The sequence below is a fragment of the Battus philenor genome, unplaced genomic scaffold, assembly GCF_028537555.1.
Source record: "Battus philenor isolate CCGP_79_NKW_IND1 unplaced genomic scaffold, ilBatPhil1.0.hap1 SCAF_6, whole genome shotgun sequence".
Lineage (NCBI taxonomy): Eukaryota > Metazoa > Arthropoda > Insecta > Lepidoptera > Papilionidae > Battus > Battus philenor.
Window position 1 is genome coordinate 12,200,759 of NW_027181726.1, and position 72,089 is coordinate 12,272,847.

At 32.4% G+C, this 72,089-nt stretch overlaps 1 protein-coding gene and 2 non-coding genes across 3 annotated transcripts; 1 reads left to right on the forward strand and 2 right to left on the reverse strand.

Annotated features, from left to right (window-relative positions):
* Nucleotides 1–16,948: 16,948 nt before the first annotated feature.
* TRNAS-UGA (transfer RNA serine (anticodon UGA)) lies at nucleotides 16,949–17,030 on the forward strand. Its single transcript has one exon. It is a non-coding gene; the product is annotated as a tRNA-Ser (tRNA).
* Nucleotides 17,031–18,218: 1,188 nt separating this feature from the next.
* On the reverse strand, nucleotides 18,219–18,300 carry TRNAS-UGA (transfer RNA serine (anticodon UGA)). The gene has a single exon. It is a non-coding gene; the product is annotated as a tRNA-Ser (tRNA).
* A 21,172-nt stretch (nucleotides 18,301–39,472) lies between these two features.
* Nucleotides 39,473–49,038, reverse strand: LOC137930399 (digestive cysteine proteinase 2-like). The gene is made up of 14 exons (XM_068773641.1): nucleotides 48,959–49,038; nucleotides 48,759–48,861; nucleotides 47,676–47,784; nucleotides 46,848–46,974; nucleotides 46,638–46,764; nucleotides 45,739–45,851; nucleotides 44,308–44,416; nucleotides 43,591–43,671; nucleotides 42,448–42,677; nucleotides 41,435–41,561; nucleotides 41,183–41,288; nucleotides 40,550–40,639; nucleotides 40,336–40,430; nucleotides 39,473–39,921 (listed from the first exon to the last, which is right to left on the reverse strand). Exons 1-14 carry the CDS (start codon nucleotides 49,014–49,016, stop codon nucleotides 39,741–39,743), a joined length of 1,656 nt encoding a protein of 551 aa, XP_068629742.1. The 5' UTR covers nucleotides 49,017–49,038; the 3' UTR covers nucleotides 39,473–39,740.
* Nucleotides 49,039–72,089: the final 23,051 nt, after the last annotated feature.

The window sequence follows — 72,089 nt, forward strand, 5'->3', positions numbered from 1 at the left end:
ATTCTATTACGTATGTGGTTTGTAGAAAGAGTCTATTGTATTGTTTTGTTTCGGAGATGTTAATGCTGTTAGCCCTAAGGCTTTTATAGCTTCGTCTGACATGAGTTCATGAAGCGGAAGGGTCGGTGAACTATAGAAGTCTGTTTTAGAAACCACATTATAGTGGGTGAAGCTTTCTTTCTCTCCTATTGTATATGTGACACACAATTAGCGATTGTTTGAATGGTTGTAACAGAAAACTTATGTAGTAAAACATGATCTCTTATTATAGGCCTCATTGCCAAGATCGGAGTCGCTCAACAAGCCATGGAGAGAGATTTGCTTATGATTTTCCTACGATTTCCTTTCGAATTAAGAGAGAGGAGATCTGTAGTAGAACGACTGTAACCGAAATAGTCAAGCAAATTGGTAGAATTTTTTTAACTAATAGTGTGCAGTTTTATTGACACTATTTATACAGACTATTCTTGAACGTGAAGATTCACATATTATCATAGATTTTGTCAATTCAAATTAATATATTACCTGCAGGAAGTTCCATCCGGCTGTTGACGTTCGATGCAATGTTAAACAAATTAGTACGTCTATGCTAAATCACGTATCGCAAATGATTAATCATCTGTCCAACATACAGAATATATATATCAAATGTTTTTACTAGTCTTTTCTGTGAATCTCGTATCGTTGTTTATATTTTCTGTGTTAATGTGAACATTTAATTTTATTATAATAAAAGGTTTACCTTTTCATTTTGTTATATTTTAATTTTAAAAAAGATTTATAACTGTTACTGTCTCAGAGTTTAATAATCCTCATGAAGTTTCATAGAATTAATCAGCAGCTATTTAAAAAATTGTAATATAAAATAACAAAAGGCCGGTCGCCGGTATCAAAATTTGTTTGTGTTAAGTTATGTCTCTTCTTGCTTACCTATCATCACTTTCAATTACTCTACCCAATAACATAGTAAAATTTATAAATACCGTTTTTAAGTGTACTTGTGTTACCAGATGTATCTGTTCACTTGTTTATATTATTACTTTGCACCATTTATAGTGTGATCACTAACGTGGATAATAATAAAAAATGTAAAAAAACCCGATTTGATTAAAACTATAACGAAATTGAGCTCCTTTGTGTCGTTATCGGTATCCCTAAGGTTAATAAATACATAGCTACGAGATTATTAAATACGTCCTAGTTTAAAAAGAGCCAACAGAAAACTCAATCGAGATTTTATTATTTAATTATATTTTTTGAAATTTGACGTATTTCTCAAAGTAATTCTCTCAATAAAACTTAATAAAAAAGTCAAATTTTTCTAAAATTAAAGAAATTTTCGGTAGCACTTATTAATTTTAGAATATTACATATTCATTATTATAATTTTAGCCCTAGAACGTCTACTCCTAGACATCGGCTCTCCTATAGATTTCTAATAAGACATGTTGGAAGCGGTCTGCATCCACTATTTTCCAACGACCTTAACAAGGTTATTAATATTAGGTGGACGTCTTACGCTACGCTTCCCTGTCTGTGGTCATCAGTCACACATGTAGAGACCCCAGTAGTCATTTCAACCCACTGTTACTTTAACTTGTCATGCCGGTTACTTTCACTAAATATTTATGTTATTTTCAGATATTGAAACATAATTTAACTTTAATGGATTGTAAACTATTTAAACTATTCTTTTTATTAATTTTAAACGTTAATATTTTACTTTACAACGTTTAATTTTTAATTATGTCCTTTATATAAGATTTCACAATTTCTCTTCGTTGCTTAACAGAGAAGAAATTGCGGCTATCAATGATGTTCTCGGTGGTATTAAGTAACAATTAAATGCAATTAATTAGAAGACGGTTCTCCTTTTCCCGTTTCCTTTCAATAAAAATAAATTCAAAGTTAAGAACAAACGTCTGAAACTAGTTACGAGACAATGTTTCCTGCAGTCTCAATCCATTCTATTTCCAACTTTCCGAGTGTAATTAAATAAAAAACTAAATTAAACTACACGCTTTGTAAAGATGTTACAAAATAATTATTACATTTTTTATTATATGATTATTGCTACTTTGCAATATGCAAAGATGAAATCTATTTAGGTTACAGAAATAAATGACGCAATGGAAAAAGCTTGCTTTTATAAAATTCTTCTTATTCTTCTTTTCTACAGATAGACGCTCACTGCAAGGCACAAGACTGTCATCGTGGCGATCTTTGGGAGGCCAAATACTGACCACTGCCACTTCAGATGAGAAATTATTCGAACTACGTCAGTGACTTCTGTATTTCTGCGGATCTCTTATTTCTGGTTTGATCTGGCACCTAAACTCTGATCATAGCTCTTTCCATCGCTCTATAGGTGACCCGTTTTTTGAAGCCCATAGTAAGCGACCACGTCTGGGATCCGTATGTCATCACTGTCAACATACATTGGTCAAATTCAAAAAACCTTCGTATTCAGAAATTTCGATATAATTAAAAACTAATTACATATTAAAATAAATTATTGTTAACTTTCTGATGTACTGCCAGAAGTTATTTGCCTGTTGCATTCCAATAGAAAAAATAAATATAATGTAACTAATTTTGGAACAATTTATACAGGTGGTTAAAAATAGGTGTGAAAGCTTTTTGCTGGCAAATGAGCTACACATTACCATCTTTGATGCTTTTACATAATAAATAAAAATAAAAACCAAAAAAATCTTTTCCTCTGGTTACGCCATAAATTGACAACTTTACCAATATCATTCATATTTTTTATAAGTTTCCTAAAACTTAGTAAAAAGTTCTTATGAAAATATGTTTAAAAAGAAAAGAAACTTGAAGAAATTGATATAAAATATATATACTATTGAATCTTTTCGTAATTGACAGTTCGCTATGAAATTTACGTGTTTCACAGTACACGTGCTTTAAATTCATATTGCCGCCCAACAGCTGCACTGGTTATTATTTATTCATCACATAATTAATTTATTTTACATTTAATAATGCTTTAATTATATCACATAAATTATTTTTAATTTTTAATAAATTAAAAGTAATGCATTTTTTTTTTGTTTTTTCTATTGAAATGCGAAAGGTGAATATTTTCTGGCTGTACGTAATTTGACGAGACGGCGAATACTAGAGCGAGTAATGTTTATTGTTATGTTATTATTTTATTCGACTTAGAGAAGAAATTTGAAATAATTTTTTTATTATTGAATTGAATGAATTCATATTACAAAAGGTAAGGAGATAACAAACGTGCGAACTTTCTTTGTTGAAACGTGACATGAATATATCGCAAGAGGGTCGAACAGGAGGCATCAATTCAATCAGTGCTATTTTCCGCCAAGAAATTTATATGTATTCTAGAAGAATTCTTTGTTTTAAAAATTTATTTCACATTTGCAGGATAAATATAAGTACAGAAATAAAATGGATACATAAGTTCTTCAACCAAGAATATACTTTACCAGAATATGAAAGAGATGAAGAAACGTCTAAGTATTTGACATATAGCTGTTGTCAAATAAACTGAAATATATAATAACAAGAATGGAAGCTTATAATATGATCTTTATTAATAAAAATATCATTTTAAATAAATGAGTCATTTTCGTTACAAATGTTGAATTTTATTTTTATACTTAAAAGACTTTGTATATAGTACGAATGGTTATAAACATGAAAGACTTAAAGAGGTGAATTATTGTTTTTTTGTTATCAATTAATGTATGGTAAACCTAATCCAAAAATCTATGGTTTCATAAATAATAAATATCATAATAACATAATTACAACAGATTAAGATCAATTATACTTTTACTATCTGTTTCTGCAAGCTGTCAGAAGTTGTACGCCTGTTGAATTTTGTAAAATAAAATTCATGTAAATATTACAGAGTAATCAATTTATACAGGCTGATTGAAAATAAATATTTGAAGTTTTTTCTGACAAACGAGCTGTAAATTCTCCTTTTTATTGCTTGTATACCTAATATACCAAACATACTGTATATGAATACGATTACAATTATATTATATGTAACTTGTAATTTAGAATGTACAAGTATTTGTCTTAGTCTCGACCGATCGCCATCCGTCAGCTTATACCGGTATCTGCAATCTTGTTCCGTCTCAATCCATCACTTAAATTGAAAGAAGCGTTTGAGCTCGGATTTGGATTCCTCTTCGTGCAAAAAATTTAATCTTTTCTCATTTTTATTTCTTTTGTTATACTTAATACATTTTAAAGGAATATCTTTTATAATTGTAAGTTTTTTTAAGCTTTCCTTACTATCCTAGATTTTTATGTGTGAATCATATTACATTTTTTTAATTACATGAAAATTTTGAAACATACTTATTACTTAGATAAAAAAGCTTTCATTATACTTTATTTAAACGATTTTTTTCTAAATATAGATACTACATCTATCATTAATAAAAGCAATAGTTTTAAGAGTTACTGTTAGGACATTAAATAATAAGAAATATGTTTAAAAATACTTATATTATTATGCTTTTCCCTTTGGCCTAATCTGTAGACTAGGAAGCAGCCTGCAGACAGCGTCTTCCGATGGTCTTAATGTGGTCTTTTGTTCACCACGTCATTTCGGGGGAAGGCCTAAGCTAGACAGCATTAATCGTATTGCGGCTGAAATATTGATGATGGTGATTTGCTTTTAATAAAACTGGAATAAAATTATTCTTTTCTTGTTATGGAACAATTTCATAAAAGGTAGTTTTATTTTTCTTAAATGGCAACACTACTCGACCCCGTCACTCCGGTAAAAGGATTGAGAGTGGTGGGGTTGAAACAGCGTTTTGATTATTGAGTCAGGAGCTCGGTCACTCGTTCGATAACCATCGAAGTGATAAGTTGACTAGTGGAAACTATGCTAGTTGGCCTATTAGAGTATTAAAACTGGAATAAAATTATTTTATTTTACTGTGCTGTAAATTGGAGTTTTTCTGATAGTTATCTACCCGAATTTATTATATCAATATAGATAAGAGACGTAGTATAAAGCCTGGACCGAGTGACTTCACCAAGGAGATCGATAGACACATTTGAGTCGTTTGAGCAGCCTTTTCATAAATTGTCCTAAAAAGATTAAAGTATTCTTTTCACTATGACCTAAGCATAAATTTATTTATAAACATCATACGATATAATTTTTATAGGTACGTTAAATATAACACAGCGCTATAAATACTACAATATTCAAATATTATTTAAATTTTATTTAATTATCCTTTCAAAACTTTATGAATTATGTTTATCTTAATTAAGAAACATAATTATTTTAATCAATTTCATATAAATTACTATAGAAAATAACAATCCTGTCAACAGTAATGTTGATTACTCTATATCATGGAATCATTCTTATCGCCCAGTTAATTTACTGGTTAAAGTTATACTACATATGCAGAAATTATGCTTGTTATTTCTAGAGGTTCGAATTACCAATTGAATTCACGTTGAGCTAGCTAGCTAGCGAGAACTGTGGAAAAGAAGTCACGTATGGAACATGAAGGTGTAAGACAACCTTCTTTTAATCGTGCGAAGATCTCACAAAAGCGACTAGGTATATGATGGAAGGCATGGAGAAGACTATATATATTGATAATAATTCGTGAAATATGATATTTGCTTTAAAAAATAAAATTATTTATTTAGTTCACAACTCTGAATACATATCAATTTTACTAAGTTGGATATAAGATTAAAACTTGTGCTATTCGTAACACATTGTCTATAATAAAAACTGTGATTCATTGAGAATTCTTCAAACACTAAATTTAGGAGAAACCATAGAACCAGAGGATATATCATATTTGGATTATGTTTCGATACAGTTTGCACAGATTTTACTACAGTAACTCAGTAGCAAGATAGTTTGTTTTTCATAATCACCTTTATAATTTTTTTAGCCGCAGGATATCTACTGCTGGTTCTGGGCCTCCCTATTGATTTCCAGCTGGCTGGAAGCGGCCTGTGTCCAACGTTTTCAGAAGATCTTAACAAGGTTGTGTTTCCAACCACTCGTAGGTAGACATTCTACTGCTGCACCACTGCACTTGCCGGTTCGTAGCCTCCGCTCCACTACCTTAAGGCCCCAGCGGCCATTTGTTATGAGCGCTATGTGGCAACTTCAACTTGTTAAACCAGCAATCAACTTTAAGTGATTATCTGATCGCAATCAAATAATTCCTGCAACATTATATGTATCTATTCGTTTTGTTTATATTTCATGACAGATCTTTTTACGATAGCAAAATTGTTTTATATTGCATATAACATTTTAGCAGCCGTTACTTACTCTCCACACCTGCGAGTCCCGTATTGGGTGTCCCCCGTCAACCCGTGTCTCGCGCTCGTTCGTTTCCACTGACCCGGATTTTATAACATTATTTCCTCGGATAAAATTACAGAGCCGGTATTTATTTTCGTACTTTGATATAAAAATAAAATATTTTTGCATTATGGTTGAAATAAATTTTAAATAACATTAGATTTGGTACCCACGGCAGCATTTATTAATAATAACACAGTAATAGTAAAAGATGTTCATCGTGATCATTTCAACCATAAGACATCCACCGCTGGACACAGGCCTTCCCTACAGATTTCCAAAAAGACCACTATTAGATAACCTACCATACCCTGACTGATCCGTGGTGCTCACGCTAGAAACTTCCTGCTTCTTTTCTCTTCTTTCAGCTTCATTCCAGAGAGTCAACTGCCACTTCTACTTGCCAATCCGATGAGGCAATATATATTTTATTCTTAAATCATTTTAATAACTAATTACACGGCCGAAAAGAAATATATTTGTATGCACCGTAATTTAACAGTATGTAATTAATCCGATGTATTCTAATTGTAAAATATTACGTTTTCACAGATATTTTCGAAAACGACCTGAATTTTGTGGTTTAATTATTGAGTGCAGGTAGCCGGAAACTCCGAGCTAAATTACATTTTATTTGTTGATTAGGGACACTCCAAGGATATATATACCTACATATACATGAACCATGTCCGGCGGACATTCGGCGACATTTTATGTATAATGATTTACTTTTACTAACGTCAATGGAACTTATAAATTTTAATAATTGTTTAAAGACTTATTACATGTAATGTTTTTGAAGCGTCTAGAAATAAATACATTTAAAAAAGTTAATCGGTTTTTTGATACCCATATTGTGGAGGTTGTGGAAAAATATGTACCTAGTCCGCCATATTGGAACGGCGTCCATCTTGAATTTTAAATTTTGACATAATCATCGTGTTTTACTAGCCCTTTCATTTGATACCCATATTGAAGGGGTTAGGGAAAAATACGTAATCTGCCATTTTGTATCGGCGGCCATCTTAGATTTATAATGTTATTGAATTTTTATTATATTGTATTGTCATCTAAATTAAATGTGTGTACCAAATTTCAGATCAATCTGACAATGGGAAGGTGCTTAAATTTCAATTTCTAATTTTGATCTAAATAAATTCCGTACGGGTCGAACTGAATAAAACCGTTTAAATAGTGACACATTGTACACTGAGCAGTGATAGTCTTCACTTTGGTTCATTTCTTGGGATACAATATACAAAGGATATATTGAGGAAAGGATGGGTTTACAACTTCTCACAAACAAATTTCTAGTGGATGGGCGCAACGTCTTCTGCGTACCATAATACTGCACTGCGATTGCCAACTAGTCGGCCAATCATGGCGATTACAGCATATCCCCTCTACAGATATTTTTGTAGGAGGCCTTTGCTTTACTATGTCCATCTATGAGCTGAAACGACGACAACGTAAATATTTTTGGTAAAAAGGTTACGTAATCGATAATGACACTTGCCCATGTGACGACTCCACAGTACAGACTTTTGATCACTTATTCAGACACTGCTCCCGATTCGCATCCAAAAGACATATCCACGTGACCTTATGTGAAAACCTTAATATATCTCCGTTCAGCTTACCGGACCTTCTCAAGAAAAAATCTACAGCAGAATCTTTTGATAAGTTGGCCCGGCACATTGTCCTAAATCTCAAGGCATTTAACGGTCTGTAGCGCTTGGGCAGCGACTTAAATAAAATAATGTAGCAACTAATATATAATTGTGTATTCCAAATTGTATTGTTAATATGTATAAATTTTAGCTGTATTTACCCGTAAGTGAAAAATGTGTTTAAAAAATTAAAATAATAATATAAAAAAGGCTGTCGTGCCTCGCAGCTGGGAGAAGAAAGATCCGTATCAAATAGCGGCAACCCTCTCCCAACTGTCTGCGTTTAGTTAAAGCGAAAGATAAATACTATAAAAAAACATCAGCGACACAAATTAGATTTAATAAAAAAAAGACATGCTGTACGATATGAAAATGTCATTTTGGTAACAAGTCAACAAAGTTTCAGACGGCCAATTTAATTAGAAATTATATATGGATGCGTAAACCCTTCTTATCGTAGTATATTCTAATTATAATTGAAGGATATGCAGTTCTTTCTCCTATTCTTTTATATACTGTATGTTATAAATACTTTTGATTTAATAAGATTGTTAAAACTCTACTTTCTAATATAAAAATAAACAAAGATACTTTCCGCGTGATAAAAAGGGTTTTCAAGTGGAAACCGTGGTTATGAGTTCTGTAAAATGATATTTTGTGAACTTTAAGTGATTTTCTATTTATGTAGTTAAAAAGGAATCAACTCTATGTTATATAAAGCTATAAGCTTGAATACGATTTCCATCTACATATATCGCCGTTCAAATGACTTAAAAAAGGTATCGTGTTAGTAGAAATTAATGGGTTTAATTTAATTAAAAGATAACATTTCAAAATGTTATATTTTAATTGAATGGCCATTTCTATTCCTCGTATGATGTAGCATAATTACCAATTGACGTCGCATTAGTTACACGTAAAGTAGTACATCGTTTGTGTAATCATACGGACACGTTGTACAAGTTAATTGGCCTAAAATTTTAAAGAGGTGAAACCTTATTGACTGTTAATTAATGTCTGGTACATGCTATACAAAAAATATTATTTTCAGACATAATAAATAACGTTATGAAAATATAGTAAAAAGGCGTTTCCAAAATTCGGATTTATTACATATTCAAAGTAATTATTATTTACTGTCTATATCTACAGACTTTGTATTGCCAGAAGTTTCCTCGCATTTCAGTAGAAAAAAATGTAACATGTAGTATTTTAGTGTGATCACATTATACAGGTTGATTGAAAATGTGATTATTGAGCTATACATTCACCTCTTCAAAGCTTTTGCACCTCTAACCAATCACTTTTAATATGTCTGAAAAAATCTAGAGCAGTGTTTATAAAAAAATTGCCATGAAGTTTTGACGACATTATTAATAATTTTTTTATGATTACAACCCACCTCCGATACAGCACAGTTTCGGGAAATCTTAAATTCGGTTAACATCGCATCAATATCTTCAGAGATCAATGAGACTACTATCCTCTTGTATCGTCGGTGTGTCGTCATTTATATCTTACATTTGTCCACTTTCAATACTTATTGACAGTGAAGTCATCCAGAGAACAATTGAGAAAGCTACGCATGGAGTTTCGCTACGGAATCGAATCAAAAAGAGGAGATCCGCAGAAGAATCAAAGTCACAGACGTAGTTCGAAGAAATGGTCGCCTGAAGTGGCAGTGGGGGGGAAATATCGCACGTGAAGCCAATGGCCGTTGGAGCCGAAAGGTTTTGGTCTAATGGCCTCCAGCTGTTAGACGCGGCGAAGGTGAGCTCCCTACTAGGTGGATTGATGTCATGTTTAAGGTCACATAGGAAGTCGCTGGATGCGGGTAGTGCAACACCAGTCATTGAGGCGATTTAAGGGGAGAAGGTTATGCTTTACGTTAAGTGTCTGTTGCCTGAAAAGAAAACAATAATTGATTTCAGAAAATACGCGATTTCAAAAAGCGGTCACATAGTATTTACATTTTTATATTTAATGGAATCAGGTTACCTTGCGGAAGTAAAGGTCCTTAGTAAGTAAAGGTCCAATATTTAGCCACTTCCACACATGCAATGGTAGTCGTCAACAAAGTGCACCGCCCGCCAGCCCGCTGATAAATGCGTATGCGGCAAACAATCCGAATTACACAATTGCCATTAAACCACTCAACACGTGTTTCATCCCACGGGGCATCTTCAGGAGCCACGTCACACCGATTAGTGCACTCTGTTGTTGCACGACTACCACTTCATGTGCGGAAGTGGCTAAATATTGGTCCTTTACTTACTTAGTATTTACATTATTGTATTCCCGGCTTAAAATAATAATAAAGTTATGATTAAGTTAATTTTCATTATTTTGTCATTGCACTTTTCAATGAAATATAATATTCTACGTACTTTACAAAAGAATGCTCGCTACCAGTTGTCTAAAGTATTTTAACATTAAAATCTTTGCCGAACATTGAAACCGAATGGAATGGATTCCATTAAGATTATACTTCGGAGAATGCTCGATAATATCTGTCAGTTTTTCAAACAAGATTAAAACATTTTTTATGTGTAATTGCTAATAAATAATTTTACTATTATAATAACATTAAAACTCTCCAGTTATATCCAGTTATTATTTCGCATTTTTATCTGCACAAATTAGATTTCAGCAAATTAATTCAAATTATATTTCATGAAGGCTCAATAAAATAACTCTACGGAGGTTTAGTATATTATAGACTATTACAATTATTTACCTGTATTAATAGGTTACATTTTGATAAAAAGGTGAGATGGATAGCATCGCCTCTTTGGTGGGCAATGACGAGAGTTGCTCCACATCCTTGAGGTACTGCAGGTGGATATGGTATACAACGAACAGAATAATAAATAAGAATTAAATACATAAAGAGTCATTGTAAAGTTATAAGATAATAAAGAAAATAATCCCAGTGGTAATGTACTGTAACAATAAAATAAAAATAAACTCTACAATAAAATAAAAATAAACTCTGATACCTTGGGAAAAGAGATGAGGGATGAAAGGCGCCGTTTAGAAGGAATTCTAACAATCTTAAGAATCAAAGATATTACGAAGAAAGACAGGAGATAAAAATAAAGGGAGAAAGGGAAGAATAAAAGGAAGGAAGATAAAAAATTAAAGTTAAATAAAAAAATTAATGAAAAAAAAATTTAAGTTAATAAAGTACCTATCCAACGTGTAAGGGGAACCAGAGGTCTACGAAAATGAGTGCCACAAAAAATAATAATAGAAAGTTTCAGAGAAAATCTTTTTTTTACTAATAAAAGAAATATGATAAAATATTAACACTTTTATTTTGGATCAAAAAATATTCCCGTGCGCGTAAAATACTTGTCGACTATTCAAGTTAATTTTGGGAATTGATCAACATTAAAAAATGTATATGAATCCAGTAACGATTTTTTTAACGTACTACTTTTATTTTGATTTTTTTTCGGATATTAAAAGATACAAAACTATTGCGTTACTAATCATGATGGACTTGGTATTCTGGTAATACAAGCTGTAAACTCCTCATTACACAGGTGATTGGTTCTAAGTGTAATAAATTTAAAGAGGAAAATGTATAAGTTCATTAGCTGTCAGTTAATGTGTGGATTCCTTGTACAACCTATCTAAAAATAAATCAGTTAAGAAATAACAAATAGCGTAAATCTCAAGAAGCGTTTTCTTACAAAATTTCAATTTGATTACTACGTATTAAAATTAATTATTGCTTACTGTCTGTACCTGCAGACTACACTATGAAAAATTATTGAGCTGTCGTATTACAACACAGTTTCAGAGTAATAATTTACAATGCCTACCATTAACTGCCGGCTCTCCAACACACATGGAGCCGGCGATGCCGATGATCCGGACGTGGCAATCGCGACTGCTCTTTATGACAGGTATGTTTTTTTAACAAACATCTATTAGATCTTTGGTGTTACGGATAGTCTTCTGAGCAGGGCGTGACTAGAAGAGGACGAAACTGCTGTCTATGTACTACTTCGGTGTATGGGGGTAGTACATTACAGGGCTACCCAACTCTGATCACTTAGGAGCCTTACCGAGATTACCGGCGATATCAACGAAGAATTCAAAAAGGACTACTAGGATTTTTCGACTAGTTGGGTAGGCTTGAGTAAGGCTAACCCTGGTGAAACCAGCCCGTAGAGAACAGATAAGTGATCACTGACAACGTGATTGAAAATGGGTGTAAAAGCTTCAAAGGTTTTTGCTGACAAATGAGCCTTACATTCACCCTTTAAACCTTTCCACCTACAATCAAACACTCGGCACGTGTATATCTATATAAAACCTAAACATCGAGCCTGTATATATATTTTTACATTGTTGTTATATTACCTTTACAAAATATTGTCAATAAAATATATTTGTCGACAAATATTCAAAATATTCTCAGGTGTTCCAGAAGTCTTATAAAATATTCAAGCTGGGTAGCGCTGTCGAACATGCTTATAAACGTATGAATTTTTTTTCTGAGCTCGGGTGAATAAGAAATGTTTGTAGCTTCCGAGAATACTCTTTTCCCACTTCTTAGTCAGTTTACTTAACACTACTGTGCTTTTTATACTGTCTACTTCTTTGTTCTTCTTATTACATGTTTATATGTCATATGGATTCAAATGAAGTATTTTTTTAATGAGAACTTTTTTAGTTATTATAAGAACATATAAAACTAAATGTTAAGATTGATAAATAAGATATTAAATAAATAAATAAGAAAACAATGGCTCAGTAACTATAGAAAATTGTATTTGTTATTCTTACTTGCTTATCATAGATGATGTTATTAGGTGAGAACTGAGACAAAGTAATATTAAAGATTAATCCTGATAGTTGATCACTTTATGAGGATAATACAAAATTACTCTTGCTTATAAACGTCAAAGAACATGACATGAACATATTCTTCGAAACAGTAGATGAGACGCCATGTCTAAAAATGCATGACAAAAGTAAAAGGTTTCTTCGAAAGTGATTGTTATAAGTAGTTAGATATAGAAGTAATAGCAAGGAGGATATTGCTTATAAAGATTGACGAGCGTGTTAGAGATTCGTTTAATTAGAATCTCCAACGTAAGCTCTGTAGATGTGACCAGCCGATTTATACAGTACATTGTTTTATTTACCTTACTTTATATAACAAAAGTTAAAAACTTTTGTAAAAAAAATGAGTTTTAATTGATTCTTTTTATTATTTATACCACTACTACATAGGCATATATTTAATCAACAGCGATAGAGGAGCGTAATATTTACTCGTGTCTTCTAGGATATCTACGTTGACATAGATGAACTTTCAAATTAATACACATGCTCGATTTGTAATGCTTTAACCATACATTCAAACCAAATCGTTAAACATTTATTTATTTCTTAATTTTCTCATTTCACTACACACTATGGTATTACGTAAGCTAATTTGTTTAATTCAATATATAGCCACGCTCAGTGTTAAGCAGAAGTAAATATCTCTTGTTGGCTTTATAGTGTTAAAAATACTACATTTTTAACACTATAAAGCAAATAAGAGATGTATACTAGATTTATTATTTGAAACAAAGCAAAGGCAAAGACGTAACCACAACGCCGATTGTGCATTTAATGGAATAGAATAGGCACATGTGCTTAATCTTAACTGTGTAATAGAAATTGCTTTTTGGTCAAACCCTCGTCAATGTATTGTGAAAGTACATGCTACTGCCAGAACAGATTATTAATAATGAAAATAAATTAAAACCTACAACAAGTCCTACATAACCGTAGTCACTCGAGAAAAGTTATTTATGTGTTCAAACATATATGCCAACTACCACTACAGTTGAACTTGTTGTGCATCAGTTCTGTCATATTCACCAAACACCATACTATATTGCTTAACTTAGTTAAATATATTATTTACTCTTATTGTGTGTCTGTAATTAGATATGCTACGAAAATGTAATGATTATGTATTTGTATAAACTTATTTGTATTTTATTATTTAGAGTATAATATTTTTTGATGGGCCCAATAAATAAACAAAGAAAAAACATGATATTGCGTACAGTGTTGAATTTAGAAAGCTAAAATTTTAAAAACATGTTTCTAAAATCACAACTTTCTCTAAAAGAATAAAAACTGTCAACTGTCGACGAAAGACTGACTTTAAGTACTGTTTAAATAAAGTAATGTATTTAAGTTGAATTTTTGGTTCGAATTTCAAATAACGCAGTTATACTTTATTAACGTAAAACAGTGATTCTGAAAGTTTTCACGAATTTAAGTTAATTTATTTTTACGAAGGCCCGTGCAAAAACCAGGGCAGATACAGTAAGTCGATTTACGTAGCGAATTTTAATACCCATACCTAGAATTCTATTTAAACAGGGCGTAGCTGAAAGGCGGGCGGAGTGAATAGAGAAGAGCGCTCGGGGCCCGTTTGTCCAGACAGGGGCTGCAGTCTTGCGATATGAAACTCGTATAGTAATAATAACTTCATTTGAGTAGAATCGACGAGAATATTAAATTAAGCTCATGTCATTTTAATTCGATTAATTTTATTAATCCTTAAAGCATTTCTTTTCATTAGCTAATTTAACATTTTTAAAGGCGTGAATATTCATTTGTTGGTAAAAAGCTTTAAAGCTTATACATCTATTTCCAATCTAGCGATATAAAATGAACGCTCTGAAACTCTGTTGGAGTGCGAGAGGTCAACAACTTCTGACAGTCTGTAACTATATATCGTAAACTACATATTAAAATTAATCAATATTTTAATATGTAGTAATCTATTGATTAAAAAGGATACAATTACATCTGTTACTTCTTATCTTTATAATTAAAATCATTATTGAATACCGGAAATACAGAGTAATTTTTTTTTAATTCGATTAAAAAAACAAACGCTAAGCTAAGTAAGAACAATCTGCAACGTACAAGATATAAAATTTAGCTTTAAAGCGTTGTAAATATTATTACTTTTTTAAGTAATGTAAGTAGTATATTGAATTAACTGATGTTAAAGTCGTTGGAAGCTGTATTCAGGCTGCTTCCAACTTACCCTAATTCGAATTTTCTGAAGAAGGCATATGATCAACAGGAGACGTTTTCCGGCGGAATTAATGATGATGATGATTGAAATAAATTTTGATTTTGGCAGATATAAAACAACTTAATTTAATAATTAATGTAGAAATTTTGCGCCGTAACAATATACACAAGAGTATGAAGTTAAATTTAATAAAGTTAGTTCGTATGACAACAGGTACAAGCAATGTCGAAGAGTTGGTGTACAAACAAGAAGTCGTGTGATCTCACCGCGTGAGGCGAATACTTTGTGTTTTGGTCACATTCAATTAATTTAGAAAATACTGTTTTCATTGCAGCCTTAGTGAAATAAATGTCCTATATCGAACTGTAATTTTTATAGTGTATTTAATGTTTTATTATTTATTAAGTAATTTTGTCACTTAATACATAAGGTTAGCAATAATGTACGGTAAAACTTTAAACTCCCGTGTTTATTCATTCATTTTTCATCTTGAATCATGTCAATGATGAAAAGACCCAATGTTCACCAGTTAAATATATTAATAGAACATTGAATTAGGCTTGCATGTTAAACGTTTACTTGTACAGTTGTGTACTTGCCGGCAAACTTTAGTTAATCGCGCCGAGGAAGTTCTGGCGCGGAGAGAATGAGTCCCGACAAGCGGTAGTGCAACGGTTCCGGATATACATCCGCCATTGTTATTAAGACTAGACAACTTCCTTTTGACAACTGCTTCGCTTACGTTCCAAATTCAATAATAACGTATGCAAGTTTAAATTACTGATTCTCTTTGTAATATTAAAAAGGAGGTTATGCCATTACTAAAGAGCTTCACAGAGTAAGATTGGACGACATTAAAATTCGAAAATTCTTTATTCAACAAAAGATTCAACTCTTATCGATGTCAAAATGCGTCTATCATTTATTCGAGAAATAGAAGTTCTAGAGCTGTGAACATAGGCAAAAAACGTAGAGGGAACTAGATATTTTTTTAAAATAATATAGGAATATATTAAATTAAAATAACATTGAAATATCCAAGACGGGAAAACATCTAAGGTCAGTTATCTTCTATAAAATTATTAGTACACACACTTAGCACAGAAACATTCTTTCATTCTTCATCCTTTTTTGTAATCTAGCAATAGAAGCTTTGTGTACATAAAAATATTTAGTAAATCGATGAAGTCTAGTCTCAAGTGCAAATGTAATTTGGTTTTGGTCTGTTTATTTATTTAAATTGATACATTTCTTAGAAAAATTGGTAATTTTTTTAGACATAAAATATATTCGATCTTTCACAGAATTAATGAAAATTTAAATTCATTTTATCGTTGTATGTTGAAATGAATAATAATAAATTTACCACACGAGAAGTTATTGCTGTAAGCTTGTTTTCAAACTGATTCCACCTATACATTATTATCATCATTTTAGTCGCAGGACATCCATTGCTAGACATAGGTCTTACCTATACATTTCCTGTGTCATCGGTTGGAAGCAACCTGTATCCTGATTCTACTATCGGACTTTAACAAGCTAGTCTATTAATTTTATGGGTAGACACCACATGCACAATGTATGTGCAGTGCTGATTACTTATGTATATATATATGTATATACGTGTATATATTTATATATATACATATAAAAAAGTTGTGTGTCGTGTATATATTTATATATATACATATAAAAATGTAATTATATATTTTATATACTTCGCATGTTCATATGTATAAATTAAAAAGCAATAAAAAAAATATAAAAATTATTGTCCTCATTTTGAATACGGATTACATGAACATGAATTATTTGAAATTAAACCAACAATACAAGTATATTGTCATAGCTGAGGTGTCCGAGTGGTTAAGGAGTTGGACTTGAAATCCAATGGGTTCTACCCGCGCAGGTTCGAATCCTGTCCTCAGCGGAGAAAATACCTTTTGTATGTTTAATTAGACTTAGTTGAATAAACAACTACAAAATATTATTTATTTCAATTTAATATTTTCACTAACATCAACGAATCATTTTCGAATTTCTTCTTTGTTAATACAGCGTTTAAAAGTTTTGAATCATTTAAATTTTTCACTGACTTTTATATATATATATCAATCTTTACTTTAGAACTTTAAGGACCCATTTAACAAAGCAAAAAGAAAATTGAAAACCGTGAATAAAAAATTAAAATGTTTGTAAGGTTGCCTCGAGTGATAATACTGCCTCTTGTACCATTTGTATATTTCTTTTTTTCCTCTATTTATTGTCTATGATGTACAAAAAAGTTTGATTAATAAATAAATAAGGAAAGTGATTTAGAAGATAAAGTGAAAGGATAAAAGATGAGCATGAAAATAAAAAAGTCAGTGAAAAATTTATTGTGAACATGCTATCCCTGCGCACCCATACTTAGGAATGTATGGGAGATCCCCACCAAAGCAGTGCAAAAAAATCCGTGAGGACTCAGCGGTCATCTAATTGGCGAGTTATGTGAGCTGTTCACTGCCAGTTTAATTTGCTAATTCACTGGGCAATGTTGAACTTTCAATCTTCTACGGTCTCATTCGATCTCGTGGAAAGATTCTGAGAATAGCCGCCCTAATGGAAGTGGAAGGGATATTGGGCGAAAAGATATTTCGTAGTGTCTCGAACGCTGCCCAGCGAAGTCGGTTTCCATGATTGGTCTCGTTCTTAAAGTTGGCCAACTGTCGTAAATAATAAAATATTTTTGTAAATGAAAATTTGTTATTAAATTTAAAAAAAAAACATCTATATCAGCAAATTTATAGATAAGGGTTGGATATCACTTTATTACATTTCAAATAATAAAGTTTCTAATGAAATTATTGCCTCAACAGTCGACGACGGAGCTCATCGTTTTTTATTGGATCGTTTGTTATAAAATGGTAGTATTTTACGATATAATTCAATCGTTTTATGAGAGAAATTTATGAGAGCTGCTATTATGTGCTTCAAAATTCTTAAACGCTGTATTATTAACAAAGAAGAAATTCGAAAATGATTCATTGGTGTTAATGAAAATATTAAATTGGAATAAATAATATTTTGTAGTTGTTTATTCAACTAAGTTTAATTAAACATACAAAAGAAATTTTTCCGCTGAGGACAGGATTCGAACCTGCGCGGGTAGAACCCATTGGATTTCAAGTCCAACTCCTTAACCACTCGGACACCTCAGCTATGACAATATCCTTGTATTTTTTGTTTAATTTCAAATAATTCATGTTCATGTAATCCGTAGTCAGAATGAAAACGACAACTTTATCACAACTTTTTTATTGATTTTTAATTAATACAGATGAACATGTGAAGTATATAAAATTCGAAAAAATAAAATGAAAACTAGATTTAATATCACCTTTCATTCATTGATTGTCAAAGACGAGGTACGTCTTTGGGTAAAAAATTAAAAAAATAATAATTTAGGCCTATAACATGAGAAGTCCAGCTGAAAAAATTTGCATTAAATATTTTTAAATCGTTTAATTACGAAGCTTTCGCACTAAAATAATTTTTAGGTTTTAAATTATAAATATAACTTACTTAGACTTATCAGGCTGAAGGTGGTGACCACCTAAACGATTTTTTAGTCAAGTTCAAGAAACTAACCATCTCTAAAACTTTTAGTGTAACAATAGTCAAACATGTGCAGACGAATGGAAGTAACTGATAGTAGCCAGGCGATAGGTGGGCCACATACCGCATAGAACAGATGACTGTTGAGGTCTTAAAGTTTTGGCGTGGAGACCATGGCCCAGCAACCGCAGCAAAGAATTATTAACCACGAAGTGGATAGGTGACCTCGTCATCTGAAGACGCTGTATTCAGGTCGCTTACTTCGTCTTTTACCACAGCATCTTCATTCTTTGGTCTTATTGGAAACCTATGAGGGTGTCCAAAATTGAGTAGTGGATATCCTAAGGCTGCAATGTTGATGATGATATTTTGAGTTTTGTCTCGTCATGCTTACATTCATTTTCTAAAAACCCGCGATTAACTGTGTGAGCACATGTGTATCTAAATGTTGTTTTCGACACTTGTTGTTAATAGAAAGTTTTAATCGCATTAAATTTTTAATGCAATCTCCACATTATGAGAATTTCAAGTCATACGAGATATTTTAATACGTTTATTTATAAGAGAAGTTTATTATAAAATGAAATTAGATTGTATACTTTGAAAGTAATCTAACTTGAACGAGGAAAAGCGGGAAGTAGTTACACAGAGTTTCTGTAATTTATCCGCCTTATCATATTTTTAGACTATACTCTAACACTTTTCATAAGGAAAAAATAACTTACTAAGAAAACCAACTTCAACTATATATTGCAATTACCAAAACACAAATAATTACAGTTGTGTAAACGTTACATATAGACCAGCTGAAGATTTTTCATATATCTACAATCGTTATCAATTATCTGTTTTAGCTACAGAACACGGTTATTAAAAACAATAAACTAAACTAAGCTTCAATAATTAAACTTTGATCGTATAGATTTATAATAGATTTCTATCTATGTACTGGCTCATCACGATATCTCTTAAACCATTAAGCTACGTCGTTTCAGATCACAGATAGACGTTTAATACAAGGCATAGGTTTTTCCGAAAATATTTATGAGGCATATACTATAATCGCTACGCTGGGCAGCCGGTTTGGCGATCGTAGTGTGGTATCATGTTACGCAAAGAACACTGCTGTCTATCCTCTGGAAGCTTATTTGTGAGCAATGGAAATCCTGTATAATATTATATTATATAAGTTTGTATCTTGAGATTCGTACCTGCGACCTACGATCGCAGGTCTTAGCCCTCTACCGCTGGTCGTATAATCGGCTTGAAAACTTAAAATTTGGTAAGGATATACCTCTTACTGAGTAAAGGTTGGCTAAGGAAGAATTAATTTGAATTAATAAAATTCTACCAACCGAGGAGGTTGGGCCTTTATTAGGTTTGGGATGCGTGAGAGGAACAGCTAGTATATGTATGTACATAATTCTAAAATCTTAATAATTATAACAAAAAACAATTAAAATGGCGTAAGAATTCTGGCTTTGTTTGGTTTTTTTTTTGTAGATTTACTTAATCTTTTTATTTATTTATTTCAGGGAGACATACAGTGACAAATATAAAGTTGTTTGTATGCAACATGTCTTTTTTATTTCTAGCCTTTTATTGTGTTCAAGTTATAAAAAGAGTAACCCTTTAACTGATATGTCGTTAAAGATTTCAATCTCACCTTTAATAGGCATTTATTAAACATAATTTCTGTATGAAAATTCATAAATTCATCGTTAAACTGTTGGTCCTCCTGGATAGATTTAACGAACGGAGGGTAATTACTGTAGTCGCTACGCTCTCCAGGCATTTTGCCAATCGAAGCACGATTTCAAATATTATTTCACTACTGTTAGTTCATTAGATTCCTTTGTTCATTATTCGAATACACAGATATATATACACTAGCTGATCCCGCAAACGTTGTTTTGCAAAAAAAAATTGATATTTTAATTTACAAATAAAAAATAAGGGTCGATCGTAGAGGGGTGGAAATTTATGGTTGTATGTATTCTTGTATGCTGTATCATAAAAAAATAAAAACAAAAAATTTCGTTAGAAAAATGAAAAAAAAATTTAAGTGTGAACAACCTTTATCACTTAGGGGTATAGAAAATAGATAGTAGCCGATTCTTAGACCTACTGAATACGCATTTAAATTTGATAAAAATCAGTCAAGCCGAACACCGTGACACAAGAATTTTAAATATTAGATATAGTGTGATCAATACCTATTTTTGGATTCAGAACTTTTCTTTATTTAGTGAAAGGTTACATAAATTACATTGTTTTATTTGGTTATGACTTGCGACTGGATCCAGTAAATAACATGAACTAGGTTTTTGATATACTGTAATAATAAAAATATGTGCACCGTTCATATCGAATTATATTGATTTATCTCTAATCAACTATTCCGAAAGACTATACTGTTAAAATTATAGGCCCATCATAGTCGATAAGAAAAAAGAAATACATGTTTCAGAAGGATCACTTTATTGGTTGGTTTAGTATTATTATCTTATTAAAATACATAAACTACGATTATGATACACATTTTCTGTTTGGTTATATCCTAATACGCTTTTTATTTTTATTTTTGGTAGGCGGATATGTTTAACTGCGAGGAACATGTGTTTTAATTCACTATGTGGTTTGTACGAGAAAAGAGAAGTATTGTTTTTAGCATTTTATTCTCAATTTTTTTTACGAATGATCCTCCAAAAGCTTCACTGTGCCTTAGTGGAGATAAGCCGAATTAATCGAACCTTCATTCAGTTTTGCGCTTAACAACAAACTTAGCGAGTCGTTTTTATTTATACAGAAGCAGTATTTCGAAATATTTAAAAAAAAATTTCATATTCATATCTCATTCCAACATACACATACACATCTCATTTCCAAGCGCCGTGTCGTAAAAGTATTCTCCAAAAAAGTCTATAGTTGCTAGTTTGTGTAAGGTCCATTGTCACACGGAATAGTGGCAGACGTTATCAGACGTCATTATCTTCTTCTTTTCAGCCGATAGACGCTTAAAGGTATAGGCCTCTCCTAAAGATAACTACGATGTCCATATCCAGCGACTTTCGGCTACCTTAACCATGACGTCGGTCCACCAAATGGCGAGCCTGACCACGCCGCGTCTACCGGCTCGCCACTCGAGAAACATTTGGTCCCAACTGCTATCGTGTACACAAGCGATGTACCCACTGCTACTTCAGACGCATTTCTTAGAACTGTGGATTTCTTCAGTCCTGTTTCGATCTCGCAGTAAAACTCCGAGCACAGCCTTCTCTATTGCTCTGTATGTGATCTTGAGTCTTCTTATTAGGTCTATCGGAAGCGGCCACGTTATAGATCCGTATGTCATCAATGGCAACACACATTGGTCAAAGACCTTCATCTGCAGAGATTGCACTATTTGCGTTGCGTAATAACTGTAAAGAGACATTATTTGAGATCCGAGTTGGATTTGGCGAGTGATCTGTTTCACATTTCTTATAATTTACATAACATTGGAAAGTTTATTTATAAAAGAATAAAAATACTTTGAATTAAGATTATAATTTAAGTTTTAAAAAGCGAAAATTTGGTAAAAAGTTATATATTAATTATTTTTATAATCAATGGCATCCTTAAAAATTCCGAAATATATTAACACCCGATGAATTCCCATTTCAGGTAGCGCTCCACTTCCGTGATTAAAGCAGAGTGTTATTGGAATTTGCAAACGGATGACTCGTGATAATATGTTTTATGTATAGTCGTGGCGTTACATATAATATTTCAGAGTTATTAATGTTACGTCATGATAAATATTACGTTGCATCGGTATTTTTATGTTAAAAAATATTTGATGGGAATTAGAGAATTTTTAAAATCTACGAACTGCAATCAAAATTTACATTCTCATTTTATTCAAATTAAACTTAATACTGCTTGGTAGCAAAGGCATATTTCGAAAAAAAAATCGTTTTGAGCTATAATCGTAACGGTATAAAACTCATACGAACAGAATTCAAGGCTTATTAAGTTGGCAACATTGATATTTAAATCAAAGGATCCCCACCAGCCATAAACCACAGCCTTCTTTACATGAAAAAATATCCTATGCCCTGTGTATTTATAGTATTATCATAATTATCATTTCAGCCGTCGCACGTGGCCTACTGGACGTAGGCCTCCTCTATATATTTCCAAAAGAGCTGGTAGGAAGCGACCTGAAACTCGAGTGTATCGACGACTTACACAAGATCGTCTGTCAACATAGCAAGGTGGACGTCCTGCGCGGGGCTTCTTGGTCTGTGGTGTCCACTCCAACTTAAAGCCTCCGCACTCATTTTGCTTGCCACTGCCAATCTGCTTGGCTATGTCGGTTACATACGTTCGTTTACGAATCTCCTCGTTCTTGTTTATTTACGCTATAATAATATAATTAGGTAAACATTTAAGACGGCTAAATAAAAAGTTTCTTCCCGAATGTAGAGGTGTTTCATAACATACCCTGTATGGTTTTTGTCCCCATGAAAATCTCGAGCGCACTCGAAAATAAACCATAATATTTAACAAAAATAAATGTAGTAATTAATTTAGTTTAAATATTTAAAATTTTCAAAATCATCAAATTTGAAAGAAAATGTTAATTTAAAAGTCATAGTGCATCGTATTAAATAGCTTATATAATCTAAAAATACATTCATTTAACAACATCTTGCATTTTTGCGTTGTTTAGGAAAGACACAGTTAAAAAAATATAAGCGTTGACTATAGAAAACATACCAGTATTGTTACCAGTAGTCTTAACTAGCAATTTAAAAATCTGCAATGTTTTGCTAACTACAAATGGAACTGCTATTTATAATCTTCACATTCATTCATATGAATAACCACGAGTTATTAAAAAAATCATCTAAAGCGTGTTTTTCGTAATTAAAAAAATGTCAAGGTTAAAAGTTTTATAGTACGCGAGATTGGAGCGCTGCAGTTCAAAGTTAAGAGGGCGAAGGTCATGGACGAGACTCTTATATAACTTACTTCATTAATTCCGCTAAAGCAAACTTTTCTAACGACATTCTATGTTACAAGTTATAAAAAATTTAAATGGGATATATTAAAAAAATACTGGCCACGTGTATTCTTGACACGACCTAAATAACACCGGATAGATACAAAAAAAAATGTATTTGTACTCCACGCTCTGCATATGATACTTGTCTTAATGTATGTGTTGAAATTTCAGAGAGAGCTAATCAGTTTAATTATAATTATGTCAGCCGATAGATGCCTACTGCAGGATATAGTATTCCTCAAAACATCGTCAGCGTAACCGGCCTGGTGCTGCCTGTATCAAGATATATCCCTCGACTTTGCCCATGTCGTCGGTACTCTTAATGGGCAGCTTACCCATGATACATCTACCAGCACGTGAACAACATTTGTAAAACTGCACGGCTCCAATGGCTGTACGTTGCATGAGCGACTTTCTACGTCCACAGACACATTAAACGAGCATTTCTTGGAGTAACATACGGTTTTCTCGATTCTGCAGATCTGAATTCTGGATCAATTACACAGCGAAGCTGAAGCATAGCCCTCTATATTACTCTCTCGGTGTCCTTGAGCCTTCTACATGTCACCAGCTATGAACACTGCTTTGGCAATCAAGACGAATGACACCAGCAAGACTTCGTATTCAGACATGTGGTGTAAATTATTAGCATCATAATAATACATAATAAATGTTTGTACATAAAACAAATAAATACGCTAAATAAATAAGCTTTCTATGAGGTTACAAAGGTTGTTATTTGTGTTACTTATCGAGTTGTATAAGTGTAACTTTTTTATAAAAAAAAGAATAAAATCTGATAGCCCTTCTGTTCAAGTTATGAGTTATGGCCCTTCATTTTTGAGGAGTAGAAAAAAGAGCTGGCGATATCTACTGATCCAACTATTTTATTCGGTCTACGTATTTCGTAGTACTTCACGAAAGAGCTTTGTGGACAAGAATTAATGAAGCTTGTGTCGGGGGCTGAGAGAAGTCATTTGTTTGACCTTGACATACAATTCGACCTTGATCTATATATCACATCGTAAGATTATTATGGTTAGCTGGACTATTTAAAGATATTTGAGATTCCAATGTGCATGTAACGGTGAGGAAGTTCCATGTAAGTAGGTATACACTGTGCCGTGTAATCTTATATTACTTAATGCCGTAGTATGTTATAATTAAAAATCGGCATTAATTACCGATGTATTCTATTTTTTTTTCTAATTCACTTCTTCCCTAGCATCCGTTGCTTTGTTAAAAGGTTAAGCAACTCAGAGTTGTTCGAAATTTTAATGTACTAATTGTTTTTGAAATTGAATTGAAATACGGAATTAATGTGATTTTCAATGTCTATATACAAAAATACAAAATATCATTTGATCATAAATTATGTACAATGCTTAGTATGATTTTATTTACCGTTGCTGCTATGAACCGTGGAACCCAATTACAGGGATATTTCAAGAACGATTTGAAGGGTTACGTTTTATATAAATATCTCTCATTCAAGTATATTTTAATAATTTTATGAGTATTTTAATATCTTGTAAACAGATGGTTTATTTATAATGTAAGTTCAACTTCGTTCAACAAGATTATAAAATGTGATTATTATAAGCAAAATTTTTTGACGGTACTTTACGATACTACACGTTGTATTGATTTTTTTTACTGAATTATGTATCCCGTTATAACTTTTTGGTAAATAATTTGTTTGAAAATGAATTAGCTCCAAAATTTAAATAGTTTTAAAACGACAAGTATATGGAGTAGCGTTTAACAAGTAATCTGATATTCTTTGAGTATGCAAATTGAATCGGCAATGCGCTTGGCCACATCTGTGGCTGCGAGTGCAACTCACTGTGCTCCGATTGCATCAGTAAATAATTTATTCCCGGACACGCTGACTTAAAAAAAAGATTATCCGATGGAATATTAACTTTGCAAACAAAGAACAATATTTCTCGAGGAAAATTTTAGTATTCGCTTATTTAAGTTAAATTATAACATAAAAATAACTAGCAACCTAACAAACGTCTATTGCTAAGAAGGGCTCCTTCATAGATTTTCAAAAGGTCCTATTGACCTAGTGGAAGCATTTCAATAGCAAACATAGTATAAAGTGAATTGCTTTTGTAAAGTTTTTTTATTTGTTTTTTACCTTCCTTTTTTTTCTTTAAAAAATAAAACATTAATTTTTAAAATAAGTTTTTGTTTTTTAATATTTTTTCCAGTTCGATTAAAACGTGTAGAATCACTAGTAGCAAGGTTTTGTCAAAATAAAATTATAAACGATTACTTTTGATATACATAACATGAATAAATCTAATTTATATCTACGTAGATATTAGAAAAGTGTAAAAGCCTAAAAACGACTCATTAAACGAGGAAATTTTAATTACACTGCTTGTAGTTGCGGGAAAAGCCGAGCCGTGCCCCACTTCGAGGAACTTAATTTACTGTTGAATTTACATGGTTCGACGATGGTTCTACGCCTTAACTTTGATATCTTAACTTAAGAAGTTATGTAAGGCAGTTTCGAACATGAGTGTTCTGTGCAAATGACATGGGGGCAAAGTTGGTGTACATAAACGAATTGTTTGAAAGAACTTTCCACAGGTTATGCATAGAAAGAAGTTAAGCAAAAACCTATTTTTTTGTGTAACTCGTACGAGAGACTACGAATTGTTTTGAATATATGTAATAAGCATAAGGTACCGTCGAGTTCTTTTATAAAGCACTTTTGTTATTCTTCTTTTTACTTTTATTATGTGGACGTAATAAATAAGTCTTATTGTTGGGCATACGACTTTCGCACGGAACGTCTCACTTCGTTATTCTTGATTTTCTTCGTTCGTGAATTATGCAGAAAAAATTCTAAAGTTTCAGCACTGTTATTACAAACGTTCAAATTTAAATTCAAAAGTTAATAAAGTCCTTTTTTAACTGACGATGAATTATCTCTTATTGACGTCGAGTTGTATATTTATAATCTTTTAATTTTTTTTTATAGTCAATTCACTACTTTATTAATAAATAGCACAAATAGCTCTTTTTTAAGGGCCAAAATAGTGTTCATTGCAGTAGCATTGCCCCAAAGTAGTATGTCATAAGACAAAGTACGCATATGCTGATGTTGCTGATATATCATACTATTATGTTTATAAAGGCATGGTTAATAATTTGTACGTAATGAGTTTGACCGCAATTTTACAACTAATTAAAATTTCCGGGTATTGAATTTATTGTATATATGAAGCTGTATGAATGTATTGAAACTCCATGTTTTTATATGGAGGTTATAGGTATAGAAGCTTTAAAGTTTTTCTACTTATTTTCAATTAACTTGAATAAAGTGATCACTCTGAAATGTGTTACAATATTTATTTTTTCTATTTAAATGCGACAGACCAATAATATTTGGTATTATAGAGTCTGTAAAGACAGATTGTAAACAATGTTTAATTTTGATGAAGTAATTTAAATTTACATTTTCTCGACCAAAATACCGCGGTGTCTGAAGACGAACGCTTTAACCAATGTGTGACCAGTGATGACATCGAAGATGTGGTCGCTTACGATGGGCCCCTAAGAAGGCTGCAGATCACCTACAGAGCCATGGAGAGGGCAATGCTTAGAGTTTCGCTGCGAGACAGAATTGAGATTCGTAGAAGAACCCAAATCATGCACATGGAGAATGGTTCGTCTGAAGTAGCAGTGGGCGGGGAACATTGCTTGTGCAGCTGATGATCGTTGGGACCTATAGATTCTCGAGTGGCGACCACAAGTTGGTATATGTGGCATGGTCTAAACTCCCGACTAAGTGGACTGACGATAAAGTTACGGTCGCGATAAGTCACTGGACTTCGATAGTGTGTAGAATACATTATATATAGACAGCCAATGAGCTGTGCATTTACTAAACTCATGTTATTCATCAAAGCTTATCACCCTGTATAATAAATGTGTAACTTAAACACTTTCAGTTAGAATTTATCATTTTAAAATAGATATTTATGGCTTTTTTAATACTCCAGTTTTGTTATTTTATAAACAAAATATGTAAAATGTGGATTAAATTATATCCCGCGAATAGATATTTAATGGCGCTATTTTTAACGAACAAGACGGAAATCATCGAGTTCACGTGCGACTGAGGATTAGCAGGTAATGCCTCGTGACCGCTAATAGGTAGACAAGTGATAAGCCGATTTACAAATAGAGGGGAGACGTCGACCTTTTACATGATATAAGGATTACATAAATCCTAATTATTTACGAAATCTGATATTCAGTAACAAGCCAGTGTATAAAAGAGTATCTTAGTACTCTTCTATAGGTAAAACACTTTATTATTCTGTAAAGTTTTGTTTAGATAGCAACAAAATGTAACTAAGTAGAGACGTAAGTGAGTCTTAAACAAGAAAATCTGACCCGCGTGCACCGTTCAAAGTTTTGCAATTAAATTTACGTTAAGTGTTTCATCGAGCTACTAACTTGGCTTGTACAGATTACACAACATTCCCTAATCAAGGATTGCGGAGATTTGAGCTGAAGTAATTTGTCTTTGTTTTTATTACGTTGTAAATGTTAAACGTCAAATTTTATATCATTTTTAAACTCATTAACTAGAATAAGTATGTTTTCAAGTTTATACAGGTAAATAGTTACAGGTGTAAAAGGTTTAAGCGAGTGAACGAGTAGCTTATTTTTCATAAAAAAGGTTTAAAGCTATTAGTCTCATTTCCAATCAACCAGTACAAAGTGATCAATTTAAAACTCTAGTGGAATGCGACAGGCCAATACCTTCTGGCAGATGATTCTGCAAGCACAAATAGTAAGCAATAATTGATGTTAATATTTGGTATTTCGAATTTTTAAAAAGCTATTTGTTACTATTTAAAAATTTATCATTACGTTACGTAATTATCATTACGTTAATTATTATTTCCGAAAGTATGGATTTTTGGTAAAGGGATACCATAATTTTTTTATTAACAGCAAATGAGTTATACATTTAACGATTATAAGCTTTTAAATCTATAATATATATAATTTGTGAATTAAAAAAAAATACTAAAATTTTAGAATCACCATTTAACATATTTTCATGTTAGACACCTTCTATAACGAACTAGTGGAAATGTTTTTTATTAATGAATCACAAAATAAATGTACATTTAAAAAATAGCGGCGATGTCTTTCATTAATTACATTCAAAGTTATTGAAATCTACTTTATATGAAATTTTGGCAAAATTAACTGCTGTATTATTTTTATTATGCTTAAAAAATATTAATTTTTACCTGAATTTTCATATTACTATTTTATTGAGGTTACCAAAGTATGAGGTGATTCCGTATAGAGTTGACTTAATAATGCATTCTGCATATAGGCGAGTTTAAATAAAACAAATTCGGCGCCTTGGCTATATAAATGTATTATGAATGTACACGTGACTACTACACTATGTCTTCAACTATATTTGTGTTACATCATTCTTATGCATTCGAAGGCCGATTTCAATTTGTACTCTGGGAGTGATGTGGGCGTTTTATTGGTTTGGTTTTGAGGAACCAATATGTATATGGAGGCGTGGTGGCTCACCAGCTAATTGTGTATAGTTGTATCTCAGCATTGTGGAAGTAGATACAGCCGCAGGACGATTGCTGCTGAACATACCTCTTCTACAAATTTTCAGCGAGACATGCAGGAAGCGATTTACATCCAGCGTTTTACGACAACCATAATCATGCATCTTTCGACGCTTTTTCAAAATTATATTTTTTATGATATGAATATAACGAATTTCTTTTTTTATATTATGTCTTAGGATATACGAATCGTGGAAAGTTTTCGCATGTAACTTATTGTTTAAGTTAGTGAAGACAATGTGTTCCTAGCCGAAGGCAACTTGTATAGGTGTTTATCGAACGGAATGGAAGCAATAAAAAGTTTTTTTCTTCTACCAAGGTTTTTCTACGTCTATTGTTTCGGAAACTAAAGTTTACCGTCTCACTTCATACTGAGGTTGTCGAAGACAAAATAAGGAAGAAAAAGCTGGAATTCAATTTAATAAAGTTTTAGATTTATCTCACGAAATGGTAAAAGTAATCTCAGTGAGTTGGAAACAAACAATACGTGTTTTATTTGCGTGATACGAATGGAGCGTGTTGGGATCTAACTTGGGTTTAATTCGATTAACGTAATTTGTATTGAAGAAAGTTTTTTGAATATCGCTTGAGACATATATCGGCAATAGAAGTATATTTTCAAGCAAATTACACCATAATTTACATATATGTACTTAAACACATGCAAAATTTTATTAAATTTTTTTAGCACATATTTTTTGGAAGATTAGTGTCCTAATACAAATGCATTAAGTAATTAGATATAGAAAAAAGGAAGAAAAGGGATAATAAATAATAACATAAAATATTAAGCACACTTTCACTGTGTGAAATTATTGGGAATAATTACACAAAATAAATATGTTTCTTATACACACAATATGCCGCATCTGTAAGTGTAAATCAAAGTCCTTATTACTCATAATGAACTTAATTGCAACGGTGACACTGAATGTGATTGTTTCTCAACTGTTGAGAATTAAGTCTTGAATAGCTATAATAAAATATTCAACGCCTGCGGGATCTGCCTGTATTCCTGAACGAACAAAGCACCTTCAAGCTCATTGTTTAAATATTCATTGTCAGCGGCCATTGAGCAGTCATTGCCTTGTTGATACTCGGTTTTCACTGCGTGCCATTTAAAGCATAATTTCAACCACCTCATCTAGCCTTCATTATCTTCATCCCTATCATTTATTATACAATTAAAATTATTATTTATGTATATGTGTTCATGTTGTCCTTGTTATCCTTGTTATATCAGTACTGTTTCGATGTAAGCTCTTTTGAAGCAAAATTACGAACCGTAATGCCCGACGCGGATGTTCGGATATTAATCGAAAATAATTTCTGATTTTTCTTCCTGCTTTTAGCTTTACTAAGAGAAAATATTATTACGTCGATTGATATAAAGATGATACCAGTAATTCTCAAGTAAGAATTTTTGTTATTCATAAGTATTCATTTAATTAAATAACTTTATTTTGTATTCAACGTTCGACATATTTAAAAGTTGTAAACGTGGAAGAAAATCGATTTATCGCAGTTTGATTTAAAAGAACAAAATATTTAAAATTTAGTACTTTAATATAATTATTTATTTACCCGAAAGTAGCTGGTTGCGGGCAGCGCAAGACTGATTATTGTAGCGATCTTTGCTGTAGATCTGTGCTTGCGATACATCTTACAATAGGCGCTTATCGGCGGAAAAGAAGAACTAATTAATTAAGTGTTTTTATTATTTAACACATCAAAGTTAACAAAATAACCTTTAATGTTGTAATTTTTTAAAAGGCTCTACCGTCGTCCAATCTAGAACAAAGTCATCTCGGCGTACTATGTGTCTTTGTTCATGTCGTCATGAAAAGTTTTATGTGTATGTATATATATATATATATATATATATATATATATATATATATATATATATATATTAAGCATGTAAGATTTCTAAGAAAGTTGTGTAAGAGCTCTGTATCACGGTGTTCATTTACCTAGTGAGACAAAGTTGTAAGAAAAAAAATCTTGCGGTGATATATTTAACAGGCGTTATGAATCAATAAACTATTTACTCTGGATTTTTCTATGATGTTCCTTTAAAAAACTATTTCTGTTTATTATCAATATTTTTAAAATTATTATTGATGTAATTGTTACTTGAAATTAATTTATATTTTCGTTTGAATATACATGTACAAATTATTATAACACTTCATTTTACACAAAGACCTGTCGGGTCATCGCGAAAAGCTAGGAATATAAAAACTAAATGTAATTAAAATCACATATAAAATCAGCTATATTTTTAGGTTTAGCATGTCTACATGGCTTCACAGCAAAATAAGTTACAAAAGCAGCTAGGGATATTGTTGTGAGCGTATGGCTAATCTTTGACTCTTTTTTTGGACCGCTATCTCAATGACATAAGCCCTTTAATTTTTGCAATAATGGCGTCATTTAATGACGTCACAGAACTGTAGCCGCTTTCTGCAAAATTCAGTTGGTGCATTAATTAAACTCAAGATGTCAATCAGGGGCTTGACTTCGTAAACTAGACAGTTGAGTTGTTTTCAACGATTATCATCATGTTTTCGGATAAACCTCATTTTCATGTTATTTAACTTGTAGACAGGGTGATTCGTTTTATGTATTTTTGCACATAAGACTAAGTATAGCTCATTTGTTAGTGTAAAGCTTTAAAGATTTTATACCTGTTTCTAATCGACCTGTATAAAGTGAACACTGAAATATGTTACACCAATTTGTCTTTTCTATTGGAATACAGCAGGCTAATAAATTATTGCATTTAACTAATTTTAACAGGTAGTAAAAAAAAATTAAAAAAGCGATTTTTTCTGATTTACTACAATTACGTTGTTTATTATTTCTGAAACCATCGATTTTGGAAATGGTGTATCATACGTTAATTGACAGAAAATGTGCTTTACATTTATATATTTAAAGTTTTTACCTTTCTAACCAATCATCCTGTATATGGGATTGCCGCTATAGGAGTTCGACAACATCGAAACGAAAGCGTTAGTAGCCCTTTGATTTTCATGAGACTTTATGAATTGCAGAACCTACGGGCTTCAGTCACTGAATTATCATTTCTTAATACTCTCGTACACAAAATTCGCTCGGTAGCAATTCTGAATTCGCAAAATTCGGATCGATGGTCCCCCAGCGTCACGTGGATTACGTATTTATGTTACGTTGAAATATAAAGTAGCATTTGGGATATTTTTATCCTTTCTCATATATTTGGTTCAATATTGCCTGTTAATAGCGGGCTACAACCAAAGTTTTCACATAACCTTATTAACGTCGTTTATCCGTCAACCTAGCGGATGGATAGATTACACCGTGCTTGTCGCTTCCTGGTCTCCTCTCCAGAAGTTTAAGGCCCCATCGGTCATCTAGTCTGCGCTTTATATGGCCTCCCATTTCCACACAACTCACCAATACTATGGGCTACTTCGGTGACCTTTATTCGTCTGTGGTCCGGTTCGATCTTGTCATTTAGGACAGCTAGATATTTTTTTGTATAACAATTTGTCTTTGCGTTGTATGAAAACAATTAATATTTATTTCCAACCTATCCTTATAATTATCTTAATCGATATACAGCCACGTACACAAACCAGTTAAATGTTTAAGTGAGTTATAGCTGTTGTACATGAACTCGTTGAAAATGTTTATATGTTATCTGTAAAACGATAATTTTTTGCTTTTCATATTTATAATCACGGATGTGGTGTTCACTAATACATTCGAACTGTGATGTTGATTCAGAATGCTAAGATGCAACAACGCAAGGCAGTAAAGTCTTCAAAAGCTTAATATGCCTAGAATCCCCAAGTGCCTATACTTCGACCACGTTACATGGTGAAGCTCATAAAATCTAGGGCAGCATATGTAGTTGTCAGTAATGTGGTAATGCTAAGATATCGAGAACACATATTCACGGGTGGACGGCTCCATAAAAGTTTCCGAAAACTGAAAAGTCTGAAGAAAACTGGTAGCAGAGAGTCTCATAATTGGTAAGACTATCAATCATAAGAACATGTCTAATAAGAAAAAGAATTGTAGAACATACTATGAACAATTATACCTACAGCCACTTGAAATGATTAAATGATTCGTTATTCCCGCAATAACGAGTTAAGGGGCCCAAACCATTAAAAATGTTTTTAATAAACAAGCGTCCATGAACTGTAAACGAGGCACCTTGTATAATAACAAACGAAAAGAGGTGAGTTTTTATTGTAAATACCTGTAGAACCCTATCTAGGTCGTAATGATTCAGCTTACGAAGTTAGGTTTTTTCGAAAGCCTGTGCCTTGTTAGCGGTATTTTAATTGGCGGCCCATCAAAGAAGTTACACCGTGTGACTATGGATAATCAGTGAACTGGAATTCGCCATGTTGATTTTTTTTTTCGAAACGCGTCTGAATCAGACAATTTACCAAAAGAGCTACGATCTCTGTTGCAAAAATTTAATAAAGTATACTCTCACGTTTTTTGTTCTCGAATTGAGAGAGATATATACGAGTCGTCTTACACCTGTGCTTATTAAATTTGATACGAGACAAGGAGTTTGCTATATGTCAGCTAAAATCGTGTATTCCTCCCTTAAATATATTTAAATTTCTCTTTACAGTCGTCTTATAAATTATTATCTCATCTATGTTCATCCTCTGCTTATATGTTTATTCTTGAATATGTCTTACGAGATTGGCGTAACATTTTTTTAAATGTATTAAGACTGACTTATATATGTTAATTGGTTATAGATATAAAACATTTATAGTGACGAATTTGTAGCTCATTTGTCAGCAGAAATCTTTAAAGATTTTATACTTATTTCTACACAACTCGGTATAAAATATTTTACATTAATAAATTATTTTCTACAGTCCAATAACTTGTAGTAGTATAAAGTTTGTAAGGTTAGTAAACAAAAAATAATTATAATATGAAGTAATCTGATTTCAAAATGGTTCCTTTTACTATATTCTTATAACGTTTTTATTATTTATGAAACAATTGAATTTTGGATAGAGTGTAGTTCGTCGTTTCCGCCCATATACGCAAACTGCAAGGCACAGTATTCCTTCAAAGATGTCTATAAGGGATATAATATAATCGCTACGCTTGGCAGACGGGTAGGTGATCGTAGTGCTGTATTATGATACGCAGAGGACGCTGCTACCCTTCTTCTGGAATATATAGGATTTACCATACATTAAATAACAACAAATAGCTATACATTCACGCCTTTAAAGCCTTCTCCTTCACCCTTATAACCAATCACCCAGAATATATTCTAAAGTAGAATATTAATGATTGTATTGGCATTTCTTTAGTCATAACAATTTTTGACGAGCTCCATCCTTTTTTTTTAATTTTTTGTTCATTTTAAATATAATGTATAACCTGGTTCATTTCACTTTTACCTTTTATGTGAGGGATTATTTGCTGTCTGCCTTTATGACGTCATTATTCCATCGCATTTGTGGCATACTCCATGAATATTGAATTTTATTCGAGTAATGTGGTCGTCCCTTTCCCATTTGAGCAACTGATTTTGGTTTGATTTTTGAGTCCCTTATTTAGTCTTTTTAACCACTATCTACCACATATATAACCACTATTTACCACAAATCTTGAATAAAATTATTTAATAGTTTACGAAAGTCGGAAACATATTTCCTAACAAAGCGATAAAATTTAAAAAGGTGAATTTGTTATAACAGATTAATATCTTTAATAGACGTATATGATGACTCCGCGTTGGTTAAATCCGTAATTAACATGCCGGCTGCTAAATTTGGAAATGTTCCAAAATGATGTCGGTCGGTCAGGGGATTGTTTAACTCGATTTATTTCAGTCATAAAATATCTTAATGTTGTTACGGGTCTGTAAGTGATGAATGGGTGTCCAACACAGCAACGTAACACCAATTACGACGAATCAAAAAAAAAGTGTATTTTATACGGAAGATTGGTTATAGATACAGAAGATTTAAAGGGGTAAATGACTACTTCATTCTTCAACAAATGCTTTATAGCCAAAGCTTTATAGTAAAGTAAAATAGGCGAAAACCTATTTCCAATCATCTGTATGAAGTGATAACTATGAAATATGTACATATTTTTTCCATTGAAATGCGACAGATTTACTAGGCATATTTAATATTTACATATTTAATAATCTGATTTTTGAAAATATTATTTCTTACTGAATTATCATTGCGCTATTTATTATTTATGAAAAAATTATTTTCAGATGAAATGTACATAAATTGGCAGTAAATGCGCAATGTATAAATAACTGTCTTAATTTATTTTTAAAAGAAAAAAAATGTTCTACAAATTACTATAAAATAATTGATATTCTTTTCTTTTGCTTTTGAAGTCTGCTTTTTGTCCGCCTCTTCTTTACAACAAAATCTTTGCGCAGTAAGATTGTATAAGATATTTTTACCTATTTTTACCTTTATTAGCCAAGAGGCGTCAGGTGACGGTCTTAATTACTTAAAGTAATTTATAAAGTTTGTAAAAGCAAACAATGAAAATAACTAACTTAATTTAATTAAGATGATTGAGTGTTGTTACAAAGACCTTTCCTTTGGTCAATAGTAACAAATTTTAAACTTAGTACTTTACTTGAACACTAATAGAAATGAGTAAACTTTGAAATCCCTTTAGTGTTTGTTTGATCCTACACAATCTTAGTACATGGCCAAACTTTAACAAAGAAACTAACATTGTACATTCAGAAGGAAGTATTTACGCACTGTTTGTAGTAGTATTCGAAGGTAATTTGCTTTTTTCCTCGTGTAGATGTTCTTCGTGGGATATCTTTCCACTGCTATGGACTATAGACTCCTGTATGCTAGAATTCTACAGGTTATTTTTGATTTCTGTTATCATCACAAAACAAAAAGCCTCACGCTCGATTACACAAAAGCCGAAGCAGTATACAAGACCGGCCTAGATGGCGTAATAAATTGCGCGGTAGAATTTCCAGAAAGAGTCACGATCCTTGATTGTGAGAGATATGATATAAGGAAGAGAAGGCACTACAACTAATCATAACTTATGTTAAAATTGGTATTCTTCGCCTTATGCTGTAAAACACAATTAAGACAAATTTATTTTGCTGTGCTGCGAACTATTCTCCCCCGAATCAAGCGCCTACGCCATTTTATGAGGGTTGCAAAAAAGCATGAGGTAATGTCCTCCGACTTCTTGGTCTCTGGCAGCTGATTAGGATATCTGATTTTATCTTCATCTGTTTACCACCCTAGACTTCTTCTGCAGCAGTATCTACCTACTTGATATTATTAGATATTTGTGGCCAATTCTAGCTGTTGCCTTGAAATTTCAGACTCAACAGTTATCGATTTATCGAAGAATCTAGAATATGCTTTGTAAATCGGAACGTTAGAGCTTCCCAGTCTCACGTTAACGGCCGGTAGCTAACATTATAGTGTATAAATTAGCATAACTGTAATGATTCGTGAATTTTATTAGTTGCTTATGAAATTTAACGCATCAGCTTCGTTCGATGTACATATTACTCATCATAGCCTCGTTTTAAAAAACGGTATCAACTTTGTAGTGGTGTTTGGTGTATGAAATGAAAATCGTACCTGGTCAAGACCTGATTTGGCTTGTGATCTCTCGAGCCCAAATTCTTAATGCTTTGTCTAACAGTCGATGCACCTTTTCGTGAACTGAGTAATGGAACCACCCAAAAAATTTTTATCATGACATTTATTTTTCAATTTGAAGCATCACGTCAATCTTCTCTGGTATATATGCTATGCACAGATTTCATCTTAACCTTTCACAATAGTTCTTAATGTAATTAATTTTATAAATTTTCCATGTAATGTTGGTTCAAGTTTTATAATACTATCCCACGCTTGCTTCTTGTGGCCGCGTTATCTTTTGTGGGTGTAATTTCATAAAATCTATTCTTGGTAATTTTTAACACAAAACAAAAATATTTTAGCAAATTTTTATATCTACAAGAGCTTTAGCTTGAAAATATGCTTTTTTAATAATGAGAGGGTCATTTCTCTGTGAGGGATGTAATTTTGTAAAATCGAAATATTTCCACCAATTTGCAAATTATACTGCACATTTGTATATTAGGGGACCGGAAAGTAATGTCGCATTTTTAAGTTAAATTCACATGATTACATTTTTATCAAGTTTTTATTTCTAATCAACAAAATATTTTTTTCGTTATCAACAACATTTTGCCATCTAGTATACAAATTTTCAATGCCGAAGCGCTAAAAATCAATCCGTTTTTCTGTAAAATATGCCAACAGAAACGACATTACTTTCCGATCCTCCTAATATATATATATGTAGGTATTTATAACTATAAAATTAACACATATCTTTTGTATTTGTCAACACATATATAGGAAAAACGTTTATTAAGACAGATAAAAGTCCTTATTTTTAATATTAATGAAAGTATTTTAAAATGAAAAATGTGGCTTCAAAAATATTTATAAAATTTAACATAAGGTGTCTTCAAGATCAACGTAATTAACTTCAATTAAGGCTTCTTGGATATTTAAAATCTCGATCACAATAAATTTTCAATATTCTGTTAAAATCGCTGTGTATATGTTATTTACGAGCACCTTTTATCAAGAAAGCCTACTGAAAACTCAAAACAGCCTAATTTAATCGAAGTACCTTCAAAAATGTAAAAGCAATTATCGTTCGAAAGTCTAATCGTAATTTTAAAGGGCAACTTAAAAAGTTATTCGAATAATGTCCGAGCCTGTAGCGATAATTCTAGTTCACAATACATTCTCTTGGACTAAACATTGGAAATGTTAATCGATTAAACTTTACGCCATTACCACTAGAAGGGTATTACATTACCTCAGGGGCAATGACTCGTCGGAACTTTACTTATTAAGCATCTAAATAGATGTATGATAAGATAAGTTATAATTGTACAATGTACATACACTTACATTGTACATAAACTTACATAAAATTTAACATTAAAACATTTTGAAGTTTTGTCTATACTGCGATATGAAAACCAAAAAATCTAATTAACTTAATCCTTTCCTTATGTATTAGGTTAAGTGACAGATAGACGCCCATTGCAAGACTGTATTGCAGTGGGCGTTGCCACATACAAAGATCAAGATGGACCGATCATCGTGATCTTTGCACGGCCCAGTCACATCCAGTGGGGGGGGGGGGATGGTTGTCTATCCACGCCGCGTCTGAAGAATGAAAAGATGAAGTCTTTTTTACAATATGCAGCAAATATGTTGTGGACGTTGTAAAATCGAAATGTATACGAATCATTTGGTCTATATTAAGAAGCTAACAGTTCCTTCACGAGCTATAGAGAAGGTTATGCTCAGGATTTCTTTGCAAGGTAAATTTAGCAATGAGACGAACGCAATTGTCATAGCTCAGCGGATTGGCAAGTTGAAATGGCAGTGGTTCAGGTCATTTATCGCATGACCAAATGGCTGATGGGTCCTTAAGGTTCTAGATTGGAGACCACGGACAGACAAGCGCAGCGTAGGATGTCCATTCACAAGAAGGATAGACAACATTTTCGAGGAAAATTAAAAAAAACATTGTCCAGGTGTTCGGAGGACGCTGGATGCTGGCTGCTTGAAAACCGGTCTTATTGGAAATCTGTAGAGAAGGCCTATGTCTAACAATGGACGTCCTAAAGTTTAAAATAATCATAAGCATAAATAATTGTAAACGCATCCTTAAATTTCCTTACAAATTTTAATAACCACAACCGTCATCTGTTCCTTTTACTTGCTTTGGAAAGCTTGGGTGAGAGAGCGCTATTAACTCGCATTTAGTGTCTTACGTGTCTTAGTAATAAGTAGATTAAGCTAATAATAAACAACAATTATAGATATTATGTAAATGAATACACGTAATTAATTAATTATAACAATATGTCGAACTGTACCTAATAGGCAAATCGTTCGTGGTTTGGAGTACTTTACAATTAAACTGCAGAAACAAATGTTATTTATATTTATTAGAATAGGTAAGTGATAAACAACATAAAAATCCACGTGCAAGATGAAAAACATATGCTAGTAATAAAAACATTCTTAAATTAGGCAATAAATCCGTTGTACATGGCAAAAGTCGATATGTAAAAAGAGAGCTCCACAAGAATAAAAAAAGTAAATGACAAACATAAGACGCTTGTCAGATAGGTGACAAGCGTCTTAAAGATAACAATATTTGATATTGAACATTGGATTTAAAACACTGTACTATTATTACAAATAATATTTTCTATTTCTTTTTTTATATGGCGTTTTTAATTAACGATTTAAAATACAGGGTAGGTAGGTTCAGCAACAACTCCGCAACTGTTGTTTCTAACGCTCATATGAACATACCCGTCAATGCCCCACCTCGTTCCCCATGAGTTCTTCACGATCCAGTATTCTTCGCCTTCTTTTTCTCCATAACCGACTAAAGTCACTTCATGGTTAAGCTTCTTGGGGTTGCTAAAAATGCAAAATTTCAATATACATAATTATTAATAAGTTCATATTAGTGTTCATTGGACCATTAACAGTGTGTACACTATGAAAAGAATATCAGAAGAACCCAACTTGATAGAACTTTCATTAATACCGTCCTATAACTTAAAGCAACGGGGGTTTCAAATGGGCTTCTGATTTAAGAAAAACAAAGTTCAACGCGTTTATTGAGGTGACTATAACAATATCATAAATATAGCAGAGTTATTAATTTTGGAGCCATATTTATACATGATTTTTTCAAAACTTTTTGACTCATAAACCTTTAAAATGTTTTACATGCCTTATAATCTAAATGTTTTCCAGAGTAATCACTGATGATTGCAAATAGTATAAAAGTTTTTGTTGGCAAAAATGATGTTGTTATAAAAAACTTACCAAGTGGGATCATAGAAAATTCCACCAGAATACAATGTGAGACTGTCAGTAGCATGTATTGATACGGACAAAGGTCCGTGGTTAACGACGGCAACCTGTAAGAATAGTGTCTACAAGTCAAACAATTTAAAAAGAGAAATTGCTTCAATTATTTTAGCTTGTCGCTGTGATACGTTATTCAAAAGGAGCGAGACAAATATATTATCAATTTTACCTTTAAAGCTTCGACACTAAACGGAGTGACGTCCGTAAATCCAACAATTTGGTAAGTGTCAGTCATTTTATCTATGTGGCAGAAGCCGTCCTGAAATAAGCGTGCAAATTTAAGTTTCATGTGTACGTAAAATTTGTGACGCGCGTTCATCTATTTACAACCGACCCTATAGGAGTACAAAATAAATTGTTTTATTTTGTGACATGTTTGCGACGTATTTATAAAATATCGTATTGTATGACTACGTTGTTAGATTGCGTAACTTTTGAAATTTGATTATTGTTATGTAATTATCGACAGCGGACGGATGAAAGTAAGCCTTTTGCTGGGTGTAAGTAATAATGTACAGGGGTCATAAGGGAGAATTTACGATGAACGTTACAAGTATCGTGAAGTGTTTTGTTAGGTCACTGACCTCTTACGATGGGACCCTAATCCAACCAGTGAGACTGGTGGAGTCCTAGATAGATGTAGCATTTATTTCAAACCTTACGTCCAAGACTCAAATTCTTCACATATGTAATTTATGATTTGTGATCCGTGATCTATGACTATAAATCAAAATCCTGGCCCACAAGGATACGTCTGTGTTATATCGATATAAATATCTACAATTAAATATTTTTCTATCACCTTGTTAGCGTACATTCCATACTCTTCTTCAGTAGGCATGCCGTGTTTCATGATCCATTTATATGCTGCCGTATCGCTTCCTCCGTTACAACCGGACGCACCAAATCTAAGTATAAAATTGTTTTAAGAAATTATATTGACTTGTTTCATTTGGTTATGTTATACAAATAGAAAATTGAAAGCAATGTTTTATCTAGTTGTGCAAGCATAATTTTAGTTCTCACATAAAAATATTCTAAAATAAAAGTTTACCCCCAAGCGCAGTCAATAAGAGCTTGATTGCTTAGTCTCAACAGCCTGCCTCCGTTCCTTCTAGCGAGGGCTCCCTCAACTGCAGAGGTGGTACCGAACGTCCAACAAGAACCACAGTCCTCTTGATCTTAAAATTTAAAGTAAATTCTTTATATGCAACTTTTGAAATTGGAATGGCGGCGAAAATCTTATTTGCCAGTATGTAGGCAATACATTAATGTTTCTTGATATATTATTCTTGATATATAATTGTTATACTATTATCGGTGTAAAAACTTTCAGTAGGTGAATTTATACCTTATTTGCTTTAAATTAATGTGTGTTACACCTTGTCCGAAGGTGAATAGTTTGAAATAAAATAAGCGATGTAAAGACAATACATTAATAGTAAGAAAAAGCGTTTTTAGATTTCGTACTACTATATATTTAGATTGGTTGTTACTATCTGTCCTTGCAGGGTTTTATACTGCTAGAAGTTATCTAAGAGAGAAAAATGAATGTGACATATTTCAGAGTGATCATTTTATACAGCTTGATTGGAAATATTGTTCAGTAAAAAACTTTACATCTTATTGCTGCAAAATGAGTTACACATTCACCTTTCATAATTTTTAATATCTATAATTAATTATTCTGTATTTAGTTTAATTACTCCGAAATAAAGATAAATTTTTGTAAATAAAGCTTATTTTTGGTCTAGTTTAAAAGGTTCGAAGCTCTTAGCCCTAAATTTTCTTTTAATACTCGTCCCACCTTGGTTCTGTTAGACCCTATGTGATATTAATAGTTTTTGTTAAAGCTAAATGTTTATAAAGCGATAAACGAATCCTTCGGTTATAAAATTTTTATCCAGTCGGACTATTTCGAACAAACATTTTTTTTATTAAACTTTCGAGATTCATATTAAATATAAATATGTGTGGCCAGTATTTCAAATTCAATAGTTTTCATTATGTAACAGAACGTTTGCCTCAATTAGAAATTCAAGAAGTTATAACAAAAAGAGTAATTACCTTCAACAGGAGTTACTAGTCCTTCAAGTCTCGAATCGTAACGTTTCGGCAACGTTTCAGCTATTTCTTGTACACGAGCGTCGTCGTATGGAAAAGCAATATTGCCAACTTCATTCTCTTTCCTTCTAATTAAACCTCTATGACGTTTCATTTCTTCAGGTGTACGATCGGCAAATTTATTTATCGTCAGCTTGTAACCTAGATTCTGACGGTTGGTTTCGACTACTAGTCTGGAAGATATTGAAGATTAAAATATTTCCTTTCGTTCTTTAAAAGTTTGGCTGTTATTTCTTTAATAACACTTTGTTTAGGCGATTGGCTCTTATCCAAGATGGTAAAAGGAGGAATTTGTAGTAAACTTGTATTTATGTGCTAGAAATTGTATTAGAATTTTAATAATAAACAAAGAAATTGCTTATAAATATGAAATATTAAAAGGGGTGAATGTGTAGTTAATTTGCCGTTGATTAATATATGGTACACCCATGTGACGTAATGCAAATATAGTAAGAAAAACTTATAAAAAATTTTGATTATTACGTAATAAAATTTATTATTGTTTACTATCCGTTCCTACAGACTTTGTACTTTCAAAAGTTATTAACCTATCACATTTCAATATAAAAATAATGAATTAATGTAACATATTTGAAAGTGATCACATTTTACAGGATGATCGTAAACAGGTGTCAAAGCATTCACTGTTTTAAAGATTTTACTTAACTAAACATTCTGTATAGTACCAGAATGAAATAAAAAAAAACGCTTGTATTGTTTGTGGGTTTTTAAATATTTAATGTAGTTTTATCTTTTGCAAAAATAAATGAAAACTTGTAACGTGCAGAGAATAATCGATTACATTATATATTTTGTTCTTTCTACTACATCTTTCTACTATCAACCTTCTTTCATATTTAAGGCAGATACCGTAAGCAGATACCGCCACATGGCTGTGGCGTATTGAAGATTTGACGTGTGGGTTTTGTCATCAAGAAAATCACTCATGTTAGTAATGTCTATATTAAATAATTTACAAAGTGTGCAAAACATTCGAAATTCGATCCAGAGACCAACGTCGTTTTTAACTAATAGGTTATTATTACTTTATTAAACTGCTTCGAAATAACATATTTTATTACATACCTCATGTTGCGTAAAAATATATCTTTCCGCATCATTTCCTCCTGATCATCAGCGTAAACTTTTCCATGGCTTCGCTTAAAGCTAAGAATAAAAATTAAATTTTAATTACTTAATATACGAATTATCTTTTATTTATTTAAACTACGTTGTAGGCGACTGTACGCTTTAAACTTTGTAACAACCATTTAAAACAGAAGCGAAGTAATCATCATCATCATTATTTCAGTCATAGGACGGTCACCGCTTGATATAGGCATGCTCAATAGTTATCCAAAAAGACCAGTTGGAAGCGGCTTGCATTCTGCTGAGTAGTGTATAAACAAAAAGATAAATTTAAGTTGTAAATAAATCGTCTTTATGTTACCACAAAACAACTAATATTTTATCATTATTTCTTCAACGGAAAGACGTTTACTGCTGGCCATAGGCCTTTCTGAAAGATTTGCAATAGCACCGGTTGCAAGCGGCCTGTATTCCGCCTCTTTGGAGGACTTTAACACAGCTGTCTCACCACTTTGTTAGTAGACGATCTACGCTGCGCTTCTCGGTCTGTAGTTTCTTTAATTTTTAATTTATAAAAAGCTTGATATGTGTGTTTATGTGACGTAAGTTTTTGTGTGTTTATGTGTAAAAAGCACAGAATTTGCTTATTGCCAAGATAATATGTTAATGTACTTTAATATTTGTTTAATTGGTGTATCGATTCAAACTTACTACCTTTCAAATGCGATGTCTACGTGTTCCTCATTCTCAGGATCCATAAATACTTTTTTGTTAGTCAACTGCACGTCTGGCTCGGTGTTCGTTGGGGATTCTGTGCAGTAATCTATAATGTTAAAAGAGGATTTTATAGTGACAAGTATGTGTTTTAGCGGAGAAATATTAAAATTTATGATATATCCTAATCTCTGGTGTCATATGGGATCCTTACTAAAACCTCTTCAGTAGTAGGCTTAAGCTGGAAGGACGTGGTATGCTACAAACTTAGTATGAAATATATCGCTGTACTGTAGATAGGGTACAAGCCCGATGAATAATTGATAATTTAAAATTGCTCTTAAACTTTTAAATCACCACAATTCTTTTACGATATTATTTGAAATAAAAATACATTACGTATCTTTATTTCAGGCACATAATATATCGCTTTAATTTGGACGGTGGTCCATCAAAGGGGAGCATTAACAATTAAAAAGTTGTTTAAATATTTTATCTGTTAATAAAAAAGGCGACGATTTTATGTGAAATTACATTTACGTTAAATTTTCTCGGGGATTTGTTTTTTAATTTGAATATTCTTTGTTTCAAAAATGTCGTGATAATTATGATTTTAATGATAAAATATTTCTAGTTATTCAAGTCTTCTAGCATATTTTTTGTCTGTATGTTTGTATGCATTTATAACTTTACCGGTTGAGACTAAAAGACTTGAGGTTTCATTCGGACAGTCACATTTAAGCACTCCACGGAATACATGTATCGCAAAACATCGTCTAGTTGGATATTGCAGCAGTATCCATGCCCAACTGTGTTTGTTTTTGTAGTTTGTCCAGTTAGCTATAGTACTCAGTTAATGATAGGTACATTAATTTTGTCTCAAAAAAATTATTACCTTCTATTAAACCACAAGATTGGCAGATTGTATTACTTAGTATCAGATCAGGATTGCGTCAACTTTATTGGTGTAAACATCATCATCATCATCAGACGTAGGACATCCACCTTTGGACGTAGTTATTACCCTAGAGTTTTCCGATAGGACCACTGTAAGGCATTATTCTCATTCTTGGAACATCCAGTGTTTTCTGACGATCTCTTAACCTTAGTTCAGAACTTTTTCGTGGGCGTCCTGTGCTGCGTTTGCCGATCCGTGGTCTCCACTTCAGAATCTTATAGCTCTAGCAGACTTCTGTTTTGCGCGCTATTTAGCCGGCCCATTTTCACTTTATCATTGCCAAACTTTTGGGCAATGAAGGTTATTTACATGATTCGTTGCGTATATAAATCAATTATAACCAATTTATTGCACGACTACTGCTACATAGCGGAAGTAGCTATGTATTAGTCCTTTTTTTAACGCCTGAATCTATTAGATTAATGTCAAATATCTTTTTCATTACTGTTGTAAAAAGTGTGAATAATACTTACATTCCTCTACACTAAAAACTTCGTCATCGAAATCGGTTTTGAAATTATGGAAGTCCCACACATTATGTGTTGTTAATGTTTCTTGCCACAGATTATATTCAATCTCTTCGAATCTTAAAATAATCATATTATCTATTATTATTATTAATTAAATTAAAACTTATGTTTTATGCAGAAATAAAAGTTCGTCCACTACATGACTTAGTTTATCAATCTTTTACATTTTACAGCTATGATCTGTTTATCTATTTATTCATTTATGTAAATTAATATTAATGATCATTTATACTGAACAGTTATGTACATCTTAGAAAGTAAAATAGAAAGCCCAATTTCACAGTTAATAGAATCAAATTGAAATCGCTTATAATGGCATACTTCATCACCAAACTATGAGTTTTTATAATGCGACTTTATCTAAAAAGAGCTAACAATATATAATAAGAATGCCAGAAGTGCTTATTTCATAGAAACTCGAATTAGATTAAACTCCTTCCTAATAGAATATTTTATCTAAATAAGTTACTAGGTTTCCTAATGTGGCCAGATTTGAGGAGATCCCTAAATTTTTAAATGACGGTGTTTTACGTGATAACTTTTGTAATATCTTTAATACAGTTACATTGAAAAAAAACCTAAGCTTAATTAGGCGCAATAATTTTTTTTAATAATGTTTTGCTTAATAAACTTATGAAATTCATTACATGATATTTTAGAGGCTACGCGGGAACGTAATATGGAACCGTAATCCCACAAAAGAGTTGTAATTGTCCTGTAGAAATACTTACATCGACTTTATATTATCATATTTTTCTACTTAAAACATTATAAAGATCATATCAGCAAAATATGAAATACATTATTGTATTATTGTCAGTCAAGAATAATGAAAACTTTACCTGACCGGAATCCAGTTTTCAGTTATCTCATCAAAAGTCACGGTTAAAAATTTTTTGTTATCCTTTGACGTGTCTATATCATGATAGAGATATCTTGAATAATTTCCACCCCTCAATGGATCCAGATCTGAAAGGAAACCGTCATCAAAATGCGTTCATATTTACACTTTATTATACTTAATGTATAGGATAAGACATTTTTATTCTCACCGTAAAATTCATAATCTGGTAATGACTTCGGTAAAATTGTTTCCAAAGATACGCGATGAAGAAAAGTACCTCGTACTGTTTTACACATTATTTCATTTGTAAATTCTTCAGTACTCATTGGATAAATCTAAAACGAAATTAAATATTTAAAAATAGAACATATGAAAAAATACTTGGGGTTCCCTTTCTTTTATCTTTAAAGTAGATAGTTGTCTTTTTCTTTAACCTTATCTTCTATTTCAATATTATCATAAAATACAAATCTTTGGATCCCTCATAACTTTTCGACCGTTCGTTATTTTTTTTAAATTGTTATTATTACGCCTATCTATCTAAAGAATTTTATATATTCGTTGCGTTATTTATTATTTTCATGTATTTAAATTTTTTGCAGATGGAAATTATTAAATTCGTAGTGTTATCTACTTATCTGTTCTTTGGAAATAATTACATATGTACGCCTTTATGTGTGATGTCACATTTATCAATGTTTTTGTTATAATAGTCAATAATAAATGTTAACTTGAACCGAGCAGTCTTTTCTAAAGTATTTCGAACGCAAAATCCAATTTTTTTTTCCAATTTGACACTAAGTTTTGATTTATTAATGGCCAGTTATTACAACATTTTGAGCTTTAAGTTGGTGACAAATAAGGTAATTTAAAATAATAAATAAGCTCAGGTAATTAGGCCTTACTCAGTTTTTACAACCCTTATATGAATATAACAAGAATAAGTTTAATTTAAAAAAAAATATAGAGACAGGGCACATAGAAAAAAAGTGAAAGCTTAGTAAAAAGGTTCATAAACAAGTCCAATAACACTTGCCTCATACTTAACACCATACTTGGATGTTTTGCTATGTTTCTTTCCAGCAATTGCGATAGACTTTACTGCTCCATTATTATAATCTATTCTTGACTTATTAGTTGTGCGCCTGTAAATAAAACAAACAATTACAAAATAACAATTTATAAATCATGGATGATTCGCATCGCATATGGAGTGTAAAATAATTAGAATAAGAAAAACGAATGAGCATCAAATGCATATCGTGTGAAAATTTGATTAAGGCTATGTTAAATAGGTATGTTTTTTTAAACTCGTTCCCCCTGCTTTGTTGGAGCAGGGACATTACAATGCGAGTGTAAATTATTTTTCGTTTTTATTGCTCTTTTTCTCTTTTCCTCGCATCCTTCACAAACTCTTTCGTTCTTCACATTCTAATCTTCTTTCAAATGTCATCTTTCTTTCTTTGTCTATATTCCTAATTAAATTGATTCTTACGTCGCATATATTTTCTCGTTATAATAATATATATAATGTCGCTTTGCATTCCGACGCAAAGGCGTCCGGGAGGGTCCAACGTCGGCTATTGCCTGGTTAATATCATTACTATCACTTTGGAAAGGGTTAGCGCTGGGAGAAGAAGTGGCGAAAGAAACTCCAGCTTCTGTCTAGTATGATCTTGCAAAACTTCTATTCGGTTTTACAATACATTCCCGTCTAATGCCTCTATAATTCAAAGGCATTAGACAAGACACTTAACAATAAATGCAATAATTAAAATAAATCTATTATAGTATAATAAAGTAAGGATCGGTTAAGTACAGAAGATATAGGCTTCGCCTATATACATACGAGTACTATATACTTAACCGATCCTATATTCGCGGATATTTTTGAATGTGATCACAAAAAAAACAAGTATGATGTGGGTTCTTCCCTGGAAAAGATCGCCTTTGGAACATTCTTAGTTTTATTTAAAGTTAAAAGATATCATTATAGTGAGCCTAGTTTGATTCCAGTTTTTAAGAAATTGGGTAACTCATAGGGTACATATGTGTACATATGGTGTACGCTGTAAATGGTCAAAAGTGTATAATGATACATAGAAATGAATAAACATACCATACTTTGATGTCTTCTACCCATCCAGCTGTTAGTGACATCTTAGAAACTTCAATATAATACTTTTTAGGCCATTTCAAATCCGGTCCGAAATCATCTTTAACTTAAAAATAATTCGAAAATTAAATAGGGTATAATTACTTGATTCACATTTATTCATAAAAAATATTTAAAAATGAAGACTTTAAAATGGTACTTACTAACTCCCCCTAAAGCTAAAACAGCTATATGTAAAATTATAATAATGCTAGAATGCATTATTATAATCGTTCAATTTACTAACAGTTATAATAATAAAGCGACTACAATTTTATCCAGTATTTATATATTGTAACATTAATTAATTAACGGTTGTACTAATAAAATGTACGGAGATTAGTTTATCGTATTCATTAAAGTGTATCAATGACGATTAAGTATATATATATACATATTTATACATACATGTACATATATTATAATAATAATTATTATACATAAATGTTTTAATTACTTATTACACTGTGAAAGGTGTAGGTACATATTTTGACGTATCTTTTAGTCAAAAAAATAGCTCTGGTTTGTCCTGATCTAGTCATTAATCCATGATTTAATAAACATATATGTTATTTAAATATTCAATATTGAAAATATAAATATTGACAATTCCTGGAATGTGTTTTCGCAAGTAAAATAGATAACTATAATTAATTTGAATAAAATTTAGTATTCGTAGAAAAATTATAAGAAATTAATGTAAATAATAGTAATAGCTGTCGGTCATACAGACGAAAAAGTAATTAAGAACTAGCAATAACGAAGATGGAAATTAATGCAGCTATTAACAAAATGTAACCCTGTATAAAAAGTTTCCTACAATTAGCTGAAGATGTTTACAAGTGACTGAAAAAAAAATTATGTATGAGAGACTCCGAAAATAATACCTTTTGTTAATTTATTTATGTCATTTATTAAAAAATTGCTTCCAAATTTACGTTCTCTTATGTTTTGTTTTTATAATTTTATGATAAGAGACCTATCAGAAACAAAACAGAATCCCGGGAAGAGTATAAATGTACTTAGATCCCATAGAACTAATTATTATGACCTAGTCTATGCAATAAGTGGAAATAAATTCATAGAAAATTTGTATGCGGTAAATGTAGTATAACAGCGAAATCTCTCTATAAATCGCTGAATGAATAAGGCCTGTGAACAGTGAACATCAGCTCATTTTTAGAACTGATGCTGCTAAGAAATCGGCAGGATCATTTAAAATTGGTTAGGTATAAGGAGTAATTGGAGAATGTGAAGGCATTGCATTGTAAACACGCTTCTTTAAACCAACTACGTTCAACCTTCTTCCCACAACGCCATGGATTCCAATATTTCTTTAAAGAAATCATTTCGTGTGTTTACACGGCACTATGCTACGACCCGTAGAGTTACCGTCTTTTTAATACCAGAATAAACTCTTAATATATATTAATATGCTAAATAACGAACATATCCATATTAAATATTTGTAATTTAATATAAACGCAAATCCAATTTCGGTTATTAATGATATTTCGCTTTAACGAACTTGAGATAAAGTAATCAGGTACGTTTAAAATTTAATTACAGCACGATATCAGCAAATTAATGATCATTAAACTAATAGGCATCTACAGATTTAGCTTCATTAGTTATTTATTTATTTAATTTAACTTCAATAGTTTGGTTTAAGTAAAATTCATTACTGCACTATGATTAGTAAATAGTAAGAAGTAATAGTAATGTAGTCGACGGCTACACGTGAACACGCACAGCCGGCTCCTACCTGCTGCGACACTAAGCTCGTCTTGCTCTTTGACGACAGTGTTTTACATTACAAGCTGATACAGATACGCATTACGTTCATTTAATGTTATCATAATAAACTGTAATAGCAAAGATAGGTGAAATATTTCGTGGTTAACGAGTAAAGTCGACGCTCAGCGATGTGTATGGTTTTGTGACCAATACGCGCCGTACCGAAGTGGTTAAGAGGTCTTAGTGTCTCGAGGTATATCAGTCTGATCAAGCTGGTACATAGGCCAATATATTCCAAATGATTACTTAAGAGTCTTCAGACCGATTCTATGATAAGTGTAGATGAAGTTTTTAGATGTAATTTTTTCCCAGTCGTCGTGTAATCAGGTTATATGAGATTAGCTGTTTGCTGTTTGCCCGTTGTTTCCCAGCAATCTTTGCGCATGGGCTGATAGTTGCCTCAAGATTGTTTGTCTATATATAAATTCAGGCCTAGAGCATTCAAACATAGTTAATGTAAATAATTACATTAATTATAGCTCCTTAGGTTCCTCTTGTCGAGTGTTACAAAATTTGGTGGAACATCGAACAGGGGACCTTTCGCGTCGCTTAGTTAAATACACCATGAATAGCCAGAATAGCTGATTGCAGGAGTGGTGAATAGTCGCATTGACTTCGGTGTTGAGACGCATTTAGCATTCCAGTTCGACCGTCGAATCACGGTTCGATCAGTTACTGTAATCAGACTTAATAGTTTATTGGTGCTGACAGTATTTTGACAGGAATAAATTGGCATAATAACTGTAAATAGAGTGATAATTCTGCAACTGATATCAATGATTGAAGTTAAATATTTATTACTATTATTAATTCAGCCGCAGGACATTCATTGCTGGCTACAGCCCTCCTTATTTCCAATGGAACTGGTTGGAAGCTTTAACCAGGTCATCTGTCCACCTTTTGGATGGAATTACTACTTTGTCGTAAGGTAATTAAGGTTGCATTGCTTTAGTAGCTCGGCGGTGGAAGACAGACTTGCGATCGTATGTAGCGGGTTCTGTTCCCGGTATACGATCTAATATAATTCACACTTTGTGCATTAATTATGTAGGATTGCCACTTTCTACAATCAAGTTTCTAGAGGATGATCAGCAACGTGCTTTGTGTATCTTAATACCGCTGTGTGATTTTCATTCTACCTGCCAAGTGTAGCGATTATGGTATATGCTTTATAAACATCTTTGAAGGAGGTATATACCTTGCAGTGGGCGTCTTTAGGTTGACGTAACGAAGTTTGCATTCATAAAATATATGGGTAGCCAAAATTATTACAGGTGGATATACCACGTTATTAAAGTCGTTGGAAGACGCTGGAAGCAGGCAGCTTTCTACCGTTTCTATTGGAAATATGTGAAGGAGTCTAGTTATAATATTAAACGTTTTAAAGCTGAATGAATATAACGTTGATCATAAATGTACCAAAGGATAATAGAAACTCATGACCCTGGTCACTTCACGAAGCGTCATCCCAAGCGATCTAATAGCTAGGGGTGTCCCAATATGGTAAAAATTCGTGTAAACCTAGTCGAAGTTTCCTAGGAACCTTAAGAGCTAAGTTAATAAAACCTAGCTTAGATAAGCGCTCTCGCCTTCTATGCTACAGTACTTGCTTAATTACAATTTTTAGATTTTTATCAATATTAAAAACCATTAAAAATATCAGTAGATTAGAGTTAACAATATTTTTTAAAATTATTAACAAACAGTTTCTGTAATGGATAATTTATATAAAAATAGAAGCTCTTTCTTAATATAATTCTTCGTTATAAATGTTTTTGTTTTTAAGTTCTTTTAAAAAGAATTATGGGCATTGACTCATAATACGACTACATGACTTAACTCGGAATATGGAAGTATAAAGAACTTAAATGTGACAGAACACGTGTGATTAAGAGCAAAAGTTAATTGTTATCTCAAAAAGTTACACGTGGAGCTTTGTACGAATAATATTACCAAGTAACATTCTTTTCATGAAACTTAATTTTTCGCTGGAAGTTGTCGACTTCTAAATAAAGTTGGTTAATTTATTTTCTTTGCATATATACTTTTGAGGATACATGTAAAGGTTCTGTTAGTGAGTAAAATTTTTTAAAAAAATCATTTTAATGACCTACATAGGTAGAATGTTTAGTTGATTATAATTATAAACATCTAGATCAGGCGCTATGTGGCCTGAACTCATAGCCGCTGGAGCCTTAAGTTGATTGGAGACCACAGATTGGAGCCGTAACGTTGGTCATCCATCCAAAAGGTGAATAGATGACGTTTTCAGGATCATCGGAAGATGACGGATGCAGGTCGCTTCCAACCAGTCCTGTTAGAAATGTTCAAGGACAAGTAAAACAAAATCCGTTATAAATAAACTATTAAATATTTACAAATATACATATATACAAATTTCAAAATAAATGGACAATTTTTGATTATGCCTTCGAAAAATTAACTTAGAAAAGCAACATTAGAAGCTATTTTTATTTATTCAGCACAAAGTGACGTAAATACTTTTTATTTAAATTATAGCAATAAGAATGACATTTGTAATTGAAATTATTGTGCAATGTTCCATTTTTTTTGTTAAAAAATGTGTACACATCTGACGTGCCATCACATTTGTCTGGAGAAATGAAATGGAAAAGTCTCTTGCGGGGAGTGAAACTTTGCATATTTTGCTGGTAAATAAGTTTCAAAGTTTGAAAAGCCTCGCCGTTGAAAGTTCTTGCACCGCGTCTATAACGAGCTTGTGCGCTCTATTTAAATCAGGCGGCCCCTGACTTCTGCACGCAAATGCAAATTTCATCTCGATTGAATTAAGGTGAAATTGTCCATAAACATACGTATACAGCTACAAAACCGGCTCTCTTTTAAAGCTATAACGTTATCTACAGGGTAATTGTTTATTGTTAATAAGTGTATTTTACATACATCTATTATATTAATTCATTCATTTACTTTATCAAAACACCATAAAGGTTCTTACAGATTGTAAAATAGTCAAAAATTTTGATGAAAAAATTATATGTAATAATTCTATTCTTATACAAATTACAGAGCAAATTATGTTGTCAAAGGCTTAAAATATTAAAACTAAAAGGTGGCGTGCTAGCATTATTGAATTATTTACCATAAATTATTACAATCAGAATATCATTACAATGTTAGCATTTAAATCATTGTTTATTATTAAGAAATTTGTCACACTAAAAAACCCAAAAATACGTTTTATGGTTTTTCTTTTCAACTAAATAATGCTTATTAATTTTTATAGTGTGTTCAGAAGTCGTCAGTAGTGTATTTAAAATAAAAACTGCAATTCGTTAATAAAGTAATTTTTAATTTTCTTACTTGACTCGTTTGATGAGTTGCTTAAATCGTTTGAGAACTTGAAATTGACTATATCTGCTCATTCCACTAAATTTATGGAGAAATATTTTACTGCTGTCCTAATCAGGTTATGGAAACAGCTACCAGAACTCATGAGATGCGCTAAATCGCTGTCAGCATTTAAAATAATAGCCACGAATTCCTATTTTAGAAATAGGAATTTGTGTATATAAGCATTTTTGAGTATATATATATACACACACATATATATATATATATATACACGCGCACACACATATATATATATGTGTGCGTGTATAGTAATGTATATATTTGTATATACGTACACCCTAAACTGCCCTCTCCTTCATATTTCTCATTTCCATCTAAAGGTTGTTTGGTAGAGATCGCCACCAGCGATAAGTCCGCCTCTTGTACCTCTGTTTAAATTGTTTTTTTAGTTATTGTATACGGTGTACAATAAAGTCTAAATAAATAAAGTAACATGTAGCGGGCCAAGATTAAAACAAGATTTAAGCTAATAGCTATCGGCTCCCTGTCCCTTCAAACCCACAGAATCTAAAATGAAAATGTAAATGCCAACAGATTAACAGTGATGTTATGTCATAAAAAATCTATGTTGTTTTCTCTACCTTCATTACGAACTAATTAATGGTTGACTTTTGTTCCTCCGCTCCTTCGGTGGCTCACTCGGAGCAACCAAAAGCCACCATGCCCCACACAGGGTTCCCATCGTCTACCAAAGAACTCAAAGCCCTCTGTAGTCAATGTAGACTTCGACGAGATCTGCATACTTGCCGCGAAACTCTGCAAAGCCTTCGGTCCTTCGGAACGCTTTATCTGTATCGCGGAGCATTCGTCACTTTTCACAGACCTCAAAGCGGAATTTTAAATAAAATACACACGGGTATAGTCCCTCTACGTGTGTGCGTCTTCGTTGTAACTGGCGTACGATTACCCAGCGGATATTTTCAGTCCGCGGAATCCTGTTTCCGTGGATTCAATTTTGATGAAGCTGCACATAGCCTACATCGGCTAGCAGCATAACTTCAAACACATCAAATGCAATAAACTCTGTTTAATTCTGTACATATCATTGAAAACTATTGGAAAAAATTTATCAAATTAAACATCACCATTATCACAATTTCATGCGTGGTATGTGTACTGCAGGACATAGATCTTATCTATATATTTTGAAACGACGAGTCGGAAGCGACAGCGATATCAATCAGATGGTATTTTTCGTTGCGATCTGAGCTTTCAAGTGAGTATATATATCATATATCTGAGATCTGATATGAGTATATATATCAACACCTCATTTTAAAATATCGTTTTTGTGTAAAAAAAATATTTGGTTAGGATAATTTTCTTTCCTCAGGTATTTATGAATTTACCCAGTGACATGTTAATGTTTTTGTTGGGTGGAAGTTTAACAAATGTTTGCCATAGCAAAATATTATTCTAGTCAGAGATGCGGAGAGGTTAATGATGTTTTTAATTACTTTTCTTCCCCTGTTTTCATTATTGTTTTTTTTTGGCCATTAATAACGGAAATGTCGTCGTTGTTGGCAATAAAAGATAAACGAATGGCCGTTGGAAATGACGATTTTTAGGACTCTCTGGATAAGTACAAAAGCAATTGAGTATCATAAAACATCATGAATTCTTATTTGATTTATACGTAGATACAATCCAGAGATCAAACATCGGTTCTCTACTGTGTGAAAAATTGTGGTGAAGAATGACGCGGTGATGAATAAACTGCATCCTAGAATGGATTTCTCAAGATGATAACAAATACAAAATTGCGACAGTCTCTACATTTATTACCGACTAAGTATCATCATCACCGCTTGTGTAAGATCAATTTAGTATAAACTTGTATCAGATTGAGCTTCCATATAACGGCGTTCTTTAACTTAAATCTGCGAGTTTTCTTCAAGTGTAATGTGTAATGTGAAAGTCACAAAATATCCTCAATATATTAGAGTAATCCTTTACCGTTATTTTTTCTCGCTCAAACACATTTATTAGGAGTCTTTATATACTTTTGTTTAAAATAGTTTTTAATTTTTTACATGATAAAAATTCTATTAAACAGTATAATAAAACGCCGGTTGTGAGATTCGAACAGAACTAACTTTTTATTTACGTTCAGACACATACCTACATTTCACTTTATAACAATGACGGTAGGAACACTATACAATCTATGTTCTAATAGATGGCGGTATATGTATATTAATTAATGATTATTTGTATATAATTTCAACACCCCCACTATATCAAATAATCACATAATGACAATATGTTAACTGAACTATCTATATTACAACTACACCTAATACATTCATAAAAGTGTGATGCCTTTTAGAACACAAACTCTTTGTGAGCATATCAGCAGGCATATCAGCTGTCGACAAATATTTTAATTGAATAATATTATTGGAAACACATTCTCTAGTAAAGTGATATTTCACGTCAATGTGTTTAGACCTATTATGAAACACAGGATTTATTGACAGCTTCTGTGCACTCTGATTGTCATTGTATAAACAAAAACTATATATTTTATTTGTTATTTCAAACTGTAAAGCCCGCAAATAAATGGCTTCTTTACAAGACTCTGAGATAGCCATGTACTCAGCTTCACAACTTGATAGAGCCACAGTTTTCTGTTTCTTGCATTGCCAAGATATTATACCATTGGCAAGTACAAAACAAAACCCAGTATAAGACCGTCTATCCAAACGATTGTTTGCTCAATCAGCATCAACAAAACCTTTTATCTCAGAACTTCCATTTGCACAATATTTTATACCATAGTTTATAGTCCCTTTTAAATATTTTAAAACCCTTTTAGCATAACCCCAATGCTCACTAGTGTGACAATGATTAAATTGACTTAAATAGCTAACCGCATAAGTTATGTCTGGTCTAGTTAAAACAGATAGATACATCAAGCTCCCTATGAGCTGTTGATAAGGTACTTGGTTATTAATATTTTGTTTGTCTTTCACACTTAATTTACTCTCCATAGGTGTATCAACAGCCTTACAATCTGTCATATTAAACTTTCTTAACAAAGTATTAATATAATTCTCTTGACTTAAAGTTACTGACTTATTTAATTTGTCAAAATTAACGTTCATTCCCAAACATTGTTTTACTTGACCTAAATCTTTAATTTGAAATTGATTTGACAATACATTCTTAAGTTCTTCAGTTTCTCTCTTACAATTTGAGAATATAAAAAAGTCATCGACATATACTGTAACAATAGTCTTAAAATTATCAACATTTTTTATATACGTGCATGGTTCCAACTTTGATTTACAATAACCTATTTTTAACAAACAACCGTCTACCTTCTTATTCCAGGCCCTTGAAGCCTGTTTCAGACCATAGATGGCTTTATTTAATTTTAATATTTTATTAGAGCTACCAGCAACATCATAATAATCTGGTTTTTGCATATAAATAGTTTCCTCCAAATCACCATTGAGAAATGCAGTTTTTACATCTAGATGTGTAACATGAAGTTCCAATAGTACTGACAATGAAAACAATAGTCGTAGGGTAGTATGTCTAACAACAGGTGAAAATGTCTCCGTGTAATCTACCCCATACTTTTGAGAAAAACCCTTGGCAACTAGCCTGGCACGATATCTTACATTGTTCTCACTGTCACACTTCTTACGCAAAACCCATCTACATTGCACTATGGTTTTGTCTCTAGGCATATCAACAAGTTCCCACGCATTGTTACTATCAAAGCATTGTAACTCATCACGAATAGCCTCTAACCATTGCTCTTTTTCAGGTCCTTTTAGAGCCTCATCAAGCGAAATTTCACTATTATCTTCTATATTATGACCGATGCAAGCATTAGAAAGCCCATACCTGTCAGGTTGTCGTCTCTGCCTACATGCAACATCTCTTCTACCGACACTTACAATACTTTCCATAGAGCTATCGGAAGAGTCCTCTTCTGGTACATATGTCTCATCAAGGATATCTTCATTTTCAGAGCAATCTGAAAAAACCCCCACTGAATCTTCATATACCTCTAAGGAGTCTGCAGGTATTTCTTGGATTGGAACAGAAACTAGTGGTTTTTCAACAATGATGACATCTCTGCTGGTTGTAATCTGCTTAGTTTTCGGATTGTAAACACGGTATCCTTTCACATCATCTGGATATCCTACAAGAATTCCTCTTTCAGCCTTTTTATCCCATTTCATTCTTTTTTCCTTAGGAATATGTATCATCACAATGCTCCCAAAAACTCTCAAATGGCTAATGTCTGGCTTTTCTTGTGTCCATAACTCGAATGGAGTCTTCCCATTTAGAGTTGATGACACAGTCCTGTTTTGTAAATAGACTGCAGTGTTAGATGCTTCAGCCCAAAATTGTTCATCAAGTCTAGCATCAAATAATAAACATATAGCTTTCTCTACTACAGTACGATTAAAGCGCTCTGCCAAGCCATTCTGTTCGGGCGTGTAAGGATTACTTCTTTGATGAATTATCCCAGAATACTTGAGATGATCATCAAATTCTTTATTACAGAATTCTCTACCATTATCGCTTCTTAAAATTTTAATTTTCTTGTTAAGTTGGTTTTCTACAAGAATTTTATATCTTTTAAAACAACTAAAAGCTTCACTTTTGTTTCTTATAAAATAGATGTATATCATGCGGCTATAATCATCAACAAATAATATAAAATATTTGGATCCTCCAATCGAAGCATTGAACGGTCCACATACATCTGTATGAACAGTATGCAGAAGTTCTTTACTTCTATAGCCATTCTGTGGAAAAGGTAAGCGGCTTTGCTTACCTTCACAACACACCCTACAAGACAATTTTGAAATATTTGCCTTTTTATCTAGTGTGATTCCTTCCACTGCATTCTCCATTCTATTTAGATAGTTGCTATTGACATGGCCAAGCCTGCGATGCCAAATATCGCTCGAGTTCATTACAGCTGCCATCAATACTTCAGGCATTCTTAGCTTGTAGACACCATTTAGTAATGTAGCAGTACCAACTAATTCACCACATTTATTGTAAATCTCACAGCCACTGTTGTTAAACAGTACTCTATTGCCTTTAGCAATTAGTTGACTCACAGAAATTAGGTTAGTGGTCAAACTAGGAACACTCAATACACCTTCAACAACTATATCATACTCGCAGTTATCTGTTAAGGTTGTTATCGATACGTCACCAGAACATTTTACCGACACCTTTTCTTTATTCGCGACCACAATTTCTTTGATCGAATGCTCAACAGAAACATTTGTGAGCCAGTGTTCATTAGCGGTTAAATGTGCACTCGCTCCGAAGTCAATATACCAGTCATTTTTGGAGAAAGCACCATTTAAAAACACAGCACTAAATGCGTTTAATTGTTTACGTTCACAAGACTTGTTATTTTCTGAATCTTTATCGGAACTGGTGCATTGATTGCGATAATGTCCTGTTTGTTTGCACTTGTAGCATTTTTTAACCTTCAATTTTGACTTTGACCTTCTGGTGAAACCCGAATCATCAAACAAATTTTTGAGTTTCTCCCATAACTCTTTAGTAGTCTTAGATTCTTTTATATGTACATAAAGAGATGGATCAATAGTTAAAATCAGTTTCGCCTTAGTTTTTAAGTCGGCTGCGGCTTCTTCGGGTTTAGTAACTTTGATGTAATCAAAAGTTCCCTCCAACACGAGAAAATTCTCCGCTGCGAAAGCCCACTCTGTGTAGTTCTCCCGGCCTTTCAGCTTAGGCACGTTCACGATATAGCTATTTGCCATTTTTAATTTTTAACTATATATCACAACTCACAGTTCACAAAACGTATAGTTCTCAATCTGCGAAGACTAATCGGCACGCTTGTGCAAGTCTTTTCGCGAGAAAAACAGTTTATTTTATAACTCGACTGGGCGCATAACCTATAATAAAACGCCGGTTGTGAGATTCGAACAGAACTAACTTTTTATTTACGTTCAGACACATACCTACATTTCACTTTATAACAATGACGGTAGGAACACTATACAATCTATGTTCTAATAGATGGCGGTATATGTATATTAATTAATGATTATTTGTATATAATTTCAACAAACAGAAGTAAAAAGAATTCTATTAACTATACATACTTGCCAACAATAAGTTACTAATTTGTGAATATTCATAAATAGTAATACTATTAGTATCCTAATTTATGAACTATTCGGTATATCAAGTTCTATCTTTATGCCAATCTCAAATGTACTAACTATAACAAGCAAGCTTTATGCCTTTAATAAATTTTAAGTAACTAAGTAGTTGTAATTACTTACATTATGATTACCGTAATAAATTTTGCCTTTAATCTAAGCAATCTAGGCTGGTTGCACCGAGACTCCTATTCCTAAACCGCTGCGAGGGAGTTATTAATATGTTTCGGTTTGACGAGCGCTATAATTAATGAAGTTACTGTGCTAATAAGACTAGAGATTTTAGTCGTCTAGTTGACACTGTAAGCTTAAATATTATTACAGGAACGGAAATACGATTTATAGTGCTACCGAAAGCACTGTACCGCGCCTTGGTTATGGGTGGCGAAACGAGGGGAGGAGGAGAACCGCTTTCTTTATTCCTCTGCTCTGTCAGCAATCAACGCTCTTGATGCTGGCGTCCCTGTACAATTTTCCTTGGCCTCCACCTCGCTGCGCTTTCATAAACCACGTACAGCGGTTTTGGTAGAGTATTATAGTCTGTTTTGAAACAAATTATTTACAGCAACTCATGCAAACATTGGACAAAAACAAGTAAAAGTAATCACAAAGTTCGATTTTTAGTACGACAGATAAAAAAGAATATTGAAAATAAATTGTTCGACGCTCACGCCGTAGTCGCTACACGTCGGGATGGTACGTGATTTCGATTACCTGAAAAAGTGCTGTACTACTTGACAAAAAACGAACGGCTACGAGTCGCCGACCAACAAAAATAATGGCACGAGACACATTGACCGTTCCATTGTATCGTTTTATTAGCGCCCGATCATTTCGTTACAGTGCTATCTATCATCTTATTCATTTACAACGTAAAATCAACCATAAAGTTAACCAACATAAAGTTGAAATTTAAATACGTTTTGATATATCTTAGATTGGTTTATATTCTACCTATTTAAAATTTACACTCTAGTAAAACAGCTTTATGTCAATGGAATAAGGTTTAAATTTCTTTGTTATATATAGACTGCTTTTTACGACCATTCTTAGTTCAGTAAAGATAGGTGCAGCGCACCCGCGAGCTGTCACGCGCCGTGTTTTGTCGGCACCGTTGCACGGTAAACCCTTTTTTATATATTTTTTTAAAACGAAATTGGAGTTTCGATAAAAACAAGAAGCAACTGTTCGAATACGAAATTTTGAAAGAAGTAAATACTTTAGGAAATAATGTATCAGATTCCTTGAATACGTGCGTCTCCATTTTATCTTGATTCTCTAAAGTGCATGTTTTAGTTTTACCAAATGAATTTGTGTTAATGCTTCAAAATTTACAGCAAAGCTCCATTTTGGCGCTTCCTTCATATGCGTTTTCATTATTCGCGGATTAAAAAAATGTGACACAATTTCTAATTTCGCGGCAAAAAAAAGTTTATTGGTGAATGTAATAAGCACATACATAATAAATCAAAGTATCAAAGTATTCAATAAGATGTTCAACACAACATTCTTTGTAAATGCCCTCAAATGGACTAATGAAAAACATTGTTATAATGTTAAATTTCCAGCCCATTGAAGAAGAGGCTTAAACAAGCACTGGAAACGTGACATTTAATTTTTCAGATTATTATTTAAAATGTTCAAAAATTTCAAATAAATTGACTTTTTATCTTAGATTATTTTTAATTTTGTCACCTAGGAACGTATACCAATAATCCCATGTTAATTATCATTCCGCATTCACGGTATCTGTATTGGCGGCATATTTATGGAATATGTATCACGCGAATAAAGAGCTTTTATTGAATATCGGTCTAGTGTCAAAACTCAAATGAGTATGATCTGACCACATTTCTATAAAACAAGAATACTAGTACAAGCGACTAGTACAACAAGGGAGATATCATTGGACAGGGAAAATTCACAGGAAAGGCTACAATTGCCACAGAGTGATAACATCGTGTAGGTGGCGAGAACCAACTAGAGCTTTACTACCCAAAACAAAAAAGATAGACAGAAAAGAAGGCCTACATTAAATTTATAGTTGGGGAAGGCTTAAATAAGAAAGAAAATTTGTATTAAATCCTATGAAAGTTTCCAATAGTTTAGTAGAGAAAATTAGGTACAATGCTAATCTACATACTATGTTTTTAAATATATTTAACTACTGTAGATAGGAAAGGTACTATATCATTAAGAATATAAATAGTTCATAAAAAACACGTTATGTGTATTTTTTATACTTCTTCCTCCTGCTTTATTTGAGGCAGGGAAGTTATACAGGTATTTTTTACACATTTATTTTAATTCTTGTATTTGTTCCGAGCAATGGTCTCCTGCACCACATCTCTGCAGGACGATTTGTCGTCGCCTATTAGGGAGACGATACTTTCCTCTCCCACTTTCTTGCTCATCTCAATCTCGAGAGTAAGGCCTCCAAGCACAGGATAGCCTGTGATAATGTACACCACGGTCTGTTCCACTTCCGAGTCACAGATGCACGAGGCACTATCTTTGAGCTTAAAATTAATTAAAATTGTGCACGTACTCTGTGTATGTGTATTTATACTTAAATACAATTCATTATCATCATTTTAGTCATATTTCGTCCTGCCTGCATCCAACGTCCTCCAACGACCTTGATAAGATTGTCTGTCCATTTGTGGGTGGACGTTATACGCTGCTTTTGCCAGTTCGTCGTGTCCATTTCAGGATCTAAAAGCTGGGGCTTATTCTGTGCGCTGTGGCCTGCCCACTGTCACTACAACTTGCTATGACAGTAACTTTCGTTCGTCTACGGATGTCCTGATTTCTGAATCAATCTGGTATCACGATGTAATTCAGTCGAAGCGAGTAAATAACAAAGTATTACGGAAGCAAGTATTAAGTATATGACGCTTTAGAACAATTCATGTTACAGTTGACAATGCTTCTAGATAATATTAATATCGTAAACTAAGTGGTGAATATCAACATCAAATCACTTCTATACTTTTTTATTTATTTTCACATATATCACAAAATGTAGGTACAAAAAATCGTCAGATTGTACACACAGTTTTTAGTTAAAAAGCGCTCAATTGAATTAAAGTCCAATTTAACTTAAATTAACTAAATAAAAATCGAACTTATTAGTTCTGAATAAACGATTATGTCATAAATCAAAACAGTTTTCAAAATTTTATACTTTATTAGTGAAATTTTGTTAATCCTACATTGACGATTTTTACAATGAAGCTAATTTGCGAAATTATTGGAATTGAATTTAAGAAAAAGTAATGATTTTTGCTGGTATTAATCTATATCACTTTGGTGCACGCGAATTAATCTAATCCGGTAATATTTATATGTTAATTGCATGTAACAACCTGTGATTCTCTGGAAGGCCCTCGGGCTAAGTTACGTAATCAAACTTTAGACTAAGCTCTTTCCGCGCTCTGGTCACCCATGTCCGCGGAATCTATAAATGCTTATGAGGCAAGTGTAGATACCGACCGAAAAAAAAAAACTAATTAAAATTGTAATTACCAGAGAAATTAATTGGTACATTGATATTATGTTACACAATAATGAAATATTATTGAACAAGAATTATTAATTTATTATTATAAAAGCACAAGCGTTTTCAATACGTGTTTAACGTATTTTCGAAAGCGGTTGCTCGAACTGGACCGGTGAACTGGTTTCTTAATCTTAATTAAGAAAGCAATTTGCAAGTTATTTATGAACTATAAAATAATAAAGAGGCGGCTTGATTTTATCGGCTTCTTAGGAGGAAATTGGTTTGATAAGATTCTTTTGGAGATGTACATAGCTCATGCCGTACCCGTGCGGGTACCAAGAACTCTCCGCATTAATCTAATGGGTTTACTTATTTTTAAACGTTTTTAATTACTTTAAAACTTAAGTTTATCCTAGGTTTATTAAATTTGTTTTAAAAATATATGTAAATGAATTTTGTTTGAAGATATTAGACAATTCCCCGAAGGATCTCGAGTAATTACTGGCTTTTTATTTTTCAGATAGATTGTGTACTACCAAAAAATTTTAGTATGTCACATTTCTTCATGAATAAATTAATGTAACATATTTTATAGTGATCGCTTTATGTTTTGATTAAATATGAAATAAATTAATTTATTTCGTGATAAGAAAATATAAAGGCAGTTCGTGAAGTGTCGAACGGGCGAAAATCAAAGCGAACTGTCAGAATGATACAGGTTTGACTTTAAGGGTCCGGATGTGTGTGGAATACTGGTGCCTTTGGGATGAGTCTGTTAAATACCAGCTCGAAGTCGGTACTCTCCCAGCTTCGATATCTATTCAGTTAAAATGTCTTTGGAGGAAAGGAATGCACTTTTCTCCGAAAACCGACTAGGTAACAATTAGCCAATACAATACGTCAGGCGACGCATTTGACGTAGACTTTTTTTTACTAGCTCGCGGATTTAGGATCCGTAAGCCCTGAGTCTGATGAAGTTGTAAAAGCCAAAACGGCTAACATCGTGCAGCAACAATCGAATGTAGAGATTCGGTAGAACGTCGCGCGTTTCGACTAGTAAGTAAATGAGTTAATTTTAAAGAAACTTCTCAGCCTTGAATGCACCCGGATAGTTACCCCCCGGATTCATTTTGGGGAATGCGCTGCGAAACTTGTCGACCTTATCCCACTATGCTCGTTTCTCTATAGGACGAGTAGGAAGTCAGCATACTACAATTTCACAATACTACAATTACACAATGCAATTTCCTTGAAGGCGTACCAAGCGTTTCGACTCAACGTTTCTGATTCACGCAGCCTTAGTATGGAATAATCCACTGGCTATCCTTATTTACCGAGAATTATGGCCCCAGTTTCTTCAGGATCAGATTGAATAGGTCCTACTAAATCTGCGTGCTTCATCTTTGACCACATCGTTGCTGGTCAAATTACAGTAATCTATATATTATTTGAAGTTTTTTAATATTTTGCAATTTACGATAAGAACTTTCTACAAGGCATTGCAAGGGTTATAAAACAAAAAAGTAAAAAATTATTGATATCATTTGAATCTTTGTCGACTCTTGGAGTGACCAATTGTAACGGGGATTCGTATGCAAAGATAATATGGATCGATACATTACAAATGTAATCTCCGATAAGAGTATAAGTGTTATAATACTTTTCTCTTTCTTTCCTTCGTCTTAAATGATTTCTTTTCAAATTTTATACTTTAATTTTGCGAGTAACGAAATAAAAATTGTTAATTCGATATCTTCGATTAATTGAAAAGCGTATGACACAAATACACATTTAACGAAGAACGTAGACAGCATTTGAAAACAATACAAAGCGGTGGAATGAGAACGCGAGTGATACCATGATTTATTGATTTTCTTACTGTAAACGAGTCCACACTCATGTAGGGAGTCGGTATTAGCAATTCATTAAAAGCTTGTTTTATTATTTTATAATGCAATAGTAATCTATTTTATACGTTAATTCAAAGACGGACTTGAATAGTATCGATATATAACATATTTTCAACAATGAGAAAGTTTGTTTATATTTGGAAATGCCCATATATATACATATACTTTTATTTATTCACTTGTGTACCTCCAACTAAGTACAATAAAATATATGATGAGGACAATAAAGCAATTTTTTTACAATAACACTTCCGTTCCGACGTCTTCCTATTTTTTTAAATGGCCTCCGTTGTTGGGGGCCTCTCACATACCCCTTTAGTTTATTGCGGGAAAGGGACTTTCATATTTTTCATAAATTTTTCACGTGTCTTTCATTTTCGCTCTCTTCTTTCAGTTTTCACATAATCGTTCATTCACTCTGCTAATTTATGTCACATAATCTAACATTCTCATTTCAAATTTCGGTCTATACATCGCCTTCCATTCTCTCAATTAACACAGTCTAGTTCTATCCGTAAAAATGTATGACAATCGTGTTTCTATATTATATACATGCAATATATGAAAGACGTTTTACTTTTAATGCCTAATTATAATAAATTTCCATAGAATTTTTATTAACCTTTCAGATATTGTTTTATGTACTTTTTAATAACTAGCAAATTTTTTCTCCGTTAATCATAAAAAAAAACTGTAAAGAACTAGAATAGCAGGCATATCGACCTTATACAAGCGATACATATTTTATACAGATACGAAATCAAGTATTTTTAATTCCACTTAAGAGTGGATACATATCGCATCTTCACATTTTTAAAATGAATGGCAATTTCTATAAGAAATTTTAAAATTATAAATTACACCAGTAAAAGTCGATTTATATTCTTATAAACAATTGTGATTTACAGTTTAGTGGTATGGTAGTATATATTAATAAAAATAATTGTAATTTACGATAAAATGTAATGCAGTGCAACAGGTATGGATCTTAAAATCTTAAACGTATTTAAAAACTTATTCAAAATATTTACACAGGTGTCGTTGGGCTGGGTTTGATTGTCGTTTAAATAATAAATAACGAATTAAAAGTATACATATAACTTCATGCAAATTATTTAGAATTAATATAGGTAATATAGATTACGTATTTAATTATTATGTTCCTCTCCATGTTTAGCAGCTGTTAACTTTTGTAAATACAAAAATATGAATAAAATATTTTCTTCTTTTCTAATAATTGTAATTTGTATATTGTATTTCAATAATTGTATTTTGTATTTCAACCAGCTTCCGCTGCTGCTTGCTGACTCGCGCCGGTGCAGGACGGATGCCGATGTTCGTCAGATCCTATCTCACGATTGACAGCCGCAGTCGACGACTGTTCGAGAAACTCCGGCACAAATACCTACATTTTTGGTCATTTTAATTTAAAGGCTTATTTTACTTGTGTTGTAAATAAATTTTCTCATACGGAAATATGTACGCCAAACAATAAATTTAGATTTTTATCATTGATTTTGATATTAATGTAATTGCTTATTATGACGATAAAAATGATAAAACAATTAACCAATAATCTCATTATTTATTTCGAGATTTTATTTTGATTATTTCGATTCACAATAACAACACAAAGTTATACAATAAAATATTATTTAGCGGACACTCGATGTAAATAAAACTTGAATATTACTTATTGTACTTATTGTTTTCCTATAATTTTTGCTAAACAGATCTTAAAATTAAGAATTACCTACAATGAGATTGTATTATTCTCTTAGATTTTTAGCAATCTGGTAATCTATTTGTTTGGCACTAGGATGATTCGGATGCTATATAGTTACATATATATTTTATATATGTCATGTTGGGCTTACTGCTTGTTCTCGGCTTGTGGCGAGTTGGACTGAACAGGAATTTAATTTAATACTCTTTACTGTGCTCGTTATTAATATATTCATTGTAACATAATAGTAAAGAAAAAGAAGTACAGCGGGCAATTTCTTCCACTCATAATTATATAACAGGCTAGTTTAGAAATATAAGAAGTACAATTAGCGGGTATTTAACATGTACGTACATAAATATAGAAACAAATATACATATATGTAGATACATTTATTCAAATATTCTTATAATAAATACCGTACTATAGATAATTAGGAATATACGTATTGCGTATTACATGTTTAGAGTGGCGTTTTATTTTCCAATGCAATTGGTCATTCTGACGTAATATAAATACAAAACCACTTGATAACTTTGTAGTGAAACTGCTTGAATGGATTTCATTGAAAGATGAGATTATTTTTCAATTTATATCCAAAGACATTGTTTAAAGGTTTTAATACATAACTACTCACTGATTAAACAAAATCGACCCGGAAATTCATAATGTTTTGGCCGGCCGCTACATTAGTCCCCGGGCAATCATATGATTTCATCTCTGACTCAGTACTGTATGAGAATGGTGTACAAAAAACATGTAACGGCTACTTTTGAAAGTACAAAGATTGACAATCGCTGATAACATTTAGATTCTACCGTGTCCATAGCGAGCCATTAAACAAATGGACAGCTCTAAGAAGGCGAATTGATTATTGTGATAAGTCATTTTGACGACTACATACAATCCGAATGGATGTTCTATTGATTAATTCGTTCGATTTCTAGGAGTAGAAAAATAATTAAAGAAAATGTATCAATTGTATTTTCATTCATGTTATATAATAAACTTAACTACTTATGATAAATTAAATATCCCAAAAGACTTGCTGGCTTATCGCTTATCAAGAGAAAAGCTTAATTCATAACCATCATCATAATAACCGGTATCGGCATCTAAGCTTTCACTGCTGGGGTCCTAGTTCTCGGGTTGAATCCAGTGTATACAAGCTGATCTAAATTGGCGTTCAATACAAACAAGACTGTCTAAAACTCCCACTGCCAGGCATAGACCTCCCCCCAGCATCCAGCGACTGTACGCGTCCTTAACTATATCGACGGGCCACCTAATGGTTAAACTAAATTAATGTTAAATATTTTTACGTGAACAGTAATCGCCTGGTCTTCCAAGTAACGCGTCGGAACTTCGTCTTCACCTAACTCTTGCAATGGTCATCCGTGTTGCGACCCTCTTTAGTCACAAGGGTTTGAAGGTCGGCGCATCATAGCTTATTTCCCTACTAGACTCTGCCTCCGCTATGATAGCAGAGGAAAAGGCACTCAACTTTACTGCACAATCTATTCGTTCGCTTCTAGAGTTGCCTTATTGAGATTACTTGAGTTTAGAGCAGTAAAGTATAGTACTTTGAACTTATAATATGTATAAATGCTTGAAAAATAGCCGATGTATCGTTTTTTGAACCGATGTCAGCTTTGCCGATATCAATAAGGTATATTTAATGACTACAAGGTATGCCTCATACAACATAATTACGGATAATGTTCTTATATTCTAATAAAACTCGTTTTTAAAAGCGAAAAATTGTATCGAAAAACATTGTTTCAATCAAAAGACCATTTTGTCAGTCCCAATACGTCATAGTTTGTTATTAGTCATTACCATAAACAATTAATATTTACCACTAAGGTGTTTATAAAATATGATTTTATCCTCAAATAATTAAATACAACAATCAAGCGAACTTACAACGCGAATATTTATTACACACACGTTAAAACCTATTACAAAATAATCGCTCCAGTGATTAAAGCGGTTAAAAGACATAAAATATTGAAGTACGACATTCTAAATTCAAATTTAATACTAAATTTTTCTTTATTAATATTTAGACGAAATCACAAAAGAGGTTAAGGCGTTTCTACAAAGAGTTTCCATTTGAAGACTTGTCGGAAAATATTTAATGGATAGTGACTTGTAGATAAGGGAGAATCTCGAGGGTGGCCACTGTTGAGGAGTTAGATGTTATTGACTTGTGCGGCTGTTCGTCAGCCAATCAGCTGCGAGGGTGCCTGCAGGTGCGCGCGCGCTCCGTTACACAGGAGTGGAGTTTAAAAAAAAAGACTTAAGCGAGCGTTTATAAATAGCGCCAACGATGCATGTTACCCTTTGAAGAGCGTCTCTCGGAGCCTGTCGGGCAAGTGGTTTGAATAAACAATTAATGCTGTCGCTTATTCAGGGCGTCACGATTGATAATAACCCTTTGTTATTTATGTCCCTGCTACCTGTAAATTTAATGATTATTAGTGTGATATTTTTAAATTTAACGTATTTTTATACAATGGCGGTTTTAATTAAAGATTTTTATTTGATTATTTTTGCCATGTACTACTGTATGTAGGTATTAATCATAATAAAAACCAAGGACACTGGCATAAGATTTCTAATGAACAATTAATGAAGTTTGGCATTTTTGTTTACTCCTTTCTTTTTTTTTCAGCAAAATAAAAAATATCTGCCGCACAGAAAACCCTGTCCATTTTCTGATGTAGCGTAGTCAGAACAAAACGTTGTCCAAAAAATTGCTATTATTAAGAGTAACTGTGGCTAATGATTGAAGAAATCCTTATACAAATGAACCAACCGAATAACTGATATAGTTGGATGTGGATTGGTAAGTTAAAATGAAAGAGGGTAGACCACATAGTGAGCAGAACAAATGGTCGTTGGGGCCTTAAGTTTCTGGAGAGACTTCGACCTTCAAGCTCAACGAAAGACATTTACCCACCAGGTGGACCTCGTTAAAGTTGTCAGAAGACGTTGGATGCATCAGTGGACAACGGTCGTAGAAATAACAATGATGACTTTACATTAAAGTATCTAAAAGTAATGAATTATTATTTTTTATATATGACACTGAACACTTCAAGATAGATATGGTACAGAAAAATTAAATAAATATTTTTATTTTTAATTTTTAACAACCAATTTAGACAGCTAGGACAGGTTTTTCAATTACTCTGTGGTTTGTACGGGAAAATAAAAGTGTTGTTCTTACATTTCCCATGTTTTTTTACTCAATGAGAATCTATTTCATGCCTAGTGAAAATATAAATAAGAAATGAATGTCGATTAGTTATTATAAATATTTTATTTTATACACTAAATTCCACTGAAATATACAATAATCTATAGTTAGAGAAGAATGAGAAAATTCTTAAGTTTTTTTTAACATTAGATTGCCAGCCCTTCAATTCTCCCACGACTAGAATTTTATTGCGGATGCTATGGGCTGGCCGACATAATTAAGCATAATTGCTAAGAGTTCACTTAAGTTAGAAAAGGTTCGATCAGCAAACTCTCTGTGATTACCGCTCTGTAATAACATGTCGCTTTACGGTGTCTCTTGAGATCGTGCGAACGGCGAATAAAATGGAGAGTACATATTTGTGTTTTTTATTAAATAAATAAAAATCGTTTCCATCAATGTTTAAAAAAATATTTACCTTGACATACTAAATTAAATGTTGTATCAAGATTTATGTTTAAAATGTAATTTACGATTTATAATACTATTTAATGATGTGATTCTTCTAACAGAGTTTAAATAACAGAATATTATTATTGTTTTTGTAACCTAATACTTCCATCGAGTTGCTCTTCGAGCCATAGCGTGGGTTCGGGATTTTTCAAGGAGATTGAATCAAGAATGAGGAGATCGATAAACCAACGAACTGTCGCTCGGATACTGACCCAAAATTGTCCAACGGATTAGTAAGCTGTAGTGGCAGTAGGTCACATAACGGACAGAAATGAATGCTGATGGTTTTAAAGGGTTCTGGAATGTAGACCTTGGGCTGTCATGTGCTGAGTACATCCACAAGGTGGACAGACGACCTTGTTATGATCGCCGGAAAACGCTGGCTGCAGACTGCTTCCAACCGGTTCTATTGGAAAGGTATGGCAAGGCCTATGTTTATCTGTGAACATCTCACTGCTGATATGACGATGATTATAAATAAATTGCAGAAGCCAAAAATAGCAAAACTTCAAAAAGTTGAAACGGGTTTGCCATTTTATACCGGAGTTAATGATGAGTAATTCAAATTCGCCACACGCACTCATCTTCACTAAATATAATGATATATTAAGATAATAGTTCTGACGAAACGAATTTTGATAAGTGTTTTACTACCATTACGCATTTGGGTTGAATGTAAAAACTTCTATTACGTCTTTCATTTTTATTTCGTGAGCGGTAAAAATTACCGAGACTGATTTTGTTGATAATGACGTCCTGTGACCACACAGAGTAAAATTTGAGCTAATGCATTGTATGAACCATGAACCGAATTACCCTTTCTGCTCTAAATGTAACATTTACTCGAAAGTTTATTGGATTCAGCAATATCATTTCAGAAGAAATATCATATTGTTCAATAATACGTTATTAAACTTCTTAGTATTATATAATATTATAATTGAATGGTAACATTTCTTCACTAAGAGTTAAAAGAAAATACTGCGAGAAAGAATCGATAAGTAGAAAGAAAAAAACATTGTGCTTTCGTATCAAAGACTTTATTCCCTCAATGTCGGACGTGTACATGT

What these genes read in the sequence shown, in the direction of transcription:
- LOC137930399 (XM_068773641.1), bottom strand. Translation starts at nt 49,016, where the DNA reads ATGCATTCTAGCATTATTATAATTTTACATATAGCTGTTTTAGCTTTA. An exon ending in GTAGACATCGCATTTGAAAG is followed by an intron (nt 43,672 to 44,307) that starts GTAGTAAGTTTG and finishes TTTTATTCTTAG; the next exon opens with CTTTAAGCGAAGCCATGGAA. An exon ending in CTTATTGACTGCGCTTGGGG is followed by an intron (nt 41,289 to 41,434) that starts GTAAACTTTTAT and finishes TTTTATACTTAG; the next exon opens with ATTTGGTGCGTCCGGTTGTA.